At 39.1% G+C, this 72089-nt stretch overlaps 2 protein-coding genes across 3 annotated transcripts in view; one reads left to right on the top strand and one right to left on the bottom strand.

Annotated features, from left to right (window-relative positions):
* Window positions 1-494, bottom strand: part of atp6v0b (ATPase H+ transporting V0 subunit b) — a 10903-nt gene extending 10409 nt beyond the window's left edge. The window contains exons 1-2 of one of the 2 annotated variants that reach the window (XM_041804103.1): window positions 447-488; window positions 251-352 (exon numbers count right to left, since the gene is read on the bottom strand). In XM_041804103.1, the coding sequence (XP_041660037.1) occupies window positions 251-335 (85 nt within the window). In that variant the 5' untranslated portion in view covers window positions 336-352; window positions 447-488. Of the gene's footprint in view, window positions 1-250 lie in introns of both variants that reach the window. The other variant, XM_041804102.1, reaches the window with a different exon arrangement.
* A 32852-nt stretch (window positions 495-33346) lies between these two features.
* On the top strand, window positions 33347-55521 carry kiss1ra (KISS1 receptor a). The gene is made up of 5 exons (XM_041803672.1): window positions 33347-33599; window positions 40111-40235; window positions 51577-51712; window positions 52321-52559; window positions 55141-55521. Exons 1-5 carry the CDS (start codon window positions 33347-33349, stop codon window positions 55519-55521), a joined length of 1134 nt encoding a protein of 377 aa, XP_041659606.1.
* Window positions 55522-72089: the final 16568 nt, after the last annotated feature.

Raw genomic sequence — 72089 nt, 5'->3', positions numbered from 1 at the left:
TTGATTAAAAAATATATATCATTTGCTTCTAAATGCATCTCTATTTAACAGCTAGCAAAACAAACGAAAACATCCGCAGTCCCACGGTTTAGCCAGAGCCGCAATCATAGCTGTCAAACGCAAACAAACGAGTTTCAAAGAAGAAATAATGAGTAACTTTGAGATAACTGCTGTGTGAATAAAGGCGATAGACAATATCATTCATTGTCCTCACTACTGGAGTCAATATCTAGAAGAACTAGGATCTTACCAACGATTAATATGGTGCTCCAGAAGGCCAAAGTGACCCCAGTATACAGGATAGCGTGTCCGTTCATCATACACTCGAGCAGCATCTACCCGGCGGTCTAACCTGCTGGATAACAGAGATTTCTTTGGCTCAAATTAGATATTTGAAGCCAGAAATGCTATGATAACGAAATATTTCTGTTAAGAGAGGCACTGACGATCGATGGAGGAGAAGGAGCACCAAGGGGGGAAGCTGGAGGATGTCAGCTGATCAGGCTTGACTAGCATGTGACCGGGGAACTTCAGGGCTGCGTCCGGTTATTTTTACCTAGCCTTGTCAAAACGATTTTGCACAAGTGGGGATAACATTTTTCCGTATACTAAGTGTGATCAGACTGATGAGTTAGATCAAATTATTTAGGACTGTCCCTCAGGGACATATACAAGACAGAAAGGCGGAAATCTTCTCGCAGACAGGAGCATAGTAGTAGAGTGCGTCCTATTAGGCTGTGTTCCTTTACCTGCAGTGCGCAGAAAGGACAGTAGATGTCGCTCTTGCGGCAGTGTTTGAGTCACGACTACAAACCACTCCAGTGATTTAATCAAACTGATAAACCTTCAATTTTTAACTGGTAAGCACTGTTACTGATTTATACTTATTATCGCACTTGGTTGATTTTTCGTCCAATTTATATATTTTGTATCATCAAAAAATTATCATAAAAATGATTTTATAATTTTCCCCCTCTCTAATCAATTTCAAAGCCATTCAGAGAACTATCAAATTTATGTTCTATACATAATAGAGCTTAGAAAACCTAACATTTTTTTTTAAGCAACCCTTACTACAACCCTTGGTTGTGATATATAAAACACTGACGTCATATTAATGAGTTATCATGTGTTTTTACAATATACCAACTGGACTCCAGCATTTTATCAGGTTGAGATCCACCAGGGGGCGCCCTTCTCATACTTATTCTCCTGTGGATGTTTTTCCTTATTGAACCACATATGAATTTCTGAAAAGAATGTGGGAAATGTATAAAGAAAAAATAAAATCAAACTGATTGAATGGCTGATTTTAAGGGATTTTACAATTTTGACCTGAAATGTATTATTTATTAAGTTTTTGCAGGGTAAATTATATCAAGTCAGGCTTGAATTTCAGGAAAATTCAAAGATGGACAACATAAGAGAGAAAAGAACAAAACAAAGTAAAACAAACAAAGAAAATTGTTGTTATTGTTAAGACAGCAGCATAAAGTTTTAAATGCACAGTGCATTCGGAAGGCATTCAGACCCTTTCACTTTTTCAAATTTTGTTATGTTGCAGCCTGAGGCTACAATCATTTTAATTCATTTTATCTCTAATTAATCTACACCTAGTATCCCACAATGACAAAGTGAAAACAGAATTTCATCTCTCCCTGTCTCTCATATATATATAAATATATATATGTGTGTGTGTGTGTGTGTGGGCATGGCACATTTGCTTTTCTTCGTGGCCTTACAGTGCATGTAGTCTCTCCATCATGCTAATGCAAAAAAGCAGCATCACTTACTTAAGTACATGTAAAAAATGTATGCAGAAAACAGAACATTGATCTTATTTCATAACCTAGCCTGTCAACACTTACATCAATGTATGCAGTTAAAAAGACAAGTTATCATCCTAAATACAAGGTCTTATTCAAGGCCACAGTTCTTGATTTCAACATCCCCAGAGCTCACAGTCAGTAAACAGGTAAATACACGGCATTCTGTTAAATAGCCTGAAACCAATTTTTTTCACTTGTTGGTCATGCTGGATGCATCCTCATGCTCCATCATTCAGTATATATAAACTATAAAAACTGCCATGGAAACAACACTTGCAGTCTTTATTTTATAAACATTTATGCATGGGATGAGGTGCATCTGTTTGTGACTGCTCCAGGTTATACAACAATACCAACAGGCTGATATCATTCTGTTTAAAGATTTTCACATCTGGATTTAGAGCTACAGTGCTGTGAAAAAGTATTTTTCCCTCTTCCTGATTTCTTATTTTTGTGTTGTAAATTTGTCACACTTTCAGATCATCAAATAAATTTAAACATTAGACATATATGACTCAAGTAAAAACAAAATGATGTTTTTAAATGATGATTTAATTTAAGGGAAAAAAAACATCCATCAACTGCAAGCAAGCGATTGCAATAACTGGCAATGGGTCTTTTATGTCACTGTGAGGGAATTCAGACTAATCTTCTTTGTTTGAAATCAGCCCTATTGGAGGGTTTTCCAGTATGATTGGCAGGTTTAAGGTCATGCAACAGCATCTTAATCAGATTTAAGTCCTGACTTTGACTAGGCCACTCCAAAACCTTCATTTGATGTTTTATAAGCCATTTAGAGGTGGACTTGCTGGTGTGTTTCTGATCGTGGTCCTGCTGTATAACCTAAGTGCATTTGAGCTTAAGGTCACAAACTGATGGCCAGATATTTCCCTTCAGGATTTTCTCATAGAGAGCAGAACTCATGGTTCAATCATCTGGTCATCCAGGTCCTGAAGCAGGAAAGCAGCCCTAGACCATCACAATATCACCACCATGTTTGACTGTTGCCATGATGTTCTTTTTATCAAATGCTGTTAGTTTTACTCCAGATGTAACGGGGTACCACCTTCCAAAAAGTTCAACGTCTGTCTCAGAAGTCACAGAATATTTTCCTAAAAGTCTTGGTGATCATCAGGATGTTTTCTGACAAATGTAAGACAAGCCTTTGAGTTCTTTTTGGCCAGCAGTGGTTTTTTGCCTTGAAACTCTCCCATGGATGCCATTTCTGCCCAGTCTCTTTCTTATATTTGAACACTGACATAAACTGAGTCAAGTGAGGCCTGCATGTCTTAAGATGTTGTTCAGCTATGGGTTGCACCAGCTGTGCATAAGTTCAAACAAAGCCAGTTTGAACGTTACTCCTTAATTCTGTGGCGTTTACACTCTACTAACATTTAAGATGCTGCACCAGCTGAGATAGTTTTAAAGTGGGCTTTAGTTATAACTTAAATATTTCAACTACTTCCTACTAGGCGTAAAGTCCTCCCTAAATATGGCTGTCATGGCGATGGGTTTTGAAGGTGGAATAACTCTGAGGATGATGAGGAGCAGAGGATTTTATGTGGTGTCAGCAGTGTAGTCTCCATGATCAATAACACTGTTGATTTCCATGAACAGTGAAAATTTCTGCTGACCACTGTTAAATAATGTTGTGCTATTAGTGATTTTACTACTTGATATCAGTGTTATTTTATACTGGCTCTAGGTTTAGGCTGTAGTCTTTAATAGTCACCCAGGCAAAATGCCATGAGGGCAGCACTGAAACAAACCATGGATTAAAATTGCTTTCATTGATTGGTTAAATCAACTAAAAACATCATATCTGCCCACATATTTTGGTTAGTTTGGATGTAAAGCCCCACTAGTTAAGATCAACCTTAAATCTCCATGGAAACCAATCAACGACACAACTTAAGTTACAATTTAAGTAGTTTCAACGTAGAGTTTAGGGTCCTTTTTTATGCCCCTATTGACAAAGGAGGACACTGGACAGAATGAGAAACAGGGATGAGAAGGCCGGGGAGAGACATGTCATAAAGTGACCTGGGCTGACCGTGGACATGGGGTGCACCCTAAACCACTAGGCCACCTGTGCCCCTAGTTTAGGGTACTTAACTTAGGTATGGACACAGCTGGTGCAACAGGCTCCTGGATGAGTCGTTGATGCACTCTTGGAGTTATTTTGGTAGGCTGGCCTTTCTCATTTGTGGATAATGGCTCTCACAGTGGTTCACTGAGCTCCTTATGCCTTAGAAATGTATTGTATTCCTTTCCAGACAGATAAATATCAAGAATTTCTCCTTTTTGTATTGAATTTCTTTAGATGCCATGATGTGTTGAAATCACTTTTTGTTCATGGAGGGTCAGGTTTGGATTTTTTCCCTTAATAAATGAAACCATTATTTAAAAGCTGCATTATTTATTAACTCAGGTTATCTTTGTCTAATAATAGAATTTGTTTGAGATATTCAACATTTAAGTTTGACAAATATGCAGAAAAATAGGAAATCAGGACGGGAACAAACACTTGTTTACAGCAAGGTAGGAGGGTGTGAAATTAGGAGGATTTTGAGTGAATATTTTTCTTCTTTCCTCTTTTTTTCCTAGATAAAGATGCTGAAAAAGACAAACCAGTCCACCAGATCACAGTCCACTGAGTGATGCAATTCATCCTTGATTATGAGAAGGCACGTTGTGTTCTCACGTGCTTTCTCATCTGTCGTTTTCATCAAACACAAACACTCAAAGTACAAATGTCCCCTCTTATGATGCTGACAAAAGCAAGGGGTTAACAGATTGTGCTGTTCAGATCATATAATTCTCTATTTAAAATCATCAAGCTCTATTATTACAGCCCTGTTTAGTTTGTTTACAGGTACAATGACACCCTGTTAGTGCCTGGGGCATAATGCTTTTTTCTTCTGAGGTACATCTTCAATGATGAACACACTCAGAGTTTACTACAACATTACCAACTACAACTATACAAAGAAACAGAAATGTTTCTTGTTCCTAATTAAATGAGTTAAAACTTTCTAGTTCTTTCACAAATACCTCTTTCTGTTGATAAATTGTCCTCTGTCAAAGCCAGCTTTGCATACGTGATCATCTGATTGACTTTGGTGAGTCTATAATTGAGTGTGCCTATGCTACAAATGCTTCTCTGCAAAAGTGCTGCTTCCATCTGTCTCCAACCAAACAAATTATCTTTAGAAAAGTACACTGAGTCCCAATAATGAGCAACAATCAACAGGAAAGATGTTTTTGCATTACTTACAGGTTTAATCAATTGTGCCCACATAAGCTGCTGCTGAATTTCAAAGAATCCATCTGTTCAAATCAGGATGTTTTGTTCTCTAACTTCCTGCCTCCGCTGAGGTAAATGTATAACACACGACACTGCATTTAGTTTTATTTATTTCAGAATCCCTTATATAGCTTAGATAGCGATGCACTTATACTTCTAATCACTTCTCATTCAACAAAACAGTACAAAAGACTGCTAGAATATTTACAATCTTGCAAAATAATTGCTACATAACTTTAATCACCAAGTATAAGCTGTAAAAGTTATTTATTAATTAAATAAATGCAAATGACTAAAATAAGGAGGAATGAAAGGTCTTTCAAGTGCTGAGTGAATTAAAAACTTGGGAAGATAAAGGAGACTTAACCAGAGATTTTAAAAGTTAACATGCGTATTAAAGAAATAGGAAGAAAACATCCCTAACTATGCTAACTGATTAACAGAATTACAACAAAATAGCACCCCTAACCTACTGCTCATTAATCTAAAGTGGCCCAATCAAACAAGTGCCTTGGAAGTAAAACATGGCAACAAAAGTTCTTTGCAGATGAATCCAACATGAAACCCAGATTGTGGCTTTCTGATCTGCTAACTAAAGCGACTCAGGCTTCTTAAAGACCCTGTAAAGTGAAAATGGTCAAATTTCAGTCAAATAAAGCATCTCTAAGTTTAGAAAGTTAAGCTTCAAAATCCTGAAAAATGATCCATAGACCACTGTGGCTGATAGATTTGGCAAATTTACCTCACAATGAACAGAAAAACAGCATTTAACTGGCTGTTAACGTTCAGTAAAGGCAGTGACATCAGCTAACAACAGACTGTACTGAGATGAACTGCTCTGTGATTTTATAATGTAGTATTAGAGGGGCGGGGTAATTCCCACTGTGGGCTCATGACATCATGTGCCTGCATATTTGCCCCGCCCACATTAAACCCAGCCAGGAAAGAGGTGAAAAACTTTCTAAAAGTCTCAATCCAAAATTCATTCACATGTGGATCTCAGTGTTTTCACATGTTTACAGCAACCATATTCCAACATTTCTAGTGTGTTAAGACACAAATTTGGGATTTTACTTTACAGGGTCTTTAAGTTGATGTTGATGAGCACTCTCTTCTCTGATTGGCTGGTTTGGTGTAGAGGCACCAGTCAAAAATGCCTGCACAGGTGGACGACATAAGCATCAGCTTGATGAGAAAACTAGCACTAAATTGGTGTGTTTTACATTTCGTTTTTTTAAACATCCAGTTCAGATTTTTTTTAACTGTTTTTATTCATTTATCTTTTTATGCTTGGCTGTGTGAAAAAACCCTGCAACAGATCAAAAAGCAAATCAAAACAGTGAAAGAGAACTGTGAAAAGGGAAATGTCTAATATTACAAACTGCATATTACTCTTGACTTGTTTACTGAGCCATCTGGGAGTTTTTTTCTTGTCAGTGAAATCTGACATTCAGAGGTGCAGCTGTTTTACTTTCCATCACTGTGGAAGCAGAGAGATGCTGTGGTCAGTAGCATGCAGCTGCTGCCCTGGTACAATAGCTTAATTATGGTGTAATCACATCATGATCTACACATCAACACTAGCAGCCCTGATTTTTAAATATTTTAAACCACAGCCAGGTAGGCATTAGACAAATGTTAAGCTGTGCATGTAGGGTAAAATCTGCAAAGACAAGAGACATGGAGCTTTGTCCACAGGAGGGCCTTGACTTTCAGTCATTACACTTGTGGTGTTAAAGCGGACACAGAGAGGTTTAACTCTGATGTTTGATTTGTTGGAGAAAGAACAGAGGTCAAGACAGGACTTGATTGTCCCAGCACTAAATGCTTTGTTTAATATCATTTAGTTAAATATGCTATAGTTTGAAAAATGAATGCAACATATTGCAGTTTGAAGGTTTAAATTACAATCAATTCTGCTGGTCAGTACATTGGATATATATCTTATCATTACAGTGTATAGGAGAAATGTTGAGAATTCACTGCCAAACAAACACAACAAAAATAGCAGTCACATTTATTAACTATTAATGCAACACTTTTCATTCAAAATGCTTTGAGGGATGAAGGTCAAAGAGACGACAGTTGTTTATGGTGGCTCTTTTGGACTCAATATAGAAAATTACTTTTTAAATGATAAAAATTTTGGGATATTTATCTTTCCTACATTATAAATTACTGAAATGATTCTTCCCTGCTTCAACTCTCTGTATTCTTACATAAAACCCCTCAAAAAGTAGAGCTGAATAAAAAAAAATACCATTATAAAAATCATAAAACTCACAGTGTGTAATCTATAAACCTGATCCACAATGTAGAGGAAACTTATGCTTGAATTAAAGTCCTTTAGAGTCATATTTATAAATCTTTTCCAACGTGTTGCTGCTGTAATTAACCACTCTCTCCCTCTGGCTTTAATTTGTTTCTCAATTCATTATTTACCTGAGCTCTAGTGTTCAAAACAACAGAAGGAGAGAAGCTAATGCCATCCATCCATCTTAGCTGGGCTGCCTGATGGAGATTTTCTAATGCATCCATTAGTTTTATTAAAGAGTGAGACATCTTCTGCATCCCTGCGTCAGTCCACTCTGTTCATAAAGTGACAGGGAAACAGATGGGGGCAATGACTTAAATATGATGTCTCTGAGCACAATATCACACATCAGTATAGCATTAATAACCCATGTCCTTTAATAACTCATCTACTTTAGATGGTGCTATAATGGTAGGACACTCCCTTCTATGCTGTTTTTTTATTTCAGGAACTTAAGTCCTGGTCAAGGTTATAGAGCTCAACAGTGCCAAACAACTTTTCAGAGACTGTGGTTCCAGAGGTAAAATATCATGTAGCATCTTTAGATTTTAAATGATAATGTTGTAGTTTGTGTCTATAGTGTGTCTTATTACATGAATGGTCCTAAGCAGTGGTGGGTAGAGTACACAGTTACAGTACTCAACTAAAAGTACTGTTACTTAACAATAATAATTGCTCAAGTAGAAGTAAAAGTACTCATAAAAATAAGTACTTTAATAAGAGAGAATAAGTACCTTATTAAATGACTAATCAAGTAGTGAGCAACTTCATTTTGTGCAATTTATTTTAACGTATTGCATTACGACATATTATTCAGGGGTAGTGATGTAAACTGTACATTTTCATAAATAAAGTAGCATAACTTGCCAAAAGTAAAAGAAATAGAAAAACTTAATACATGAAGAAGCAGTCAAATTATGTTTGTAAATCACAATTATGAGATGAAAAAATCAATATAATGAGAAAAAACCAGACTCTTTCTCCCATAATAGTTTTCTTATTTCTACCTGATGATCTTAATTTCATATACATTCTATTTATTTTATCATGTATTAATGATTTTTGGATCATATTTATAAAATTAATCTTATGAATGGTCCTTATTTCTGACTTTTTGCCCTTTATTTACTTTTTACTTTTTTGCTCATGATAACATGATAACAGTATCACCACAACATAGCAGAGTTCCACAGGTGGTCACATGACATCATTTATCACTGACACAGCTGTGTCTTTGCAGTCTGCAAGTTTAAACAGAGATTTGAACTTACATGTTTAGCTAACTAGCAGTGCAGTCATTAGCTTGTTTAGCTTTCTTAGATTTGACGTGCTGTTTTTGAAGCTTGAGATTTCCACTGTTTTACCTCACGCTGCTGTGAGAGCTCAGCTGAGTGTAAAAAATACTTGATGAAAATAAAATATAGACAAGTAAAAGTAGCGACCAGAGCATGCCCAATGTAACAGAGTAGAAGTATAGTATTTTTATCACAAATGTAATGGAGTAGGAGTAAAAAGTACTCTGCTCAATAACTACTCTCAGAGGTAGGATTTTTTAACAAAAACTACTCAAGTACATTTAACAGAGTAAATGTAACGTGTTACTATCCACCACTGGTCTTAAGCTGAACAGTCATGTCATTTCATGGTTGTCAGAGACTCCACCAATCAGAAATGTTGCTGTGACACTGTAGGGTTGTGGGTATTGTTGTAATTTCTTGCTGAAATCACAGCTTAGGCGTAGGGCTGCTGCGAAAGCCCTAATAAGCTCAATAGCTTCTGCAGCTCAAACACAACCCTGCAATCTGCCGTAGTTGTTTCAGTTTGACATGCACATGTGGCGTAAGTGAGCTATGCTATGTGTGACATAATCGTTTCAAGAAAGATGCATTTGGTTGTCCACATGGAGACAAAACGGTAAGCGTTTTCAGATTTGTTCACTCTGGGCCCTGGTTTCAAAAAGTAGCGATTACGACCTCCCAAAACGCTGTTTCAATGTGGATGAAACGCCACTTTTGTGTACACTCCTGAATTCCGCTCCGTGTGAACGGGGCCTCAGACACGTCTCCTGAGGAACCCCAGCCCATTGTTCTTGAGATTCGGAGGTCCCCGAACTGAAACCCCTCTCCCCACACCTAGCCTTGGTGGAGGAAAACATGCACTGGGTATGTGCAACTTTGTGCCAAGAATGCAGATACAATCCTCAGTTTTGGTCATTCAGGGTCCTAATGGCTCACCGAAGCAGCCCCCGAACCCTACCACCCTGCAGTACCCCCCACATGACCCCCTAAAGGGTCACGATTGTTAGCATTCTCCAAGTCCACAGAACACATGTAGACTGGATGAGCAAAAATCCCATGCTTCCTCAATAAGCCCTGCAAGGGTAAAGAGCTGGTCCACTGTCCTGGGGTTTAGGACAGAATCCACATCGTTTTGAATGCTACAAGCTTGGCATATATGAATATTTCTTAAATTCTAGATTTATTTTGAGGCCTTTTTGCTTTTATTACAGAAATACAGTCGATAGAGTTGACAACTCTATCGACTATTGAGAAAGTGTGGAATGGCATAATGGTGCTGCTTTTTCCAGACCATCTGACACTGTCTAAGCAGACTAAAAACCTATCCACTAATTGCACACTTTGTTTAACATTAGTGCTGTCACACAACTGAGCAAATACATGTAATTATTTGCTGGCTTACTGATTAATTAGTCATGATAAGTTGCATATCAGTGATGTAAGAAACATTGCTTTTCAGGTAGACTTATTGCATTGTGCTATTTTGAGTTTGCTATTTGTAACTCCCACATTTTAATTTTACTATATCCTCGGCCTTGTTAAGTTTTAATGTGGGTACTTCTTTAGTTTATAAGTAAATGGTAAAAGGACAGGAGTGTATATGGTACTTTTCTAGTCATTTGATTACTCAAAGTGCTTTTTACTCTGCAGAACAAACTCACCCATTTACATCCATTAACATCCATTCTCTCCACATTCATCCACTTATGTTGAAAGATAAGTATGCATCCATATACAGTCACTCACCAACAGTAGGCCCGATTTGGGTTTCACTGTCTTGAAGGACACATCAAAATACAACTGAAGGCACCTAGGATCAAAACCCTGACCTTCAGGTTGAGAGATGACAAACTCTCTCATTTGTCATTTCTCTAACCCCCACAATCAAACATATAAGCACGTCTGCTCTTACGTTCTCTGCATATATAGTCCTTGTCCACCTATTACTCTTTTATCGTGTTTGTGTAATTATCTACATAACCTGTGTGTTTCATAAATCATAAAATGATTTTATTCCCTCTTGTGATTCAGTTTGAACAGTGTGAGTCTGGTGTGGAGGAGGATGATGATAATGGCAGACAGTAAAGAAATGATCCAAAACAGCGTGGTTCTGAACATCATCATAACTTTTCATGTGCTCAGTAAACAGCACCGCTTAGGCGTATATGTAATAGAAATGGTTGCACCTAATTAGTGCATTTTATCTGTAAACTGTGTGTGTGTGTGGACCCCCCTTTTGTCATGTGTAGAGGGAGGAGAGATGACAGATGGAAATGGTCTCACTTATACAGATGGACAATAAATGTAAAAGTCTTTCTGGCATTGGCTTGAAAATATTAAGAATATATCTGTGTAAAAATGTATGATGATCAGTGACATGTGCCATCAGAGTACAATGATCTGTGTTATTTTTTTCAAGAAAATAATGGCTTACAAAATATCACATCATTTTGACAGCCCAGGGCCCCAAAAAAAGGCACATTTGCAAGTTTTATCCACTTACAGGGCAACAATGAAGATGCAACAAAGGTTCTTGGACCGATTGTGTACACCTACAGGGCACCAAAGACAGCACTTTGTCAAATTTTGTCCACTTACAGGGCACCAAAAAGGGCACTTTGTAAAATTTTGTCAACCTACAGCAAACTTAAACTGACCATTTGTCATATCTGACCCACCTTGATGAAATCAAAAACGATACTTTGAAAAAAAAATGTTTGTCCACTTACAGGACACTAAAATGTACTCTTTTCCAAATTGATTCCATTAAGGCAATTTATATGGCACTTTATCAATTTTTGTCCCCCAAGATGACACCAAAAAAAAGGTGCTTTGACAAATGTTGTTCACTAACATGGCACAAAAGAGTGCTTTGTAGAATGTTGTGTTCTCACAGGGCACCAAAAAGGGCACTTTGTCATATTTTTTTTAATACCAGGGCAAAACAGATGTCACCTTGTTATATATTTTGTCCACCTTGATGGAACTGAAAATGTGCACTTTGTCAAAATTATTCAATTAAGGCAATTTATGGGGCAATACGACAAATTCTGTCCTCCTACAGAACACCCTACATGGCACTTTACCATGAAAGCGTCCTAAAAGGGCACCTTCACCATGTTTTTGCTCTCCAAACACTGGGGCACCAGGGGGATGCGATTGCCCACCTGCCCCCTTCTGAGTCCACCAATTCTGTGCACCTGCTTGACAATCAATATTCATTCCAAGTAGAGATTTTTCTCTTTTTTATTTATATCCCACAGCTTTCTGCTAAGCCCTTGCCTTGTTAACGCCTGTCTCCTTGTCTGTCTCATCTTAGCATTCATGTATGCGCACATGTCAGTCAGATTTCATGAAGTAAACCCGTTGTTACAGTAAAACCTTCCAGTAGGGATGTGACTGTGGTGATTTTTAAAAAGCAAGTGTACCAGAATGATTGAAGGAGCAATCTGAGACTTTTACTTCCACAAGCGAGAAATTGACTATGCACAAAGTAATGTGTTCATCAGGCAGTGAGGGTGTGAAGCAGCTCATCAGTCATGATTGATTTAAATGAGCTTGATTAGCAAGAGTCATGCTTTGAGCCTCCAGTGAGCGATGAGGGTCAGAAACATTGCTGGGAGGAGGATCGTTTACAGCAATGGTAGCTTCCTCTATTCTTAAAAAGAATCATTGATCAAAAGAATCACTGATCAAACAGTTGTGGGCGTGTAAACTGACTGATTTAACTCCAGCCTCTCCCATGCAGAAGGCTATGAAAAGAATCTGCACCATTTGTTTGTTATGAACATTTAATATACAAATAATTCATCCTCATTACATCTTTCAAGTAAAGTCAGATTTAATGGCTCCTATTAAATGTAAAGCAGAACCATTTAAGGAGAATGAATGCAGTTTAGGCGGCTATCATCATAGCTTTATGGACAATATGGACAAAAGTATTCAGATGCCTGACCAATACACCAACAGTGACAGTAATGACAATGCATTCAAATACATGTACTTTAATATGGAGTTAGCCCCCCTTTTGCAGCTTTAGTAGCTTCCACTTGTCTTGGAAGGATTCCAAAAAATTTTGGAATGTTTCTGGGAATTTGTGCCCATGCATGCTGTAGAGCATTTATGAGGCCAGGCCCTTATGTTGGACGAGCAGACCTGGCTTGCAATCTCTGTTCCAGTTAATCCCAAAGATACTCGACAGGGTTGAGGCCAGGGCTCTCGTTGGTCCAGTCAAGTTCTTCCACACTGAACTTTTCAAACCACTGGTCTTTAAAGTCCTTGCTTTGTGCTCTGAGGCAAAGTAAAATTGGAATAGAGAAGGGCCTTCCCCAAACTGTTGCCATAAAGTTGGAAGCACAGCATTGTAAAAAAAAGGTTGTGTAAGCTTAGTTTTTGTGTTTACATTAATGCCAGTGGTAGTTCTGAACTCTTCAGCTATGGAATCAGTGGAGCATTGGTGACTTTTACTCATTAAACATATTTCACGTTATGGCTGATTTGCAGTTGTTCCTAAACACTTCTACTTTCTAAAATTACTTACAGCTGACTGTAGAATATCCAGCAGGGAGGAAATTTCACAAACGGTCTTGCAAAGGTGGCATCCATCACAGTATCACACGTGAAGTTACTGAGCTCTTCAGAACGACCCATTTTGTACCCCAAATGTTTGCAATTTGAGACTGCATGGCTGGGAGCTTGATTTTTAGACCTGTAGCAACGGGGAGATTGAAACACCTATAATTAACAGTTGTGGCCAAATACTTTAGTCCATATAGCATAGATGGTTCTGACGTGCCCATACACACATCATCTGTGTATCTATTTTCAGAACCATTGTTGCTTTGTGCTTTTTTTGGCAGACCTTTATGTTGGTTTGGTGTCCTTTTTCTCTTTCTTAAAGTCAAACTTGATAAAGCCACAAGTACCCAACTTTCAGGAGTTTGAAGAACATTTTGTGAACCAAGTATGAACAAAAAATTCAAACAGACTCCCTCCATCCACTCTAAAATGTGAAATAAGATGGTTTCAGACAAGTTCACAATCCAGCAGCTACTTTATTTCAACCTTACTGCTGCTTTTATGTGATTATGCTTGAACTAAGAGACAAGTCCATGTCTTTGTGTCTGTACTTCTCTCAGTAACATTTGCATTTGAATTGGTGAATCATTTCTTCTGCAAGTGACTGGAGCAGAATAAAACTTAGCACAATGGATGACAGTCATGACATTTTACAGCTTAGAGCTGTGCTTTGTTATGATCAGACAGTCTTGTCAACCTTAACACCACTTTACAGATGGCAACAATCAGAGTCCGTCAGATTTCATGTCACTCTTCTGACCACAATTCTGAGCAGGGACATACGTTTATAATGAAAGCTTTTATTCTTTAAACATGGCTACTTGTACACCAGAAGATTTATTTTTGGGCTTTTTTGTGCCTTTATTAGAGAGAGGACAGTGGATAGAGTCAGAAACAGGGAAGAGAGCGGGGAGAGACATGCAGGAAATAGTGCCACGGGCCGGATTTGAACCCGGTTCGCCTGCATACATGCTGCACGCCTTAACCATATGACTACTGGCACGCCCCAAGGAAGCATTTTGAGGACAACTACCCACTTTGTGCAAGAAGGCCTACGACTCCCCTCTTGGATCATGACTAGCGGGCCACTGAATTGTGTGGAATTCAGCTTGGAAATTTGGAAAGTTGGGACAGATAGTATATGCTAAGCAGTTATTTTTAGAGAATTAAGGCTCATCTAAGCTTTACGTTTAAAGCAGAAACGGTTACAGATGGAGCTTTCTGTCCGTACTGTACATTAATTTCTGCCCTGTGTCGTCCATCCTCTTGAAACTTACTAATACGGATAAAATGTTTCAATATGAAGAAGAAGAATATGCTGAAAAATGGCAGAACTTTTTGATAAAATCTTGCTGTATCTTGTATGAATTGTTAAAAACTATAAAGATGTTAGCCTACCTGCACACAGAGACGACTACAACGAAACAGCTGGGCAGAGGGCAGATGAAGCAGCAACCAATGAATTGAGGAGGTCCTTGTGAGACAGCGACACTTAGTGGATTTATATTTTATCGCTCATCTCAACAATACTGACGTGTGTAAGCATGAGGGCAGTGGCGGTTGTAAAGTTTAAAACACACAGATCTATTTTCGTACGAATACAAAGCATAAATGAACCTTAGGGTGGCTACTGCTTGTTGTTATCTGCCTCGAAAGACAGCAGTTGTAGAAATGCAGAGTTTGATTTTATGCTGGCCGTTTTGCTAAGTTGATGTGTTCTTTAAGGACAAATGGGACTGAGGTGTGTTGTGCATAACTCATCATACATTTATGTTTGCAATTCAGTTATTTAATGAAAATAACAGCCAGACTTTTAGGGAAAAAAATCCAAAATGTTTTACCTGCAAATATAGTCTCTTCCATTCTGACAAAGACAGCATCTCACAATAGTGGTCTGTAAAAAGGGGGGAGTCTGAGATCTGCGGTCCGCAGATAAATAAACCCCTCTCAAATTCTTATTATAAACTGGTCACAATTTGTCAACATAAATGTGTGTTCTGATGCCTGACCAGTTTAGTTCCACAGTCCCTGGAGAATGCTACTAGAGAGAGACATCTGGATATAGACCTTTTTTTTACATCTGACACCACACAGTTTGCCCATCCTTCCTCCCACCTGGATGACAAAGGGGGCCTATAACTGACATTTATAAGAAATTTGATAAACCTGCACAATATAAAAGATTATGCATCTACATGAATAGGAGGGAAAGGATTAAGGCCAACGGGGCCACTAAACAAATGTTCTCTGCCCTTGCTTTTTGGAGTTTTCATAAGCCACAGAGGTGAGCCTGACCTGACACAGGCTGCTGCTACAGGGATGCACAAGAAGGCCGAGCTAGCAAAATGTGCAAGCAATATCAGAGCTTTTAAGGTGTCAGTGACATCAAAAATTTGGCAAGTGGAGCATTATTTGTGTAGGTCTGCCCCACTGAATGCAGGGGCAGCAGAGAGCTGATCAAAGTGAACTTCAAATATGTGTTTAATGTGACTTGTCATGTAAGGACTTTTTTGACTGGGCAAAAGGACAAAACAGCTTGAAACCATCAAGAGCAGCAAGAAATATCCAGAAAAAGGGAACTTGGTGAGTAATGCTTCTTTTTAAAATTTCAGTTAGCTCAGAGCTGTAATAGGTCATCCTATATGTTTTTAGGTTTAAGACAGCAGTTTTTAGAGGGGAATCCAGGGACTGTAAGAGGTTTTTGGGAGGGGCTTACCGGAGGATTCAGCATAATGATTTCAAAAAGAGATGTTCATCGATATGAAAATACACTTTTCAGTGAAACTACAGGTCAAATAGGTTTCATTCATGCACCATATAATACTGTGTCCCTTGCAAGGTTAATGGATTGTTGTTAAAACTAATGAGATAACTAAAAGAAGAGTGTAAAAATCATTTTAGTTATCTGAAACTAAAATAAAAACAAGGCTTTACAAAACAATTAAAACTAACTAAAACTGTACTGTGTGTTTCTAATGCATACTGATTGATATTGAGGTCTGGGCTTTGCTTCAGCCACTCCAGATCATTCACCTTGTTGACCATGTATGTGTTTCTTTCCCTGTATACTTGAGGTCTTCATCTTACTGGAAAATACATTTTCTCCTAGTTCTCTTGCAGAATGAATAAGATTTTCCTCCAGGATTTAGCTATATTTTGCCAAATTCTTTTCACCCTCTACCTTTATAAGCCTTTCAGGGCCGACTGCTGAAAAGCATCCCCACAGCTTGATGCTGCCACCATCATTCTCCACAGTGGGGATGGTGTGTTTGCGGTGACGTGCAGTCGCTGGTGTTCACAAAACATAGTGTCTTCTCTGATGGTTTCATCAGGCTGACATGCCTTTTGCTGAACTCTAGTTGAGTCTTGGTGGCCTCTCTAGTGACACTGTTAAACATTCTCTAATGCTTCCTGATATTTTAGAGTTTCTCAGTGTCTTCGAAGACATTAGTGCTACTTGGGAAGAGTTTGCTGGTCCGCAACATTCATGTACACAGATAAAGATAGAAAAAAATCACATTTTGATCAATAAGCGACTGCCATTTATTTAAAAATGAATGGGTTATCAACTGTACTTTGTGACATCACTAACACTTTCTGAGTAATATTAATGTCTGGTGGACCCCAGAACATTTTCATGTGTCAAATTGGGCTGTAGCAGACTGATGTTTGTGAAAGGCTCGGATAAATCTATCATTTTCAATTAATATTTGCCTAAGTTAATTGAAAAACAACCACAAAGCCTGCTATCCCCAAAATCTAATTTCAGATGCTTGGGAGCTATAATCTGCCATTTTTCTGCTTTCAGCTTCGAAACAAACAACATTTCTTTATCCCGACTAAGTATGGAGTAAAAATAGACCATGGCCCTATTATGGCTTAAAACAGGATGTCTAATTCTAATCATGCTCTGCTTTAACATACTCTATTTCTGCCCTGTCTGGGATGATTCACTGGGGCTGATTGGAGTTCAGTTCTTTCCTCTGGTCCCCACCTTATCTGCTCATCTTTCTCTATCACTGAAGGGACATTTTTAATCTGATCATATTTCTTATGCAAAGATTAGCTGATAATGTCGCTGATTATTTAGATCATTATGTCATTCATGCATATGACCCCTGGCTGAGCCCTTTTTTGTGTTCCTAATCATTGTAGCAAACAATGTCAAATGGGGACGAAGTGACAAATCCACGTTTCATCTTTATTGCTATTCTTTTCACAGGAGAAATTCTGAGCAGGGCTGTTGAACAGAGCTTTCCCCAGGTGACCTCTGCGAGTTTGATGAGTTGTATCTTGTTGTTCCCCTCTCCTCTATCACTGCATTTTGTCTGCAGTCATATAAACATCCCAGGAATCAGTAGTTGACTCGTTAGAGTGTCTCATCCATTAACCTTCGATTGGTGGTTTGATCCTCAGCTACTCCTGACCAGGTTTGGAGTGTCCTTGAGTAAACCCTCAGATTACTCCTGATGGGGGAGCCAGCAACACAGGGTGTTTTGGAGAGTGTGCTGATGAAAGGCACATTTATGAGGTGGTAAACGTAAGGTTGAAAATTGTTACATAAGAGCAGTCCATTTACAGGGGAGATTTTCACACAGCTGCTTTTTAAAAACTTCTGTGGCCATGTGTAGCTGCATGCCTCAGTCTTTGTGTGCACATTTAAGGTCAGTGCTCCCTATAATAAGATCCCAGGGCTTAAATTACAGTGGATGTAACTGCTTAACTGCTAAAATAAATCTTTTTTTAAGTTGCTGTTTGGACCCTAGATGAAACTTGAACTAAGAGAGGAGACAACAAAAACATGTTCATAAAGCACATAGTTACAATGCATACATTCTTATTTTTATTTCCTTTAAAGGGATATTTCAGTATTTTTGAATTTGGGTTGTATAAGTAACTTGGTGATTGTAGTGGTGTTAGCCTCCAGTCATTTCTTTGAGTTTTGCCCTTGTAGACAGGATGTGCTTGGAGAAGCTAGGCTATACAGTATGGCAGATGGGTACAGCTGTGCCAGGTAATGCAACAAGTTTAAGGTGTTTCTCCAATTTATCTTCAGAAAGTTGAAGAGGGTCCTTAAAACACCCATGTTCAGTAAGGCAGGGAACTCTGGAAGGAGAGTGATGCAGTCTGCAGACATCTGTGAACCACTATCCTTGATCAAAAATGTTGATAAGTTCCGTTTATCAATCAATCAATCAGTTTCTGTTTGTATAGCACCATTTCATAATCAAAGTTATCTCAAGACACATAACAAAGAGGGCAGGTCTAGACCATACTCTTAGTTATGGCCTATTATTATAAAGACCAGTGCGAATCACCATAGCACATAATAGTTAATCACAGCACCAGCAGTATTTCACTCCATTACAGGACAGGAATGTTGACAGCTCTCTGTCGAATCTGTGCTGGGGTTGGAAAGGGCTAGAAGGAGGGTTAGGGGTGGAGAGAAGCAGGAAGAGAAGAGGGACAGGAGAAACAACAAAACAACTAATAGAAGACAAATATATATCTCCTATTTTAACGGTAACTCTGGATCTCTTCTGCTCACCAGTCTCCAATAAAATTTCTCCCCTTTCTTTACACTGAGTGTCCATCTGTAGAAGTTCCTCGGTGTATTTTGACTCATAAAAATATCACCTCATATCCACAGGAAACAACATCGTCACTTGAGTCAAAATCACTCATTTTAGTTTTGTTTTAGATTAGTTACCTGTTGTTCTTTCTGACAAAGCCCGCAGACCCAGATAACTGCTCAAATATGCTGACTCTTCAAAGATTTTAATGTAGAGTACAATTGAATTCTTTTGTTGCTCAACTCTTAACTCGCTAAATTACTCAGAGCAAGTACCCATCTGCTGTGCTGTATAGCATAGCTTCACCTAGCATGCCATTCTTAAAGGAGCAATGCTCACAGAAACCACTGGAGGCTAATGTCATTACAATTGCCAAGTACTCTATACAACCCAACTTCTAAAATACTGAATATCCCTTTAACTGATATAGCATGGACATTTTTAAAAGCCCTGAGAAAATACTGAAAGGTACAATGAAGAAGTAGGTGAAAAGAAAGTATGGATGTGTGAGCACAGTCACACATCTGGCTGGTCATGTTCTCCACATGAACAGGTTTTGTCCACTCATAGGACACCATAAGTGAACTTTTGTCTAACTGCCGCAAGAGGTCTACCGGAGCTAAAGATAAAATTTTCTTTCCTGTCATCTCAAAACATTCAGCTCACTGCTCATGCTTCGTCTGAGAGGAGCAGAAATAATCAAAAGGAAAACAAACTATTATGGTGTAGCCAAAACAGATTCAGAATCATTATCCTGTATCCCCGTGACTTAGTATCTGAATATACCCATAAGCATTTGTTTTTGCTTTGTTCTTCAAGGCTGGAGTCAAAGGCTGAATACATGATGACAGATTTCTCTTTGTGAGAAAGAAGAATGCAAAGATCCCTGAAGCAACACACCTAAACACAATGTTTCCATTGCTATTTCTCTTCCTAGCTGCCATTGTGCAAAGCAAACCTTTGCATTAAAATCTCTGCAAAATCTCAAAATAGTTGAGGTTTTCCCCAAGAACACACAGTGCTTCCACAGTCTGTTTTAACAATGTTAAATTCTATGTAATTTCTCTGTTTGCTGGTTACAACAAACTCGCTTCAAGCAGCCTGTTTTGTCAGGAAAACAAAAGCAATCATTTTGGAGTGGTAGTTATCTATCATGAAGATGATCAAGACCTGACAGTCATTGGTGAGGTGAAGCCTCTCCACAAGTTTAGGTGGGCGTTTATTGTTCAACAGCTGTCTGTCAATGATGTGGAACAAAGAGGAGAGATGTACTTTCTAGCTGCCCCACTCAATTCAGTGTGATTTTGCAGCTATTTATCAGAGAAGCATGAACAGTGTTCACTTAAACCAAAGCATTTTAGGTACACATTTATTGTGAATTGAAAAGCTGTTGGTTGTTTGATGTATAACTTGTTTTTTCTGATTGCAGAAGAAGAAGCAGCTCTCAAGGCTGACTGTGTATTTAGATCAGCAGGAATAATGGCCCATGGAAAAACAGTGATTAAGACATTACTGAATATATGATGGAAAAATACAGATTCATAATCACATTTAAATAAAACAGATTTCCTCAGACATCGTGGTTGAAAAATATAGGGCTGTGAGGCTTTTTCCTGTATTTGATGTGAGTTTGAAGCCGTGGTTTTACATGCTGAAGAACATGCTTAAGAAGAAATAACCAGAGGGTGTGATTTTTTCCTCTTCTTTTAGTATTCATAGCCACTTTTCTGTAACACAAGAAAAAAAAAAATCAATAACATCTATGACAGACATTCAGATCAGCCAAATCTCCCTTACATGAGTTTGAACTTCCTTAATTGTCTTTGGAAACATGTGGAGACATGACTCAATTACTGCATCAGACATTTTTAAGGCTGATGAAGTTCATTCACATACTTCATGTAAACATGTGTGGAATGTGAAATGGCCATATTTAAGTCACAATAGAACATAAACATGTCAGATGTTGAAACTGAAACCTTTGACTATTTAATGAAATCATCAGCTCATTTGAACTTGATGGAAGAAACGCATCTCAAAAAGTAGCGACAGGACCATGTCTACTATTGTGTATCATCCCCTCTTCTATTAACAAATGTCTTTAAATGTCTGGGACGTGAGGAGACCTGCTGTTGGAGTTTTGGGAGAGGAATGTCGACCCATTATTTTCTGATGTAGGATTTTAGATTTAGACAACTTTATTTATCCTAAAGGGCAATTCAATTTTTGCAGTCTAACCAGACCATACATCCATCCATGCATCCATCCATCTTCTTCCCCTTATCAGAGGTCGGGTTGCTGGGGTAGCAGCAGGGAAGCCCAGACTTTCCTCTCCCTGGCCACTTTGTCCAGCTCCTCTTGGGGATCCCAAGGTGTTCCCAGGCCAGCCGTGAGACATAATCTCTCCAGCGTGTCCTGGGTCTTTCCCCGGGCCTCCTCCCAGTGGGACCTGCCCGGAACACCTCACCAGGGAGGCATCCAGGAGGCATCCGGACCAGATGCCAGAGCCACCTCATCTGGCTCCTCCTCTCGACGCAGAGGAGAAGCGGCTCTACTCCGAGCCCCTTCCGGTTGGCCAAGCTTCTCACCCTATCTCTAAGGGAGAACCCAGATACCCTGTGGAGGACACTCATTTCAGCTGCCTGTATCCGCGATCTCATTATTTGGTCGCTACCCACAGCTCATGACCATAGGTAAGGGTAGGAACATATCGACCGGTAAATCGAGAGCTTCGCCTTTTGACTCAGCTCTTTCTTCCCCCTGAAAGACCGATGCAGAGACCAATGCCTACGCTGCACCGCCTGTCAATCTCCCGCTCCATTCTTCCCTCACTCATGAACAAGATCCCGAGATACTTGAACTCCTTCACTTGGGGCAGGATCTCATTCCCATTCCCATACATACATTCACAAACAGCAAACAGATAATGTCAGAGACAATGATAAATAAATGAAGTCAGTACATTGACAGAGATGCTCATTGACACATCAACCCTCATGTGACCTTTTTAGTAACAACACACCCAGGGTCAGGCAGATTATGATGCACATTCAAGACCAACAGCAAATAAAAGAGAACATAAATAAGATACCCAAAGGTGCAGGTTACATTCATAGAATGTAACCTGTAACGAGCCACCAACATAAGAACACAGTTTTCACCCTCATGTGGTTCAGCGCCAATACAATACAAAGCTATCAGTCCTTGAGACTACTATCAAGGTTTAACAGCCTGATGGCAGAAGGAATAAAAGACTTAGAATAACGGTTTGTTCTCCTGCAGGGTGCGATAAAGTGGCGGCCTGAGTCTGAGCACTCAGAGCACACGGTGTGGTCATGTAGGGAAATGATTCCTTCGGCTATTTTGACCACCTGTGTCTCCCACAAAGAACGCAGATCTCTCTGCTGGACTCTGATTTGGAGCAGATTTTAACAATACTGTACAGACTGTTTTTGTCTTTGACAGAGGGACCACTAAACCAACAAACAAAAGAAAACGTCGAAAGACTTTCAATAAAGGACAGAAAATACACAGCCATTTTGTCACAGACATTGAAGGGCCTAAACTTCCTCAGTAAGAGGATTCTTTGTTGACCTCGCTTAGCGATACGCTACTTTAGATGGGAATCAAACACGGTTCCTAGATACTTGTATGAGTCAACAATCTCAACATCTTTACAGCGAAGAGAGCTGGCTTTAGGTTTAACACAGTTTTTACTCAAATCAGCAATTAGATCCTTTGTTTTTTGAAACATTAAGGTCAAGGAAATTTTCATCACACCAGTCATAAAGCAGGAAGGGCACTACCATGATCTGACTCTGAACCTTAAAGAAGAGACGAAAGTGCTGTATCATCAGAGAATTTGACCAGGTAGCTACCCTCTTTACAAGACCTGCAGCTATGTAGAGAATCAAAAGAAGAAGAGACAGAACACAGTCCTGAGGAAAGCCTGTGTTAGACGCCAGGACATCATATATGACTCCATTAACAAAGACCTGCTGTTTCCTATCAGTTAAAAGTTTACAATCAACAACTGATCAGGCAGCTTTAAAAAAGTAGAAAGGTGGTCAGTTAGAATGTGCAGTTGCATCTTGTTAAAAGCTGAAGAAAAGTCAGCAAAGAAAAGTCTAGCGTGTGAGTTTGGCTTTTCCAAATTTTTAAAAAATTTTGTCTAGAATGTAGAGTTTTGCATCCTTCACTCCTTTACCAGCTTGGTACGCAAACTGTAGAGGGTCAAGTTTTCCAAACACCAGGGACACAAGCTCATCTTTAAAAATTCTCTCAAAGGTTTTCATCACCAATGACGTGAAAGCAACAGGCCTAAACTCACCCAATTCTTTTGGATTTTTGGATTTAGGAACAGGGATTATAGTTGAAGGATGCTGGCAATGATCAGCACACATCTGAAAGAGTGTAGAGAAAACTCCACTGAGCTGGTCAGCACAGTAACGAAGAGTGCAACCACAGATAGAATCAGGACCAGCTACATTAGTTTTCTTTAATACTGCCGTCACCTTATCCTGACATTTTACAAAATCACATCGGTGAATCCTTCACCATGGTAACATTGTGGGTGAAGTCAGACCTTTCAAACAGAGAGAAAAAGAGATTAAAAGTGTTTGACAAATCAGCATCAGTGACTCCATTAATGCTGATGTGCTGCTTGGTCTCACCAGCATACTTATTAATAGAAGCCATTGACTTCATACCTTGTCAGACTGCTCTAATGTCGTCTGTGCTGAATTGCATTTCTATTTTTTTTTTTAAATATAATTAATTTTGGCTCTTACTATTTCCCTCTTCACCTCTCTGGAGACAGCCTTTCTCTCAAGAGGACCTCCTGTGTAAAAAGTCCTTTTATTTTTGTTGATAACTATTTTAAGTTCTTTAGTTACCCAAGGTTTGTTGTTTGGATAAATTACCACTTTTTTTGTTGGTAAAAGGGACAGCACAATCACACACCCCAAAAACCGAACACACAATTCAGTCTGGCATTTCAACAGGCATCCAAGAAAGCTGTGGTTAGCCATATATACTAGTCTTGTTTTATGTTGCCAGAACTAAACTGTTAATCTGTTTAAAATCTGGCTTTATATCTGCAGTCTTCATAAACAGATTCTTTATCAAGAGCTATGAATGTACCTTCCAGGACACCATGTATACTTAAAGTCATCATTAGGCTCCTAAGTGTCCTTACGAAACAGGTAAAAAAGAAAATATTGAACAGCATTGCATTATCCGTGATTTGTACTCATGACGTGAGTGTCCAGTTAGAATCTGCTCCAGACTGAATCTATTGATTTGCGTTTCCCTGAGGAGGCTGTGAGCTCAGAGGTGGGACAGCTTAGATACTGGTTGGCATTCTGAGGAGTGAGGATCTGAACTTTAGGATCCGCCAACAGAAGACACAAACGATGAAATGGATAGCGAATAAATACAGAGAGGCAGTGGGGAAGAGGGGATGGGACAGAAAGAGAATAAGAGAACAGACAGAGGGGATGAAAGGCAGACTAAAGGCAATGCTTCACAGCTGGAGCGAAGCTTTTGGGGGGTTTCTGCTGGAAATGTGAGCTCTTTGAGAGCAGAGAAATAGCAGCTTTCAGATAAAGATTCATGAGATGGGTCTGAATTTTGATGTTCACAATCATCCCTTTCACAAAAGTCAGAATCCAGGCATTCAAAAGTCAAACAATGCCAGCTGTTACCTGTAGTTGTCCCATGTTGTAGCATCATTTAAAACCTTGGCCTAGCAGAGTGTAGAAAAACATCAATACAAATGTATAATTCATAAACTATTGATAGTTTTTTAATTAGAGCAGAACTTATCAATATTCTTTCATTAAAAAATGATCAGGGAACAATCTGGAATAAGATCACTCAGTAAAAAAGCCATGTAGAAAGGGAACTCGGAGGTCAATAGTCTAGTTTTCTATGATATGCAAATCTGCAAACCACTATGGATACATATTTTATACAATTTAACATGTAAATGTACGGTCATGCCAAGCTCTAATAGAAGTCTAAGGCATTGGTTCCCAACCTGGGCTCCAAAGATCTGGGGGGGGGGGGGGGTTATTAAGTAGTTTATACAAAGGTCTTTTGATAAGCATGTGTGGGTCTTTTTAGGGTATTATTTGTGAAACAATTAAAATCTATGTTGATTTTTGATGGCAGTGTGTCATTTTCACTTTTCTCTTGGGTCCTGGGGGGGAGGCTCTGCTTTCCTTAGGTACATTTAGGGGGGCCCCAAGGAAAAATGGTTGGGAAACACTGGTCTAGGGTATATTATATTGGATGACCTGTTGTTTTCAGTTCTCAAACATTTGTGTCAAACTCCTGCACACTGTGAAATTGCACAAAAAATATTGGTAATTCTACAGTATAGTAATGTTGCTTAAGTGCTTGTGCAATTTGGGAAGTGCGCAGGACTTGGCTGCCATTTTTTAATTGATCCATTGCATTCTGACACACCTGACTAATTAAATAGACCCAAAAGGGTAACGGTATTTGTATCCTTTTAAAATTGTGTTATTCAAAAAGAATCATATAAAAAATTAAAACAATCTTTTATTGGAAATATCTACCATTAATAAAAAGTCACAGAAAACTCAAATGTGAGCAGCAGAACTTAGTTTGTGTTTTGCATTCTGGGTCTGACCCCCTGCTTCTCTGCAGATTTGGATCTTTTTTTTTTTTTAGTTTTTGGCTTTGGCTTTTATGCCATTATCAGACACAGATCTCTTTGGAAAACAGCCACAGGCTGGGTATGAACTTGGACCACCTGCTTTGAGAGCAACAGCCTCTTGGCTATCAGCAAGCCACTGCAGATTGATTTAAAAATGCAGCAAATCAGAGTGATCAGATCACATATTAATCCCCCAGTTGGGGTGGATTTTGGGGTGGTGGTGAGGCTGAAAGTTTAAACACAGCTGTGGTATGAAACCACTTTGGCAATGACAGAGAGGAGGGATAGACCAGAAATCTTGCAGCTTAAACACAATGCCCCTGAGAGGACATGTTGTCTGGATATTGTTGTGAATAATACATGTCTCTTTAAAGGGGTTATGCAGACAGTATCCTATGAGGCTAATATACAATATATGGACAAAAATATTTGGCTGTATCTATTGAATATTGACTTCAGGTATTTCAATCACATGTTTTTAAATGTGAGTGGTGTGGATAAATATGCAGCTCTGGCTGCTGTCTGTGGTGCTGATCAGAGGCTGCTTTGGGTAACATTTATAGTGTATTTCTGCATGCAGACATAAATTCTCTGTTCAGGAATTGTCTGGGGTGGTTGTGTGTGCCTGTGTGTTTTTTCTTGCAAATGCGTGTGAGTCCATTAAAATAAATTGGAATTGGGCCCTGCACCAACTTATTATACCACTGGCCATGTGCTACAATATCATCATCATTGCATTGTCAACCTGGTGTCATGTGTCACTGCTGTATAAACCCCTACTGAGGCAAAAATCTGTAAGCTATCTGTCCAGATTGCTTGACATTGCTTCAGACAGCGACTGATTATGTGCCTGCTCCAGGCTAGGAGAGTGATTACTTTGAGGGGGAAAGGTATGGACACCTGCAGAAATGGAGGCCATGCCTTTCTAAAGAGAATTTGCCATCCAGTATGTTTATGGAGGGATATTAAGAAGTATATCATAAAATGTTGGTAGTTGTATTTTCAACTCTTAAGCGGTGTTTAGGATTTGCACCAAAAGCTGACATAACCCAGCAATCCCATCTAGCTCCTTAGAAAACAGAGGCTGTGTCAGTCCATCACGTCTTGTGCAGGTTGCTGCCTGAGGGGCCATTTATAATTCACTGCGTGGACGTCAGTGGTCCCAGAAATGAAATGACTCCTTTCTTCCCCCACTCAACCCTGCATCTGTTGCTGCCATGAATTCTTCTCCTTTCTTCTGGTTAGGTCTAACAGTCTTGAGAGGCTGGCATGCTCAATGTGTTTCAGGCAGCATTAATCACATCTGCTATTGTATTGTGTGCACAACATACAGTGCATATAGAAAGTCTTCAGACCCCCTTCACCTTCAGTATGTTAGAGCCTGATGCTACAGTCAACAAAAAAGAAAAGAAAAAAACTAAACGGTAAAAATAAATTTCCGTACAGATCTGGGGGGGGCCAAAAAAAGTTTTGCTGCTGCATCTGCTCAGCTGAGAGTTCCCAAGAGCACAGTGGCCTCCTTAAAATTCTCAAATGGCCTGACCACACTGAGCGATCAGGGTTCCTTAGTAAGAGAGGTGGCCAAGAACCTGATGGTCTCTCTGACTGAGCTCCAGAGATCCTGGGTGAAGTTGGGACAAAGTTCAAGAAGGCCATCCATCACTGCAACCCCCCAATAACCTTGCATTTCTGTCATCAGGCAGATCCATCTCAAAAGCTCTAATCCTCAACGTTTGTGCTGAACCAAACACACTCCGGACACCGGTATAGCACCAGTTTTATCAGAACTAGACCATGTTTCTTCATATAATTAAGAGCAAAGAACAGCATTTAAACCTTTTATGCTGGGAAAAATGTTGTTGCGCTTCTGCAGACCTGCTTCGGCATGAGTTTGTGGTCATTACGGGGAAGAGGGAGTTGTAATACAGGTCTGTATACCATGGCAGCTGACAGAATGATTAGCTAAGATGCAGCTTAAGTATAGTGGCAATTTTTCAATCTTATGCCAACTTGCCTCAGTACAAGTTTGTGATTGCAACCGAGGGGGTTGAGTTTGCCATAAGCCAGAAGCCTTAGGCTCTAATGTAGCTGTTGGGCTTTTCCTTAGGTTGTAGTGTGTTATTGAGGTCAGCCCTACACAATGTCTGTGTCTGAGTAACTGAGTGAGTGGCTGTGTCCGAAGTCACTCCCTATTCACTATATAGTGCACTACATAGTGAATACGCCATTTTGTAGTGGTGTCCGAATAAGTGAGCATTGTTAGTCACTATATAGTGCACTCATTCTTTCCCACAATGCATTGTGAAAAGTAGTGAACAACCGATGCTCACCAATGCTTTTTTGTCTGTTGGTTTCACCAAATCTGTAAGAAAATGTTAAGGATTCAAAACAGAGTAACTTTTCCCCCATGATGATTATAAGACATGAGACCATCATCTTTATGCAAAAATAAGTGATAATACTCACTAAAATGTAACCTATATTAGCCTATTTTGTCATTAAATACACAAAACTTTTTTATGTATTGGTATATTTATTTTTCTGTGAAAATACTTCACTTTCAGTATCAGTTTTCAGTGAAATTCTACTGTAAATTTCGATCCTCAGCTGTTGTCAAGGAAATTTATGAGCCGTTGTTGCTAAACTTTTTAATTGTGAGATGGCGATGACGTCAACTCCCGCAGCCGGAGTAGTGTCTGAAATAATCTTTGTGTTTTGCAGTTGAGTCCACTATTTAGTCCACTATATTTTGGATAAGGAGTAGGGAGCGAGTGAGAGGTTTCAGACATAGCCAGTGACCATACTTCCAAAGCCCTACCATAACAGAGTTGCGTTTGCTTGTACTGAATGCTGGCAGTGATGGCTGCCTCCACTGTGTTAACTAGAGCCATACAGTACATACAGAGTTGCACTATGGGCGGGGTTTACTAATGCTGAAAGCCCTCTAATGCTTGCCTCCACTGCTGTAAATACTCAGATATAGCTTTAGCCTCTGTTTAACCAGAACTGGGCCACATTTCTGTATGACAAAGAATAAAAACAACCCTATAAGCTTTTCATGCTTGGAAAGATGTTTCACCCTCTGCTGACCTGCTTTGGCATGACTACGTGATAGTTGAGGGGGAAAGGGTAACTTAATGTGTAAATGCTTGTGTACCATGACTGCTTGGAGCAATTAGCTCTGAATTGGTTTTAGTAACACTTTGTCAAAACCATAGATTAGAAAGAATTGGACAAACCCTGTGTGACGTCAGCTGTCTGCTTACAATAGGCGGACTCAAACTGCTTTTGAAGCCAATCCACGGCGGGTTCCACATTGAACTTACGGTCTCAACCGAAATTTGAATCTACCTAATGACTCACCCATGAAGCTCAACTTCCTGTCTGCTAGCTAGCTAGTATTTTGGTTGACAGAAACGTAGCTTCTGCCTGTTGAGCTATCTGTCAATCAAATGAGACACGCCAATCAGTCCGCAGTGAGGTTTTTCCTAAATATAATCTAATCCATTGTGGTACAAAAAAATCCACCCCCCATACAGTGAGAGCATATGAAGACATTAGCTAATGAGACAGGTTTGGTTTTTGATCCAGGCAGTTTATTTCGAGTGTAAAAACTGGCTTCTTAACAGGTGTTCAGATAGAACCGTGTTCCTGCAGCCAGCCTCAGGTGGACACTTGCTGTATTGCATTTTTTTGCTCTTCCACAATGGCTTCATTTTTCAGGATCAGAGGCCACTTGGTAAAAACTGGACATTTCTTGATTAAGACAAGTGAAGACAGCAACACTAAAAGCTTTCTGTAACAGAAAGGGTGTTTTTGCTCTTCTGCTAACCTGCTTCAGCTTGAGTGTGTGATAGTTAAAGGGAGAAAAGGTTACTTTTTGTGCTTGTATACAACAGCTGCAAGCCTAATGTTAGCTCGGCCTTAGCCAGACCAACACATTTCTTTATCACAGTTAGCTCTGAGAGTAACACGGAAAGCTTTCTGTGACAGAAAACAAGGTTGTCGCTCTTGTGCTGCCCCGCTTTGGCATGACTATGTGAAAAAAATGTTCTTGTTCTACTTCCGGTCTGTTTCAGCATGGCTTTCCAATCATGAGCTTGTCCAGTGTTGTCCAGCGTTTGCTATTAGCTTGGATGTCACCATATTTCCGCTGCAGTTTACTCCAAACTGGAGCTCTGTTCCTGATAAAGCCAGAGCAGAGCCACACCGACGGCTTGTCTTGTGCAGAGAATATATTTTTGTGCATTTCTTGTAGTGTTGTCTTCCCTTCCCGCAATAGCACCAAATACAGAGGGCGTATAGCCTCATCGCAGCTCTCTAACTGCAGCTCAGTCGTTGTGTGTGTGTGTTGTGCTTCAATCAGATTCGGTAGATGAAAAGCAGGTAGGGAGGGGGATGACCGACTCAGGGCTTCATTTGAAACAGAATGAGAAAGACAGAGAAAGGACAACATGTAGCTTTTTACATTTCAGACTCGTGATTTGAGAGTTCTGCACAATCTTTGGTTTAAAATTTTTCCATCATGATCTCCTGTCCCCCTGTCACTCTTTTTCCTATCATCCCTTTCTCTTTCTCTTTGACTGTCCGTGCGTCTTAAATGCAGCAGCGTCAGCGGCTCTCCTCTCATCCTTGTCTTCTTTCATGCTGCATAACAATGACACACACAAATGCGACGCTCACGTACACACCTACACTGAAGCGCACGCTAATATGTTGGTAGTGTAAACTTCAGGCTTCTATTTGTTGAGGGCAAAAGTTTCAGTATACTGGAGGATAAATAGCAGAACTTTCTCCTCTTAAGCTCCTCTCTGACCATGGAGGACCAGCGTGTCAGTGCTGTGCGTGTGTGCTCCAGCTGCGTGTGTCGCCCGCGTAAACCAGGGATATGCGCTATTTGAAAAAAAAAAAATTGGTAAAAATTCCCATAATACTATATGATTATGGGGAACAAATAAATGTTAAAATCTCCTCATTTGCGTTGTTAAGAGAATGCTACTTAAAACATTTAGCATGTCTTTATTTGCAGGGAATATACAAAATTTGCTGTTTATAGATAATTAACGAATTTAAAAGACGAAAGGAACACTAAAGTAGAAATTCAGCTTAATTTTACAAATATAAAGACCCTTACACAGCTGTCTGAGGAGAATTAGAAATGTTCATGAAACCTGCTGCAGTTTTTATATTATTTTAGAATGAACCGTTCATTAACAGTTAGTGTTTTATGTTAGTATAAACTTACTACCATTAAAGACTTATATCTGCCAAAAAAAACCAAAACAAAACAAAACATTTAATCTCAAGTGTCTCAGTGTCTGTCTCTATCAGTGAAGTCTGACACATTTCTATAGTTTTTCATATGTACACAGAGAAGAGATTTATTAAGAGGAGAGACAGAGAGAGAGAGGACATGATGTAGCTATGTACATTTAAGTTGCCACAATATATTTGGCTCACAAAAAATAACAAAAATGAAAAAATCGCTCTGCCAGTCAGGCATTTCAACAGGCATCCCAGATAGTTGTGGTCAGCCATATACTAGGTTTTAATGTAGTCTTGTGTTTAATTTGATCCCACTCCACTTTACCCCAACTTTTAGGGTTTGGGTGCCTAATCCTAACCCTCTTTGGGTTTCCATAGTTTGGGGTGTGTTAAATATAAATTGATCCCCCCAGTGCATTATCATTCTTATTATTAGATTTTGCTGTTGTGAAAAATAGTCACTTATTGTAACCTCTGGCAGCGAGCAGAAAAGTACGTAACTCACTGCATCATTCTGGTTCCGGCTTGGGTAAAGTATGCCACTTCCCACCCCCCCAGTGCTCGAAGTCGCCCTGTTGTAGAGGTCTGCAGCGGAACGCCCCACTATAGAGGTCTGCGGCAAGACCCTCTTGTGACAGTGGGGCGGGAAGTGGCATGCTATACCCAAGCTGGAACAAGAATGACATATATTTATCCTCACTGCCGGAGGTTATGGTAAGTGGTTATATTTCACAACAGGAAAATTTTATGAATATAAAAAAAAATCCTTGAGGGAGATAAATTTAAAATAAGGAAAACCCAAGCAGGGTTAGGGTTAGGCACCCGTAAAGGTTAGGATTAGGGTAATAGGGAGGGGGATAAACTTAAAAATACACCACAAACCAAAGAAAAATGCAACAAGGGTTAGTACATCACTTCCTGCCCATTGGTCCAGATCTCCACATTGCAGAGGTCTGCAATGAATGAGCCCAAAACGCCCCACCATAGAGGTCTGCAGTAAGATACCTCTTGATCTGGGCTTTATGGCAGAGTGGCTAGACTGAAGCCCAAGGAAGCCTCTCCTCGGTGCACAAAACATTAAAGCCTGCTTGGTTTTTATTTGGAATTTTCTTGCAAACTCCAAGTGGGTAGATCAATTCTACTGCCAATAGGCAGCGTGACTCAATGGAAAACAGATATCTGACTGTGTTTTTCAGTCTGTCTGGCATGATTGTTTCTCAGCTCAAGCAAAGAAAACTATTACACAGTGCAGTCTCAATCATCTTTGTTTTGAAAAGTAATATTTGTGTGATTTTGATATCAAATACTGCCATCATACCAATAGCATGTGCTAATTTTTCCATCTTTCTATGCAGAGGTATGTCATTTACGCTGCAGGAGTTTAGTTGTTACTCCCTTTGGAGCAGAATAAGATGAGAGGAAGAAGGACTGAAAGGTTTTTCTTTGCCAAATTATTACAAAAAGATGGATTAGAGGATAATGTTGCTAGGAGACCCTGACATAAGCTATTTATCCCAGAATCATGCTGTAGCCCACGTGCATTCAGCCTGTGTGTGCGTCCTCCTCTCCTCACTGCGTCTGTGTGTCTTTGCTCCTGCTCGTACTATAAAGCCGACAGTATCTCCCTCACTCTCTGCCCGGGTAAAGTCAGGGCTGCTTTTTCTGCTCAAGTATCATTTGCAGTCTGCGTTGCTTGCAGAATGAACAGATGATGCTTCAGGTATATCTTCTTTTTCTTCAATGTTTTGGCAGACATACTTTAGTTAAGGTTGGAGGGCAGATATTGACTCCCACACAAGCCTTCTGAATGAAGTGACTCAGGGGTTAAAGGCACAAAGAGAAAAATACTTCAATCTCGACAAAGACAGCTGGGAACAAACTCAAGGAAAAGAAACTTACAGTCTGTTTACCTTTTGGGTATTTGATGACCATGCAGGAAGAAGGCATTTGAGTTCCCTCTGCTCATTTTGGACGCTGCTGCTTACAGGCTTGCTTATCTTGCAAGTCAGACACACAGCACGCTTTAAGCTCTGAGGGGTGATGCGGTGGCAGCAGAGAAGCAATTTTCATCCAAACCAATCTGCAGAAAAGCAGCACCTTTTCTTCTCAATCACTTTTCATGCCTTGGTTCACCCCTCATGTGAAGGAATCTAATTTTTCGGGTATTATGTTCCTGCGTTCAGCTTCAATGAAATCTCTGCAACTGGAAGGATCTCTTTGACATTTTGTCTGTCCTTCTTCTCATTCTGTCTCTTCCATTTCTTTACTTTTTACTCTGAAAACTTTACCCTGCTTTCATTCTTCATGTCTGCTTTTTTTCCACTTATCTCTCACCTTTTATAGCTTCTGTTTTTCTCTCCTTTATCTCCACATTTTAACCATCTGTAATAGAGTCCTATCTTGAACTTAGCACACCCATTATTTCACAAAACCTTTCATTATTGCTCTTAATCAGCATCATCTACCTAAAGAAATCTACTCCAGCACCTTTTTTAAGATGTACTCCTCCGGGGAGCTCTGGAACTCTACCGAGCAGGTCTGGATCAATGGCTCAGATGCAAACTTCTCTCAGGGAAGACATGGGGACGAAGAAGAAGAGGAAGGAGAACAGCATCCTTTTCTCACGGATGCCTGGCTTGTCCCTCTTTTTTTCGCCCTCATCATGCTTGTTGGACTGGTGGGGAACTCTCTGGTGATTTATGTCATCTCTAAACACAGGCAGATGAGAACAGCAACCAACTTTTACATAGGTGAGTAATTAGATTGTGATTTCTGGTGGTTTGTAGAGGGAAACTTTATGATGTATCAGATTCAAAAAGTAGATTGAAACACCTCATATTTGAAAATTGCAATGCATTATCATAGACTGCCTATAACAAGTATTCACCCTGTTAGATGTTTTACCCTTTAATTGCTTTATAAATCAATCATGGTCAAAATAATTTGGCTTTTTTGGTAGAAAAAAAGTATCATCAATTAAAATACAAAATATGTAAGGCATGATAAGTGACTGCACAACTTCCTTCAAGTCAGTATCTAGTAGATGTACCTTTTGCTGCAATCACAGCACTGAGTCTGTGTGGATAGGTCTCAATCAAGCTTGCAAATCTGAAATTTTAATCAATTTTTCTTTGCAAAATTGCTCAAACTCTGTCAGGTTGCACAGGGATCAGGCGTGAACAGCCTTATTCCAGCCACAAAATCTCTATTAGATTGAGGTCTGGGCATTGACTCAGCCATTCCAGGACATTTAACTTATTGTGTTTAAACTAGTTGAAGCTTTTGCTGTATGCTTCAGGTCATTGTCCTGCTGGAAAATAAATCTCTCAAATTTTATTTCTCCTGCACACTGAATAAGATTGCCCCCCTGGATTTTCCTATATTTTGCCACATTCATTCTACCCTCTACCTTTAGAAGGGTCGGCTTCTGAGAAGCATCCCCACATCATGATGCTGCCACCACCCTGCTTCACAGTGTGGATGGTGTGTTTGTGATGATGTGCCGTCTTGTCAGATGCACTGAGTTTGTGAGGATTTCCTGATGATGGATTTAACTGAACTCAGGGTGATGTTCAGTGCTTTGTAATTATTGTTGTGTCCATCCCCTAACTCACACTTTGAAATAACCTTTAAGCTGCTGTGAGTGTTCTTTGTCTTCATGGTGTAATGGTTGCCAGGAATACTGACTAACCAGTGACTGGACCTTTCAGACACAGGTGTTTTTACAGTACAATCACTTGAGACTGTTTCACCACTCCCAGGTGATCCCTATTTCACTAACAGTGAGATTACCAGCGCCATTTGCCTGGACCTCTGTTGAATTAGTTCAGTCACTTTAAAGAGGGTGAATATTTATGCAATCACTTTTTATACATTACACATTTTATTTAATTAGGATTACTTTGTAGAATTTTCTTCTCTCACTTTTACATGAAAGAGGTTTTGTTTATTTTTTTTGCATTTTTTTCTTACAAAAAAGCCAAATTATATTTTCCATGATTGGTTTATGAAATCAGTAAAAGAGTAGAACATCCAAAGGGGTGAGTACTATTTATAGGCACTGTAAACTCCATGTGCTTTAAATTCAGATTGTATTATATCACATAGCTGTTTGATATGAGTGTCTTTCATCTATACAGACAGGCTTCACTGCATGCTAACAGTGAGTTCAAAGAAATCTGAGGTTCATGAGGACGCCCAGTGTGACTGTTTGTTCTCCACATGTCCAATTAGTAGATAGCCGTATGTAAGTATGTCAGTGTCGATTACAGGCTTTGCTCCTTTCCTAACAGCAGGAGACATATATTAATATCAAATAGAAAAGTTGAGAGGCAGTTTTAACCTAGTGGAAAAAAACATTTTTTTCACAAATGTGTTGATCTCTACCATGCTAGATTTTAAGTTGCAATTGTTTGTAACAGTAAAGTGGTCAACAACACAACAAATATAGATACAGTATATATGGACTCTTGTTAAGAGTTGACGCTGAATTAAAAAGTTGCAAGCACTCACTCTTTTGTCCGATGAGACATTGTTTGTATCAGTGTTAATTTTGGGAGCTATTTTGACATTTCAACCTCAAAACTACTTTCTTTCTCACTCGTCTGTCAACAGTAATGGTCTCTATTTGACAGCTAAACAAGGCACTTAATTTGGGATGTCTGTGTCAGTCTGACTGGGAACACAAACTTTTTTGGTTTCACAATTATGCTTGTTTCTCAAAAATGGTTAATCTTGCTGCCCTAAGAAAGTCCAGATGATGATAGACAGAAAAGATGGAGAAGAGGTGATGCTGACAAAGACTGTGGTCAAAAACAAATGCACCAAACACAGTATGAAACAGGCAAACCACTTTCAGAGTGTATGAGTGAATTGGTGATCTATGTGGTGTTATCTAGACCAGGGATTCTCAAACTTTTCAGCCTGCAACCCCCAAAATAAAGGTGTGAGAGACCGGGAACCCCAACAGTACCTGAAGGTGGTTGAGTCATGGTTGAATGCAGTAATACACAGTCAAGAATGTGCAATTTGCAGAATAACATTTTAAAGGGGACATATTTTACGCTTTTAAGACAAGTTTATTATGGTCTGAGTTCCCCAAAAGATGCCTGTGAAGTCTGTTGCTGAAAAAAACACTCCAGTATAGGATTTTTGCAGGTCTAAAAAATCCCTCTGTTTCAGCCCTGCTCAGAACAAACTGTTTTTGTGTCTGTGGCTTTAAATGTTACTGAGCTGTCCAACTCTGCCCCTGACCACACCCCTCTCAGGAAATGGATGTGGCTCTCCTGATCAGGGGAGGAGGGTGGAACTTTCTCCCAAGTAAGGAGGGCCAACCAAACCTGGGGGCAGGGCTAGCTCTCGGCTTGTTTCAGCACACATTTTCTAAAGGTGGAGAAAGAGAGGGGGTGGGGAAATGGATTTTTCTGGTTCTTGAGAGGATTGTGGGCAGGCCAGGGGCACATATTTTTGTTAGAAAAGCCTGAAAAAGTGATTTTTGCATAATAAGTCCCCTTTAAGGATTTTTAAAACATTTCTTTGATTTCAGCATATTTCTCACCAAATTAGCAGGTTTTAACTAATTTCATGCATGTATTTTTATTTAAAAAGGGAAAAATATACAATTTGAAATATTTTTGAAATACTCTTTATTTTTAAAGGCATCAGGCGACCCCACGGGGGTCCCAACCCCCAGGTTGAGAACCACTGATCTAGACTAATGTACACAAAATGAATAAGTTCTATGCAAATAGTAGCCTAGCCATATTACAACAAGAACTTAAGTGTAAAAAATGCCATGTAGCCCCTGCAGCACCTGCTTCCCCTCATCCAGTTTAGTGCTGACAGCAAGAGAGAGGAGGAGTCACCACCACCACCTAGCACAAACCATGAGAGTGTGCAGGTAGAAGTGTTTACATCCATACAGTCCATACACCTGTACTATTTAAAAATGCCCAGAAAAAACACAATGATTACACTGTATAATAAAGCTGCTCTGGTCTAAAAATAATTTTAAAAAATGCGCAAGGAGGGAGGGAAGACTTGTAAAACTAACCCACTAAAGCCTTGGCGAAGCAACAGTTGCAGAGGGAGGAGCTCAAAAACCAAAAAAACACAGGGAGTTTGGCTTGATTAAGTTTTTCAGAAAGTCATTAATCAAAACATTTTAGATTTTCACATTATATCTTTAAGTGTCTTCTATCATCATATACTTTTGAAATAATTTTCTGCTCCTCCTAAGCAGTTTTTATACCGAATAATTTGAAAAGCGCATAAAATCAGGAAACGTGCTAGTATTGTAGAAACAATCTTGGGGGTTGCATGGATATCAAGGGTATCAAGACAAAAGGAAAAATCAAAGGAGTGCATCAATCATGCAGCTTCCTCACATCTCTGGTTATCCGTCCACGCTGGCTCTATGCTCGGGTGATTGATTTTTGTTGTTGGAGTCAGTTTCAGCATGTGTGAAAGATCTGTGTGGCAACATTAAAGAATTGTGAAGGGTGATTGATTAACTGAGGTTTGGTTTGAGTAAGATAAGAAATGAAAAATAAGATAACCAATAAAGAATGCCTGTGTCAGAAATAGATATGTAAATAAGGCTGTGCAGAGGCAATCTTTGTCCGTGTTTGCAATCTGTGTGTGACAAGAATTCAATCTTGGATAATATCCCAGGGACACATCATAGAAACAGTTTAATATTCAGCAACATTAGATCAGCGACTTCACCATCTGCCCACCCTTTCAATGTTACAGTCAGCCTCTGTAATATGATTAGATCATCTGGTAAAACAAACAGGAAGATGTCTGGGGTGTATTTGTCACTATGACAGACTAAACAGAAATAAAAAAAAACAGATCAGTCTGCTGGAGTTACCTCTGCTTGTTACAGTTTTCAGATACTGTCTCAGCAATGACTGTAGATGAAGCATTTTGCACGTTTTTCACATAGAGTGTGGGTGTCAGGTCGGCCCAATGTTGGGACGCTCTATTGGCAGGTTGAGGGTTGGATTTTTCTATTACAGCACATCATCAACTTTAACCTTGCAGACTCTCTAGAGCTTGACATCAGACACACTACATTTACCTCTCTTGTCCAGGAGCTTTTCAGGATCAACAAATACAAAGAGAAAAAGTCCTCTGGCAGAGACAGAAACAACTTCAGACAACACAGTTCTCAGAAAGTGAGCACTGTGGCATCATGGGAGTTGCACTGGATTGCATGAGATTAGGCAGGTGCTGCTCTGTGTGTCTGGCAACTCCTGGTGTGTAATTGAAATTTAAAAAATACACTGTCAAAGATGTTAAACAACAAAACACCTCCGTAAACCAAATGTTGCACAATATCTGAGGCAGACATGAATTCAGACCATTTCCTCAGCACTTAGTTGAAGCTCCTCTGGCAGCAATTACAGCCTCTAGTCTTTCTGAATATGACCCAACAAGCTTTGCACACCTTCAACTCACCACTCTCTTCAGCTGCTTCAGGACGGTATTCTTCTTCAGCTGCTCAGATAAAAGATGAAAAGTGCTCCAAAACTTTGTAACAAGTCCTGTTTGTTAGAAATATTAATCCAGTGTAGACATCTGTGGTGGAAACTGCAAAATGAGGCGTTTAGGAAACCTCAGTAAATTGGACGACTGTATTCCATATGTTAAGATACGTTCAAATGTCACACAAAAATGGGAAATTTAAGTCGAGAGACCACTGGACATCACCCTAGACTACCTCGGGGTAACAGCACACCTGATCATTCACTTTACAGCAGAAGGTATTTTGTACCTGATGTGTTTGTCTGCTGTGCTCGTTTGCAGTTTATAAATATTATTGCTCAGAGAATTAGCATTACATTCTGATTTACACACCATCACAATTAAGCTGAGATGTTAGAGCTTAAAAACTATAGTTTAATACCTCTTTATTTAAACACCATACTTGTACTTCTTTTATCTTAAACTAAAATGCAAGTAAATGATAGTATTTTGAACGTATGATTTATAAAAAATTATATTTTTTCATAAAGCACTTTAATGTGGTGTACATTGAATTAAAAGAATAAAAATAAAACACTTGACAACTAAAAACCTTTAAAAATCTAAAATAACATAAAAATATACTTAAACTATAAGAATCACTATGCTGTGGGGCAGTTATGGAGTTTTCTGGTCTTTGTGTCTGCCTTCTCTGAATTAGACTTACACTCTGTCAGCAATATATCAGCAAAAAAACAAACAAACAAACAAAAAACAAACAAAAAAACAAAAACAAACAAACAAACAAAAAAACCCATACCTATTATTCATGTTTTTTCACAGTGAAATAAGACGAGGTATTGGAAACAAGTCTGCTAGTCTATAAGGCTTTATATTTGGTTTTTACCTTGAATAGGCGAAACAATGAGAGAAGAATGAAGATTCACGTATGTGACTTTAGCTTCCATTCATTGGACTTGAATGAGGAAGCAGATGCATTGTTGGAATGGTGAGGCATTAACAAAGGATTACAGGAAAGTCTACCTACTCATAGGGATGTAATTGTGCTGCCTTTGTTCCTTCTTTTCTATAACTGAATGTGGAAAATAAACAAATGAAAATAAAACCGAATCTAATGGGAATATCTTAACAGCTTTAGCAGTGGTAAATGAAATGTAATTAGTCACATATGAAACACAGAACATGTCACATAAACAGGGATTAGTCCTCATGACCAAAACCAGAATCGTTTCTAAACCTGCCTAAACTCAAACCAAAGTTGTGTCAGATTTGATGTCTTTACAGTTTTGTAGCAGTAGGCTTCAGGGCTTTGAGAGCTGATATGTGGCAGCTGTTTCTTCTCAGATTTTCCTCTTTTCTTCTGTTTCTTGCTCTTATTTCTCTGTTATTGTGTTTCTGCTAAAAGCTGCAGTGAAATGAGCTCCTCTCTTCAACATGAAGGATCTTCTTAGCTTTTCATGCTCTCTGTTTTTTGTTCAGCTGCTCCGGTCTCAGTGTGAATAAGGCAGAGAAACATTTCTTTGTATCACCGTAGGAGGCAGGGACCAACAGTATTTCTGAAAGCATCAAATATTTGTATGTAAATGCATTGATTCCCTTGCCTACTTCATTTTTATTCAAATATGCTGCTTACTCTTTTCACAGGGAGATTGAATCTATTTCATTTGTGATACTAGATGTTCTTCCTGAAACTCTGAACTCATGCACAGCCTTTATATGCTGCTGCAGCCTGTACCTGACACAATGTCTGTCTGTTGCTTTTCTCTATAGCAAACCTTGCCGCCACTGACATCATTTTCTTGGTGTGCTGTGTCCCCTTCACCGCCACCCTCTATCCTCTCCCCGGATGGATCTTTGGCAACTTCATGTGCAAATTTGTTGCCTTTCTGCAGCAGGTAAAGCATGACTCATTTTCCTCTTAATTTTATCACAATCATAATGACACATTTTGCTGCTTTGTAATTTGTTTTTACACACAAAGAAGTGCAATTAGTGTGCTAAAGGTACTCAAGGCAACAATATTGCACTCAAAAAGTGTGATGATTCATGGGGACGACAGTTAGGCCTCTGAAATCATAAAAACCGTTAGCCTAATCTGCACTGATTTATTAGTCATCTTTGTTTCATAACCAATGTTATAATCAGCTTAAAGATGTAGCCACGACCTCAGAATCACAGTGAAGCAATGTCTTAAGTAAGCTTTAGTTTAAATTCTTTTTTGCCCCAACAGAGATAATATTTAGTCCTTTAAACCTGCGTAAATCCTGCTTCAATCTCACCATCTCTCAGAGGAAGTGGCAGGCTCTCCAGCAGCTAAAAATGCCACTTTTTTTACACTTAGGGCACAGTTCATGAGAGTATTGTGCAGCTTTTTTGTCTTCTAAACATAGACAGGGAAGTTTAAGTGAAATCACCTTATCAACAAAATACGAAAGGGTTAAAGTCACATCTAACTACAGTGCAGGGCAAACAATGTCTGTGTATCAAAATCAGCAATAAAAAAAATGGGTTAGAAAATGGCTGCTTTCTCCAAAATTAAGCGTAATCATTGCATGAAGCTCTTTATTAACAAATACTGGTGATAACAGCAAAGTGTAATTTGAATAATAGAAAAATCTGCTCAGAGTTGGTGGAAACTGCAATGCAGTTTTTTAAATAAAGGATGGGATGCACAAGCTTTCCTGTGGTCAGGAAAAACCTCCTGTCCCTGTATGGCATTAAAAAAATATTCAACCCCTGTGGACATTGTAGCCTTTCATTGATAAATCAATCATGGTCAATATCATTTGACTTCTCTGTCAAAAAAATTACAAAAAAGTCCAACTGTAAACAGATTTCTACAAAGTAATGACAATCAAAAGATATACAATGTAAAAGAAGTGACTGCATTCATATTCACCCCCTTCTAGTCAGTATTTAGTGGAGTCACCTTTGGCTGCAATCACAGCACTGAGTCTGCATGGATAGGTCTCAATCAGGCTGGCTCATTTGGACACTGCAATTTACTCCATTCTTTGCAAAACTGCTCAAGCTCTGTCAGGTTGCATGGGGATCAGGCGTAAACAGCCTTCTGCAAGTCCAAGCCTTCCAGAGCCGGCTGCCGAGAAGCATCCCCACGGCATGATGCTGCCACCAACGTGTTTCACAGTGTGGATGGCGTGATTGTGGTGATGTGCAGTATTTGTTGTCCGATAAATAGTGTTTTGGTCAATATTGAGTGTTTTACCCATTTATAAAATCAGTTAAAGGGAAAAACATTCAAGGGGCTTAATACTTTTATAGGTTCTGTACCCAAGTGTTAAATCAGTCTAGGATGTTGGCCGTTTAACTCTTTGTTCACATATTTGTTTAAGCATGGCCTCATGATAAACCTGAATCTGTGCTCCATCAGCATTAGAGTGCAGTGTCATGCAGAGTGAAGGAGAAAATAGCTTCTCCCACATTTTAACACAAAAAGGGCAAACTTTTTATTTGTTTCGCCTTCACTAACATATGCAATTAACGTTGAAAAGCAGTAGTTAGTGGGTTTCAATGATGTGCAAATTTTGGCTTTGTTAGCAGGAGCAAACTATATTTAGTAAATCATGCCCTTACTATGTCAGCTGTTTGGTGCAACCTGCAGTCAGTGGGTCTATAATTGGACCATTTCTCACTTCACACAGCCTTATTTTTTTAAAAGGGCATTAGACCAAAGTAGGCTTCCTGAACAACCTAAAAAGAACCCTTTATTTGGATGCCCATTTAGCCACTTGTTAGACCATGCTCATATACCAGGGTTACAGTCCTTGATGCGCTGGATGTAGGTTCAAATCCTGATCCTGATGGGATGGTGCATCTCCCTCTCTCTCTCTCTACTTTTCCAGTATTTCTCAGATGTGGAGGTACAAGTTCAAGGTCACCATGACATCACATTTTGTAAACACAATTATGAAAGCATGTATCAAAGGATATTTGCCAAATTTGGCACAAAGCTACACCTTGACACGCGGATGAACTGGTCGAAGGCCACTGTAGCCTTTCATAATAAGGTTGCAGTGACCTTGTGCTGTGTTGTAGGCTCTTAGTAGTTAAACGAGGGGTGTCAAACTCATATTTGGGGCCAGATTTGCACCACTTTGACGTCCTGAGTGCTGGACTATGTTTTTATAGCAACCAAACACTGATTTACAGGCTGCTGGATTATTTTAGAAGCATTAGATGCATGTACTGATAAGTGAGCACTGCTTAAAGTGTAAGTGAACCCCCAGCTCAGAGCTAACTCCGCCCACCTCAGTAACTCAAAAAATGCACAGAAAGTGAACAGTTTGGTTCTGAGAGAAGGGAGGGGAAAAGGACGGCACTTTCCATTGGCTCCAGCAGCAGCGCTACAATAGCCGGAGCTCTCAGTGCAGGTGCAGGCAGGAGAGGATGGGAGTGGTCTCTGAATGGGAAAGTCAGTTAGAGGCGGTAATGCTCTACCTTTATATAGAGCTTGTGACGTAGAAACCTACCGATCGTCGGTTTCTACGTCACATAAGCCCCACCTTTTCAGAAAAAAATTTTCAAGGCAGATGTCTGTTCGAGCTAATTAAAAGCTGTTAAATCCAGATTTTTATCAGTTTGGTGCAAATTTCAGCTATAACACCAACACTGATGTGTTTTATTATAGTTCAGTAAATTACCTCAGAGTACAGACAAAAAATTTTTTTTAAAGTGTTCACTACCTCTTTAATAAGCTACTTTAGGTAGAGGTGTTTGTTAAGCATTGCTATTTATGGCTATAAACCGCCTGATTGGCCTGTAGAGTTCAAAACTACCTACAAACATTTATTAGCCCTGACAGTTATTTTGCATGTCCCTGTACTTTCAGAAGCCCCCTGACATCCGGGCATGTGTCATAAACTGGGCCATCTCTGTGTGTCTTAAAGAATTGCTGTGGTTTCAACAACTCCACTTCAGTTAATAAGCATCCTTTCAATTGATGGTTTGACTCAAAGAGAGGCAAAATATGGGGTGAATTAAATAATGTTGTTTGAAGAATCAGTACCTTTCTTTGTGAAGCTTGTGTGGGGGAGGAGACAATCTGTCATGAATTTAGAGAAGAAGACGGTTTCCTTTGTATGCAAAGTGAATGGATGTAGCCGCTCATTTGTGAATAAACAGTCAAATATCAGTCAAAGAGATAGACCAAGAAGAGAGGGATGTAAGCAGGAAGGCTTGAAGAATTTTAAATACAAATCACAGGGGATAGTCATCCACACGTAGAGGGTAGTATCTAGAGGCAGTGCTGGACTCAGGATGGTTTATGAGCAAGGGTAAAAATAAAAAGCACACCTGCTGAATGCAGTGGGGCACTAGTGGAAAAAATGTCTAGTTGGTGAAGTAGTTAAAAAAAACCTGGTTAGGGTTCAGCTGTGTTCCTTATGTGACTGAATCTACTACAACTTTTTAATGAAACACACAAGTAATAATGCACCATTCTGCCAATTATTTAACAAGGATTCACAAGAGAGGGTACCCTTAAGGGCACTTTATCTTATTTTTGTAGGGCTCCCTAGAGGACGCTTTATCATGCTTTTCCACTGGAAGGGTACCCTAGAGCAACGTTCTCCCCTGGTGTTGCCTCAGGACCCACAACCAACTCCTTCATGAACAACAGCTACCCAAATTTCTGATATTTTATTTTCCAGTTGGATTAGTTCAATGAAACACAGTGCTGTTTGGAGTTCAGGGAGCAAAGAACATGTCAAAACAAAGAGACTTGGGGTGCAGATGGCCTAGTGGTTTAAGGTGTGCCTCATGTACATGGTCGACCCGGGTTTGAATCCAGCCTGTAGCACCTTCCTGAATGTCTCCCCCCACCTCTCTGATCCCTGTTTCTGATTCCGTCCACTATCCTCCTCTGTCAGTAATAATTTTTTATCTTTATTTTCAAATTAACTTTAACATAATGAACAATGTAAGACAGAGAAGTAGCATCACAAGTAGTTGATAAACATTTTTTTTGCCTGTTTTTGACAGGCTGCATCAGTTTGCATGAAGCACATTGAGCAATGTGGGATGTCCGATACAGGAATGACACTGCAAAAGTGAATCTGTCAAAATCTAAACAATTGAGTTTTTGTCAAGTTCTAATAAAACTGCCGCTTTAGCAGCATCTGCGCTGAAGTTTTCCGCCATAATTGCACGGGCCTCTTGTTACTGCTTGTTTACATCATGTCTCTGCTGCGCCCGAAAGTACTGCCCTTCAACGCTGATTGGTCCTGTCACTTTTAACCGGGCCCAAAGTGTTCTAATAGGAGCTTTGCAAGATGGATTCACCAGTGAGAAACACTAAAACAGGCGTATCCATCTGCTTTGCAAGGTTAAGATAGATACAGTCGGCCAAATAGGTTTTAACCTAGTCTTGTTTTTGCGTAGTTTGTTTGACCCGCTGAGTAGTTTTATTTTTTTATTTAACTTTTATTAAATAAAAGAAGTACAGCTCACAAAAGCTCAGCCCATTGATGTTAGTTCATCACTGTAAAACATCTTGTCATCAGCTATAAAACTAAAATAAATGAAGGTGTTCAGATAGTACAGAACTTTCTGAATTGAACCAAACAAAAGCTACTGTAAGCTTCTGCCCACAAAATATGTAATCACCACATTACAAACATCAAAATATTCCCTCTAGAAGGTTTTCTATTACAATTATCAGAATAACAAATTTAAACCTAACCATCATTATAACTAAAAATAAATGGTTCATTATGTTTTCATTCTTAACCATGTAAAATCAACTCTACACTCCAATTGTAAGGACACTTCATCTGAAAAACAAGAGGAATACAGATTATTTTTGCATATTACTGCTGCCAGATCAAAGCCTTTCTTTCTAAGCAGACTTCATGCATTAGACATAAGATATTTTCTTCTTAAAGCGCTGGGCATCTTACAAATAGGAGACCACGGCATCCTCATCTTCTGTGAACTCAACACTGAACTCATCTTGACCCATCAGCCTCTCTTTTCATATCCTTTGAAACACTGATGTGGTGCTCCAAACCTCTGGACGGTAATGGACGCTAGATTCCCAGCAGCACATAAGAGAAGAGAAGAGAGGCAGCTACAAAGACAAAAGAGGGCCGAAATTAGATCCAATTTGGAAAGAGCACACTGAGAACTTCTGACCTCTGGTTTCTCCCCCTGCTGCTCGTGTTTCTAAGTAAAACTGATTATTTACACACAGATAACACTAAGACCCTCAGAGGGCACTTGATTTAAAATTATAAAGATGAGAAAAACTGCTGGAAGCTGCAGCTGTCTTGTTGTAGAAATGCACTGAAAACAGCCAACTTAATGTCTCTACAGAAAAAATATGCATTGTTTTTCAGTAACTATACAGCCTCTTAATAAGAAAAACTAGAGCCCTGTACAGGACGCTTTTCCTAATCCTGATTCTGCTGGATTTCTGACCCTTACTGCCCACTCCTGCTCCCCAATTCTGATGATCCATGTTTAATATTCAGAATATAAGACACTGCGTTTAATTAACGTAATGACAACATTAATGTGGTCACTCAAGCACCACCTAGACAAAGTTTCCTCCCTGAAAATTCTTATATAAGAAAACAACAGCAACAGTCAGAGCCTCATCATATTATGGAGCCAGGCATGTAAAAAAACAGCAGCTGGAAGCCACAGACTGATTTAACTCCTGATTATGGCTTAGTAATAGGAATGTTTCAATAATTTACACATCATGTTTATTATGTATTTCTAAGTTGTACAAAGGTGGAATTATTTCCTGATCTCTGGAAAGTTTGTGCCTAATAGAAATTGCAGAGCACTTCCATCAGTTCTTACAGACAGTACACTGATCTTTAGTCTATTTATGCCATGCTATTACCATCTTTGTCATTAGATGCTTAATGCAATAAGGCCAGTTTTTATAGAAAGAGGTGTTTTTTTTTCCTGGAATAACTGCATAATGGCTCAGCCTACAACATAATAGGGGAAGCATTATAGGTGTTCCTTCTGATTCATTCACAAAGTTTTAGTGCACACAGTTTATTGTGGAGCTTTAACAAAGCATCACACCATTTGGCTGAACAGAGACAGACCCATATTCAAACACCAACAAGTGGCACAGCTCCTGTCTTATCCTGTTACAAAATAGGAGGACTGAGAAGTGTTTTAAACAGAGCTTACTTTAATCAGGGATCCTGGAACACGTATAACATCACATCCAGGCGTGCCAAGTACGTTATCTTGTTGATGTATTTCAATGAATTCCAGTTGTTTTCCAGCTCTGTCACTTGCTCTCTCAGTTATAAACAAAAAACAGTCATGAGCCTGGTGTACACTAGTTTCTGTCTGTTAGCATGAGTTTGAGAGCGAAGGTTGGGATGGGGATGAGGAGGGCAAACTGAGATGAAAGGCACAAACGATTTTGGATTTTATTGAAAATCTGAACATGTTTCTGATTTTGTTATGGCCCCAGTTTCTAACAAGTACACCCAAGAAGTCTTCTGAGAGGTATCAAGGGCAAATGAAGCAATGATGTGGCATACAAATTGAGATAGATACACAGACACGCCATCAATTATAGGAGTAAGATATCGCTTCTGTTTGAACATGATTGCTCTTCTTTAAAACAAAATGCATTGTGAGATGAGTAAAATAATTTTATCAGAGAGGGAACATAAAGTATGTCTGATTATATGAATGTGACTGATTAACCTTGCAAATCAGATGGATACGCCCGTTTCCCTGTTTCTCACTGGCGAATCCATCTTGCAAAGCTCCCATCTGAACCGTTTGGGCCCGGTTAGAAAGTGACAGGACCAATCAGCATCGAGGGGCAGTACTTTCAGGCACAGCGGAGTGGTGAAGTAAACAAGCAGCAGCAAGAGCTGGTGCAGTTATGGAGGAAGAGATTAGCTTAGATGCTGCTAAAGCGCCAGTTTTATCAGAACTTGACCACATTTCTTCGTTAAAAGAAGAACAAAGAACAGCAGTGAGTTGTTTCCTTTCCAAAAACGACAAAAGTCGAGTACTTACATGTCTGTAGTCACCATGTTTTGCCTTATTCCTCAGTAGCTGTGCATGTGCAGCCTGCTAGCAGCTACGTCACGTGCTTTGTTGCTCTGATTGGCCCGTAGAGATATGACAGAATGTTCACCCAATCATACTCCGAGGATTTTTTAAAGCCTCTGCCTTTTCTCAAACGTTGAAGCTTTCCCAGATGGATGTGTGAAACAAATCCATCTGGCTTGTCAGGTAAGTGACTGATTATTTCCATGGAAAATTCATTCCAAATTTAGGCATAATTAGAATTCCTCTGATGTATAAAATGTGATCAAGCACAATTTAAACATATTAAAAATTAAATCCAATTTTTTTTCATATTCAAATTGAAAATAATTATCACAGATGCAGCCTCCAAATTGTTTCTTCCTATCTTGTCTTTTCCTGAATGTTCCTCCACTGGCCTTTTATTTTACAAGCTACTTTGAGAACATGACAGCTCATTAGCAAAATCTTTGATAAGTAGGAGAAATTATTAAACTGCTTTCTGGAGGGAGTAAAAGAGGCTTGAGCTCTTACTTTGCTTCCTCATGTGGTTGATTAATAGGACCGATCCTTTGGTACACCTTCAGGAGTGTGGGGGTCATGCTGTTCCATTAAACCACACAAACACTTTTAAGATATCACAAGTTTTTGTACAGCCTTCTCTGTCAAAATGTTCATTTGTTTTGTGGGGCAATGCACCATTTTGGCTTTGAATGTTTCAAAGCTTATTCAAAACCTCGATAGGATTAAGAAGAGCAGAAAATCATCAAAGTATCCACAACCCGATACATCTTCCACCCATACCTTTATTATATGTACTTTTTAAAAGATTTGAAGCGACCATCTCTCCAAGATACAAATCCTCCTGCAGCAAATTTCAAACTGCAGAAGCAGCATGCCACAATCTCTTTTTCCCAATTTCACAACTCTTTCAGAGACAGATAGTAAAAGTCTTGAGAATGAGTCACAGAGTGAAGACTGAAGTTGCCAGCACATCTGACATGAATAAAATTACACAAGTATGAGGGAGATTGAGTATAGCCTTATAAACAAGCATATGCCAAGTGTCTAGTGAGTTTGGACCTAGAAGCAGCACACAGAGTCTGAGGAGTTTGAATTCTAACAAGTTTTATTCCAACTTGGCAGATGGCTGGAGAGCTTGGCTGTTGATGGAGCTGAGAGTCGGAGGCAGGTAGAGGCAGATGAAGTGATTGATGATCCCCAAGCACAGAGAAGGCAGGATTAGAATCAAAGCAGAAACACTGAGCAAAAGTACTTTAAAAAGTCACTAGAAAAGAGGCATTAGTTCTCAGTGGTAGAAACAAAAATCTGGCAATGAGCAGCTGTGCAGGTGGTGTAAATAGCAGCAATCAGAAGGAAGCAAGGTAGTTGGTGCTTCTGACTACTTTGCACATCTTTGCATCCTCTCTCTTCGATGGACCTGGAAATTTTCCTCCCTCTTCCATGATGAAGGATCTTACAATTCCATTACTCTTCCAGCCCAGCATTGTGGTACAAGGCAAGAAGTGACACAGTTTATGACATCTTGAAAAACTTTCAAACCATAAATCTTAACCTCTTACTTTTTTTCCTCTCTCGAACCCAGCCATTGTGCCATTCCAATGACACTGTCCATGCCTCTGAGACCCTTACACAAACTTTTTTAGCAAGCGTGAAATTGGCTTTTTTAGGATCTTTAAAGATTAGATCCACCTTGCAAATTTAATTTTAAGTGCCTTTTTAATCCATTTTTAATCCATTTTTGATCATTTGTGCCACTAGCTGCGAATGCTAACCACCATATTGTTTCATATTGTCATTGTGATGGGCTGACAACCAATAACAGGCTGCTCTTGTCACGCTATGCTTTGTCAAACTGCACTGCTCCTCAGAGTGGAGAAGGCTTGAACAACTCATAGCCTGTGATGTGGCCCTCTGTGTCACTGCAGACAGAAACTGCTTTAAGTAATGACACAGTCATTTTTTTGTAAATATGTCAATAATATGAAGACATTCTGTCATAGAATGATTTTTTGAGAAACTGAGTTTCAATATCTGTTTAGTTTTGTCTTTATAATCTGTTTTTTTTTTTTAATTTCATGTGACGTTACTGCTGCATACGTATTCTTAAAGCTCAGGTTGTCCTGGAAAAAAGATGTTTAGAGCTTGACTGTGCACCACAGGGTTGATGTCTTGCAAGCTTTTTAAGACAAAAAAGTCCAGTTGAGACAAAATGGTTAAAAAACAGATTAAAGGGAAAATGATATCGTCTTCAAATCACAATATGCATAATTTTTAACAGAAGTATAGAAGATAATAAATGTGTCCTAACTAAATGTATCATTGAGTAATGACTTTATAAAAAGAGCCAAGTCAAATTCCTTCTTGGTTTGTTGTTCTCAGCTTTGGTTCACATTGACTGGACATTGATTCCCTCAGTTTATGAGTTTAATTCAGAGACTTGAACAGGTTTTTCATATTATATTATTAGTCCTGCCACTGTGGGAAAAAAGGGAAGGGAAGAAAGATAGACCCACCCATTATACAAAGAGGCACAAAGACAGAGTTTCATTAAAGGAGTGAAAGAGATTAAAAGACTCTCAAAAAACAACCACTCTGTCTAAAACTCTTAAAGAGAGAGAAAACTGAATTATTTTTTGAATACATATCTGAGTGAGACCAGTCCTACAAAAATGTCTGGATTCGGTCATAACACTGAGGTAGGTGTGCTTAGGGACAGCTTTGTTTTGGTTTGAGTGATTGATGCTAATTTAATGAACATCTGCTCTGATAGACGCATATCATACATTCACAGAAGCATTTTAACACTGTGATTGCCTTTTGTTTTAAATTGTGGAAAATTTGATCTGTGAGAAACAAGACAACAGATGTCTAAAACTAGAACACATGATGCTGCTTTTTAAGATCATTTCTTGGACTCCTAAATTAACATTCAAAAGAATTCTGAGCATAAATTATATATGTGATTTTTTTTTTATGTTAGAGGAAAAAAAGAGTGAAAGCACTAAAAAGACTCATATCAAAGATTCATTTTATTTTCTGTTTATTTGGTCCAGACTGGTAAATTACTGCTGAGAATATTTCTCCTCTGCGTAAATGTAGCAAGTCAAATATTCTGGAGCTTTGGATAAACAACAAAGGGAAAAAATGCTCTACAAAAAATAATAAAGACAGTTTTTCATCTGTGAAGGAGTCAATTTTACCAAAACACTGGTTTAAATAAATGAGTAGCTCTTATGTGCTTTCATACATAATTAAAACTCCTCAAAACTTCCGGAAATATTTCAGTTGTAATGAATATACACAAAAACTGTTTTGTTCACCCCAACTTTACCCAGATATTTTTTCTGCCAGCCCCTGGTAAATTTTCTATCTGAAGTTGATGAGCCAATGTGAGAACACAGCATGTAATAGTCAGGTAAATTCACCCAGAATGAGTGGGAGGAGGTGACAATGATGCTCATACCTGCTTGATTATTTTCTACCATCCGGTATGTTCTTATCTGCTCTGTCGTTGATATTATAAGCAGATTGAACTACATGTAACATTGATACAAAAGCAAGGAACTGTCATAATAGTGTCTGACTCAGTCTGCCACTTCTAGGTGTTTATATATGTATATATAACATCGCTCCTCCTGAGCCCCCCTCTACACTCCAACTGTTGGAAATGTGTGAACAACAAACTCAGGAAAGTCTCAGGGGCATCTTGCCTGAAATTTTGTGTAAATGTCTAGGAGTGCATGTTTGAAAATGTCTGTAAAGGCCTCAAAAATATATTTACTTAAAAAAAGTAAAAAAAAAAAAAAAATTGTGAGCTTGTTTGAGAGCATGTTTCTGAAAATTTAAAGTGCGGACATCATATAACTTAGCAGAAAAAGTAATAGATTTTTTCTTTGTTGTCACAATGCTTCTTGGCATAAATTTTATACAGTTGGAAAGCCTTTTTATTTCCCTTTGAAAAGGTGCCACATTTATAATGAGAATGCATTTGTGGGATGAGCAGCAGAGCTGAGTATGTGTACACTGTACAGCACTTTGATCAGCATTTTGTTGTTTTTAAATGTGCTTTATAAATAAATTTGGATTTGGATGTGAGTTGTGCCCAAATAAATTACCTAATCTTTTCTGCTAGTGATAAACAGCTTATACCTTTATCTGTTTTACTTTCTTTTCTAGGTGACAGTCCAAGCCACCTGTATCACTCTGACAGCAATGAGTGGAGACCGCTGTTATGTCACAGTGTACCCTCTGAAATCTCTTCGCCACCGTACCCCAAAGGTTGCCATGATCGTCAGTGTTTGCATTTGGATTGGTACGACCAGTTCTTTGGGCTTTGCAATTTTATATCTTTTATGATTGAGTCAACAAAAAGTAAATACATAAAAACAAACTGTTGTAGAAAATTCAACATTTTGGCTTTATTTTAGTGGGAATTACTGTAATCTTAAGAAAGTAACGAGAAACGAGAGTTTCCTAATCTTCTAACCCCAACCCTTACTCCTGTAATATTCTGGAAATCTGTGGTACTAAGTTGGTATTTCACCAAGTTATTTCTTAGAAATAAAATGATAATGTTCTATATAAGTTGCTTCATTATCCCTAAGTAATATCTATTTTTTGCCAACTAAGTTAAAGTGAGTCCGTCTTGGATAATTTTCAATACATTTTTAGATTCAGGTTATGGTTTACAACTAAATACTAGAGAACTGCCACAATAATACAAAAATACTTCCTTATAATTTCCATATTCCTGAGTTATTACTTGGTTAAATGCCATCATATTACAAGATTATTACAACCTTATTCTTGAGAAATTACAAGATAATTACTACTTTTACGCTAAAATTATTAGGTAATCAGAACCCACTAAAATAAAGTGCTTCCCAAGTGGAATTATAACAAAGGCCTCTTTCTTCCCAGGCTCCTTCATCCTGTCCACACCTATTTTGATGTACCAGCGTATAGAGGAGGGTTACTGGTATGGTCCGAGGCAGTACTGCATGGAGAGATTTCCCTCAAAAACACATGAGAGAGCTTTCATCCTCTACCAGTTTATTGCTGCCTACCTGCTGCCGGTCCTCACAATCTCCTTCTGCTACACTCTGATGGTGAAGAGAGTCGGCCAGCCCACAGTTGAACCTGTAGACAATAACTATCAGGTATGAGCAAGACTCATTTAGCTATGAATTGAATTCAAATTATTCAACTTTTTTCAATGCTTGTCTTTAAGCTCTTAAAGCTGTCGACTAATTAAAGTGAAAAGTTGTCTTTACATGGTTGAACCACCTGTCCTTTCACAAGGCTAATTATCTTTCTTTTGATGTTTGCTGTCTTTGAAAAGGTCTTTTGAAGTGACTGTCATTGAAGCAGCAGGAAACTCTCATTTTCTGATGACACAAAGGAATGTTATAATAACAAACTCTCACAATGACCTTTATGTTTAGTTTGATCACTATTCACTGTTTTACATGGCTTCTATGTGAAAGCTGAACAGAACTGATAAGCAACCATAAAGGCAAAGATATTAAAGAAAAAATGATGCATTGAAAGAGAAAATCTAATGTGATCACAGACAAATAACAGCCAGTATTAAACCTCTATTCCTGCTATATTACAACATATCTAGTTTGTTTAGACAAAAACTTTGTATTTCACTTTACAGGGTCTTTAAACACTGATTTAAGTTTTAGTTAGCTTTGTTAGCTTTGTTTTGTGTTGTTAGCTAAGCTCAACATGTGTTAATGCAAATCATACATATAAGAGTCTATTTAGACCATGCATTAACAGGGATTCTGACCCTTTTTTAGCATGAAGATATCAGTTGGTAATCTGTAATGCTTTGAATCCATGCATCTCAGTGTGTAGTGAAGACAATTTGATATCCCATTACCCAGAGTGCATATGGAGGTGGTCTGGATTAACTTCATCTGGAATGATTTGGTTGTGTTAGTGTTAGGCATTCTGACACACATTAAAGTCCAGCCTGTCAAGTCATTGTATTATAAGGCCAATGCATTTTTAATTTGAAATGAGAAATCCAAAATTAGGAAACAAGTTTTTTTCCAAGACAGCTCTGTCTCTTTTAGTTTTCTTTTAATACATTTGACAGCATAAAACAAGGTGTCTGCAACTCTGTTTTCAGAGCACCACAATGCAGAGATCTCAAATCTTTGCAAATTCGTGCAACAAACTTTGTGTCAAAAAAGTGCGGTATTAAAAAACCAATGACAAGTCTGGAATTGTTAAACAAATATTGGAAAATTGTATTATGTTTATATAGATTTGTCAGGGAAATAATGCTGAAAATAAGTTTTAAGAGGTATTTCTGACTCCTACATTCCAAGGAGGCAGAACAACCAATGACCTAACAGCAGCTGATTTAAGTCAAATTACAATATCAGTTCATTAATAAATCAGGAACAGTCAGGGCTGCCACTGGACAAGTGTGAGGTCCCAAACACTGCAGTACCAAGCCATTGTAAGAAAGCCACTGGACTGGTTTATAAGCTATTGTGTACTTAAGAGGAAGTTGATATCAGGTCATCACTGAAGATTTATTGTTTTTGTGTGGTACAGATTTAACATTATAGTGTAGTTACTTAGTGGGTAAATGAGTAAATTTTTTTTAATAATGCATTATTAAAAAATGCTCTAAAATACTTATTTTTCGGTTAAATGGAGTGAACAATGGACACAATCTTACTTTACTCAAACAAAAGAACAGCTGCCATTACAGAATATTTTTCTCCACATTTGCAGGCTTTTTGCCAACAAGTAATTTGTCTGATTAGTTTACAAAGTGTGAAAGGTCACCTTCAGTAGTATGATCTAAAATACTTGTCAGTTAGATTAAATATAGACCCTGCATGTACATAAAGACACTACGAATTTTTAGCAATATTGTAATCGTTGTTAATATTGGAATTTTTTTTAGATAATTCTATGTATCTATCTATTTATGTATGTATATATGTATGTATTTATCTATCCATCTGTCTGTCTGTATGTCTATCTATCTTTCTATCTATCTCCTTTCTTTTGATGTTTGAGGGAATTTTCCTTCATTTTCATGGAATTTTGGGGAATTTATTTGTAATTTTGGGGAAATTTGGTAGAAAAAATCTGGAGAATTTGCTTGAAATTCCAATGGAATTACAATGTTTTGGCCTTATGATTAAGGTTCAATGAAACAATCTGGAAGTAACAGAAGAGATTGGGAAGAACTTTTTATGGGATAAGTTTAAAACACATTTAAGAATTTCCAAAGAAATTTAAAGGAATTTCTTGGAAATTTTAGGAAACTTGTGTGGAGCTTGGAAAGGAAAATTTCCAAGGAATTCAGAACTTTTGAGGAAATTTGTTCATGCTTGGCCTTAACAGGTCCTTGTGGTCCATCCTTTAACAATGACTGACACCATCTCTTCCTGACTAAAGACTCCCCAAAATTGGCTGACACAGCACACACACAGCCAGAACAAATGCTTTAAAACCAATCCGGTTGGTCATTCTTGTTCAAAGACCATCCTGAGCTTTTAAACTCATCAGGCTCTACTAATCCAAATAAGTGTGAGAAACCAAAAATGCCTCTCAAACAAAAGCTCAGGTCTCAGGGGGTTAAACGTTAGCTAGCTGTTAGACTGCACCAGAGGTCCAATGTGTCCTAGATGGTATTCTCTCTCTCTCTCTCTCCATCATTACACATCTTAATATAATTCTTCTTATGTTATCTTCTCTGTGCAGGTCAACCTTCTGTCTGAGAGAACCATCAGTATCAGAAGCAAAGTGTCCAAGATGGTGGTCGTTATCGTCCTCCTTTTTGCTATCTGCTGGGGTCCCATACAGATCTTTGTCCTCTTTCAGTCATTCTACCCAAACTACCGGCCAAACTACGCCACATACAAGATCAAGACTTGGGCTAATTGTATGTCGTACGCCAACTCTTCAGTCAACCCCATAGTTTATGGTTTTATGGGAGCAACCTTTCAAAAGTCCTTCAGGAAAACATTCCCCTTTCTGTTCAAGCACAAAGTCAGAGACAGCAGCATGGCTTCAAGGACGGCGAATGCGGAGATCAAATTTGTAGCTGCAGAGGAAGGAAATAATAATAATGCGCTCAACTGAAACTGGCAATTAGAAATATGAGTCATTATATGATTGTTCACCAAGGGAAACTGCTGCAAGATGAAAATAAAAACACTGAATGTTCTTCAGCCATGGGCTCATTGTGTGGAAGGACTGGCTGATCTTGAACAAAAGGAGGACAGACTGTGTTCAGCAGACATGTTCTATTCATGTCAATGAATACAACTAATTACCAAACTGGTGTGGAGAAACACTGATTCATAATACAGATGGACTCTGACAGTGTTTTGCACAATATGTCATGTGTTTTGATGCCAAAGCCAGGCAGTCCTGGCACATACTGTCATTTATCGAGCTGCCAAACACCGCTGCCAAAAAAGAGTGGACAGTTCTTCACATGCGATGACAAAAAAGGGACTTTTACCTGAAAGCTGCTGGCAAGTTCCTCATTCCTGAAAGCTCATGGCTGACAAAATCTGCTTTGGTGTAAACTGTCCTTTTTTTTTAGACTGCAGATAATACTAAGTATACAGAGGCATAGTGTATTTTAAACATGACTTCGATCTGAATGTATATGTTGGAATAGACAATTCATACCCTAGAATAGATGCCAATGGAGATTTTTTTCATGCTTATTCCGGTTAGAGCAGAGAAAGAGAACTGAACTGTACAGTAAACGCTCTGAGCACAGGATTAGACATTCAGGTGTGTCTTTTTGACAACTACATGTCGATATAATGTCATTACTCTCATATCTAATATTGAAGAGACAGGTCCTGGTTTGTTGGGAATCCCTCCCTTTATTTATTCCAATGGATTACATAATCTTTATATCAGTTGTTCAAAGAAAGCCTGGCTGGTATCATCCTGATCAGAGAGCAGAATGTCGTTTTCACGCCTGATAGTCTGGGGGCCTCGGTTCTGATTGGAACTCAAATTGCAACATTGTTGCACTTTCCTGTGGTTTGGTTCGCATTTATGTTGACCTTGGTCAAATGAACTAAACCATAAGTTTGTGGTGATGTTGTTCCAAACAAAGAGCAGCGAAGAAGAAAAGGAGTCGTAGAAGAAAAAAAAAACGAAATCCATCACCTCCTGCCAGTCTTTTTTTCCACATAAACAATGAAACAACACCAGATTTATGCTGTCTCAGGATTTCTGCTTTTGTTTTGGGGCATTATGAGCAGCCAGCGAGGCAGGGAGCTGCCTAGCATGTTCTTAACATGAGACGGATGAACTGGTACCAAAGTAAAAGGCAAGCCAACATGTGAGCAAGAGACTACGATGTGTTGCTATGGCTACACAGTCACCGAGCAAGGTACTGACATGTATTTGAGTAAATTAAATCACATTAATAAATCCGTAGTTATTTTGCTTTGTGCCACCTTATGCCTTTGGTTCACAAGTTCGACCGCCTTGCTTTCACACCTCAAACGAATTGCACCAGGGCTAATTTCAAAGTAAACCTGGAACCCCTTTTTTCAAGCAGACCAGAGTCTGCTTGTTTGGTGTGAGCTTTAACACCACTCCAAACGAACCAGACTATCTGGGAAAACGGACCAGAGTTTGTTTAAAGTGGACCTAACAGCTCTGGTGTGAATGTGCCCTATAGAATGACTACACCTGCATTATTAATGCTTTGAAGTGAATGTCACAACAATTTTCAACAGGGTTTTGTCCAACGGCAATATTTAACCAACATTTCATCAATATCAAACATTTAATATCTACTTTAACGCAGCTGTAAGGATCTTTCAGTTTGTGTGGATTCTGGCGCCCCCTTTTAGACAAAGTATTTTCTAGCAAGGGTAACATATCCCATTTCTTTTTTATCTTTACAACTTAAAGATAAATAATTGAACCCCTACTATGGTTTTGCTCAAACTGACAATGTGTACCCTCCCTCGCTGGAGCCCACATGCACTGTGTAGCCCACCCCATAGCAACTAGTTCACTATTGCATGGGAATACAGAGAACAATTGGTGTCAAAGGGATGTTATGGTATTTCTGAAGTTGTCTCATATTAGGTACCTAGCAGTAAAGGTGGCATTAGCTAATATGATTTAAGTAAGCATTGCTCCTTAAGGCTGCAGTTAGTGATTTATTATTAGTGTCGTATGCCCAAAAAAACAATACAACCCTTCAGGGTCTTGTTATTGAAGCCATCTAACAGAATAACACACTTGTGCAACGCCTCCTTGCGCTGGACTCTTACTTGAGGAAAACCAGCAAGGGACGATGTTCCAGCCAATAAGGGGGCTAGTACTCGCAGCCAATCATGGCGTAGGACGGAGGGAGAATTCCTACTGGCTGCTGTAGTGGGTGCATTTGCGCCGCAGCTCAGTGAGAAGTTGATACAATGTTGGAGTTACCAGCAGTGTTCGTTCCTATGTAGAATTTGTCCATGCTGAGATGAAGTGTTTTCTAACCAGTAATTTGGCTATTGATTTCAGTGGAAAAGTGGAGCAAAATCACACCAAGAGAACTTTGCCACCATCAGCATTTGATTCAGCAGACATGCACATTCGCAAGGAGGTATGTGAGACCAAGCCCAAACATGGAGAAGAACAGGAAGGGAGGGGGAGTAGAGTTGATTTTATATTGTTCTCATTGATTGTTACATACTCAAGCTTTGAAGAAGTTGTACCGACCAGATAGCCAGGCTATACAGTGTAATAGATGGTTGCAGGTTCTCCTCGGAATTTTGTGAGTTTTGGTAAAAACAAAGAATGGGCTACAAAACAATGTTGGCTCAAACGTACACTCTATCAAAAAATGTGTACGCATTTTATATTATACCTGGTAGCCAAAGCCTATATTACAAAATAGAGACAAAAACACAGAGACTTTCTAAGTACATAATAAAATGCTTCCAAATGCATACGTTTAAGCCATCATTGCCCCAGAATAAGTTTGCTACCACATACAGAACAAACTGTAATGTATGTTTGAATGGTTTTGGGTTTTTTTCTCCACTTATTAGCCTTTAAGCTAAAGATGATGACAGCTAACGTAAAGATGGGCGCATTACGTCATGGCTCTGCTGATTTCTTGTGCCCATTTTATAAACTAACTTGTGTAGTTATTTCCTTTAGGAGATCTAAACTTGTAAATAGTGTTCATTTAACATTCTGAGTCTTAATCTAGGCTTGGAATCACATGGTTACTTTGTATCTGGCTTAGCACATTGAAATATGGATGTTTTATGTCTGCTATTGTTGGATGTTTCAGATTTAACTGATGTAATGTTTCATCATCAGTTTTACTGTTTACCTCTCATTTTTTTCATCCATGACGTGGAGGCCAGGAGTAAATCCATCACTGCTGTCCCAGGTTATATTTGAGAAGTTAAACATAAATGTCCACCTGAATAAAGAACAGGATGTTTTCTCATGTCCACACGTTTACCCAGCTGTGAAAAAAGTGAGCTCAGGATGACACTCCATTACAGCTGTGACACTCCCAGGTGTGATGAGAGGTGTTGGATGAAACAGAGGTCACAGTCGGTGAAACATGAACACTGTTTACCTTTGTTTTGTGCACAAGCCATAGAAACATTCACACCTTCATAATAACACCTTCTTTAGTACACGTGCACCAACAAACACACACACAAGGCACTTGGATTTCCACAGGTGTTGTTTCCTCCAATCAGCTGTCATATCTCTAAGAAACACCTTTCTATGACCCTGTCTGGCAGATGAAATTGTGAAGTTTCAGTGAACCTGTACGGCCTTTATGCTTCAAAAGTAGAGAGCAGGTTGAGAGGAGCAGCTTTCAGGCGGTGAGTATACAGCCTGTCATTGTTGGTAATGTACAGACCCACAGCTGGCTCGTTCTACACATGCAGTCATTTTCTGTCCATCCCACACAGTGACATTCAAAATCAGGACCACAATTATGGCCTATAAAAAATCAGCTACTGCAACACTCATTTGAATTGTAGATGCTTGGGACTTGCCGTCATCAGGGCTCCATCAAAACAGCATTAAAGTGTCTTGAAAGGAAAACCTGAGTGCTTCTGGCTAGTATAATCTGCTTTTTAGCTGACAAAAGGGTGCACAGAGGTTGTCATTTACTGGAATAACATTAGGTACATTTTGCCAATAAAAGTGGCCATGATTATGTAACTTATTAAAATGCTCAGCATTATATTAAAGTTATAAGTGGTGCCGTTTTTAGCAAATTGTAGCCAGTATAGTTTTTACTTTTCTGAATAATAGTCTTGCCTTATGTCTTAAAGTGATATATTTTGATTCAGATGTCTGTAAAACATGTTCAATTTAATGCCTAATGCAATGACTTGTTCCCATTTATTGTGTGATGTATGTGCTGCGTTTTTTTCCAGAGAACATTCTGTCCATCCATTTAAAACCAAGGCCATCAATTAAGTGCTTTTTGCTTTAAGTATTCTCTGTGTTTATGTTTCCAACGTTGTTGGTCTATTGATCTGTTCTTGTTGTTCAGCAATTCAATGCAGCTTCAACTTGAAAGAATAAAAGCCATTACTTTTTAAAGAATTTCATATATATGTGTCTGTTTTGGGAAAATGGTGACCATTTGACCAGTGGAGGGGATTTTAAAAAGTACACACTTGTCCCAACCTTGCAAAGCAGATGGATTTGTCCATTTCCATTTTTCTCACTGGCCATTCCATCTTGCAAAGCTCCCACCTGTACCATTTGGGCCCTGTTAGAAAGTGACAGGACCAATCAATGTCGAGGGGCACTACGTTAAGGTGCGGTGGAGTCGTGACGTAAGCAAGCAGTGACAAGAGGGCGGAAGAGATTAGCCTTGATGCTGCTAAAGTGCCAGTTCTATCAGAACTTGGTGACATTACTTTGTTAAAAGAAGAACAAAGAACAGCAGTGAGTTCTTTTCTTTGCAGAAACAATGTTTTTGCACTTCTCCCGACCAGATCCAGCAAGAGTCTAATCGTCACGTGTTTTGTTGCTCTGATTGGCCCGTTAAGATGTGACAGAATCATCCAATCGCCCTCCGAGTTTTGTTTCAAAGGCTCTGCCGTTTCCCAAACTCCGTCTATGGAAGGTTTCCCAGATGGATGTGTGAAACACATCCATCTGGCGTGTCAGGTTACCCTTGTCCCTTATATTGATGTTATTTTTCAGTAATCACTAGACGACACTTTACTGATCCTAGATCAGATCTGCCTCAGCCAGTAGCCCATCATGCACTGGTTATGCCCAGAAAGTGGTACTTGTCATCCAGTCACAGCCTATCTGACTGGATCAGATATACCGACAGCTCAAAATCCTACTGCAAAGAGTTACAGTCTATGGACAAAATGGGCAAACTTAATGTTTCAGCATACCAAGACATTTTGGACAATGCTATGCTTCCAACTTTGCTGCAACAGTTTGGGGAAGGCCCTTTTCTATTCCAACATGATTTTGCTTGAAAGAACTTGACTGGTCCACACAGAGCCCTGACCCCAACCCCACTGAGCACCTTTGGGATGAACTTGAATGGAGATTGCAAACCAGGTCTTCTCATTCAACTTCAGAATGAATGGACTGTTATAGCTGCAAAAGGGGGACCAACTCCATATCAAAATTCATGTATTTGAGTACTATGTTATCACAGTCCCTGTAAGTGTAATGGTCTGACAGCTGGATACATAAAAAAGACTTCATAGCTACAACAAGGAATGGGAGACAAAGACAACATGTTTGGAGCCAGCCAGTGACTCAACAAAACTGGGAGGTGAGCATGACCTAACACAGCAGGCTCCTACAGGACTGCACAAGGAGGCCACTAAAAAAAACACTAAAAATAACAGAAAATGTCTCAATTGCAACATACCATGTAGTAAACCTGATGCCGGTGCCAAACTTCAAATTTGTGTGAACTGTGGATTGTCATGTCAGGACTTCACTCTGGCTGTGCAAAAAGAAAAAGACAGCTTGAACAACAGTGAAAGGACAAGCTGTAGTGGTGCAGTTTAAGTCTCATTTAAGAGCAAATAAAATTTTGGACTGAATGCTGAGATCAATGGTCTGTATGTGACTGACTGACTAAATGACTGACTGACTGAGTTAGTCTACTTTCACAGCCATATAGAGTTGCATCAGTGGAGGAGTAGTGACATTTGATGGATTTGCGCCAATCCACAACATTGCACAGTCAGCGTGCAGTGATTACCTAAATGTAGCTCTAGCCTAACATCAGTTTTACTAGAACTGGATCATGTTTCTGTATGAAATAAAGAATAAAAACAACACTTAAAGCTTTTCGTGGTGTTAAAGATGTTTTTGCATTTCTGCTGACCTACTTTGCCATGAGTTCATGAGAGTTAGGACAGGAAAGTGTTAGCTGTTGTGTGAGTGGTTGTATACCATGCCTGCTAGTGGGGTGATTAGCTCGGACATAGCCACAGTGGCAGTTTTGTCAGAACAACTTTCCTTTATTGAAACAAGGGCAGAGAGCAACACTGAAAGCTTTTCATGACAGAAAAGATGTTTTCACTCTTCTCACAGTCTACTTCATTTTGGGTTTGCTTTCGTTATAGTGGGGTTTGCAGGTGTATCCAATGGCTGCTGCTGCTGTAGCTATTAGTGGATGTAGCTGAAAGCAGTAGTATAATCGGAACTGGACCACATTAAAGCAAGAGCATAGAGCCTCACTGAACGCTTGTATTGACAGAGAAAATGTTTATACACGTCTCCGGACAGGACTTGGTATCAATTTTATTCACTGAGAAGCTCCACCATTAACAATCTACAGCAGCGGTAGCCTGTCAGCACATGCGCAGAACATCATTTCGTCTTGTTTCTCTGGTTTGCCCGTCATGAAGGTGACAGACAGAGCGTTCCTCCAATCACCTGCTGAAAACTTTTTGAAAATTCCTGCCCTTCCCAAACGCTTTCTATGGGAGCTTTCCCAGATGAATGTGAAGTATGTGCATGCAATTGATATACGAAACAGTCTATCTGGCGCATCAGGTTAATGCTCTGTCTAAAGTGCTGTGGATACCTTGTTCGGGGGAGTAGGCGGAGCTACTCCTCTCCCCTGTCCAACGTTACAACAAGCATCCCATGTGTTGCGGTCAGCCATAAACTTAGTCTTGTTACTTGAAGGTTTCAGCTTGTGCTTTTTCTAAGGGGCCAAATAACATGAGTTTTAACATTTTTCCCATCAAACCATCCCCTTCTCTTGCGTTTCCACTTCAGCACCAAATTAGTAGTTTTGAATTGTCATTCTCTATGTCGTCCAAAAGAGACTTGATTGCTTTCATTAATCTCCAAAAACTGGATTGCTGTCTTTAAATCTGATTCATGTCACCAGACACACGCCCTCCCACAGACCTGGCTGGGCCCCTGAAAAATCCAGTAAATGGGCCCTCACATATTGTAATTTTTTGATGATATAAACGCATGTGTGTTGAATCAGTAGCATTGGTGCTAGCATTCTAGCTAACAGTTACTTCATTCTGGAGCTGAAATTTGTGTCAAGAGTTTTTGTGCCACTTTTAAACCCCTTTTCATAATTGTTTCTGCCCATTTTTCCCACTTTTCCCTACTTGTAACCTATTTCTTTAGATTTTAACCCATTTTGTCATTTTCTAACCCATTTTCACTACACCGTATACCAAATTATTCTGAAAATTGGATTGTAGTGTCATAAACATTCAGTTTTTTTGTTTCAAATTAAACTCATGAATGGTGTTGTGTCTCAAGGCTCTTTGGATCACTGAAGTCAATCTCACACATCTGTGATAATTAGTTTGCCAGGTGAGCCCAAGAAAGGAAAACAAGTTAAGAAGGACGTTCCAAATTATTAAGCAGTCCACAGGTTTCAAGCAAGGAAAGGAAAGAAAAAGGATCTCTCTGCTGCCGAAAAGCATCAAATAGTGCAATACCTTGGACAAGAAAACATGAAAACATTAGATATTTCATGAAACTTAAGTGTGATCACGTACTGTGAAGAAATTTGGGGCTGATTCCATTGGGTTTGTGCAGATAAAGGCATAATGAGGGAGGTTTCTGCCAGACAAATTCATTGGATTAAGAGAGCAGCTGCCATTATGCCATTACAATGCAGCAAACAGGTATTTGATACTGCTGGTGCCTCTGGGGTCCCACAAACCTCGAGGTGTAGGATCCTCCAGAGGATTGCAGTCATGCATAAACCTACTATGTGGCCCACGTAACCAATGCTCACAAGCAGAATTTTTCAAAACTGTCTTGCTCCCTGATGAATGTCGTGTAACCCTGGGAGGTCCAGATGGAGGGGCAGTGGATGGTTGGTGAATGGCCACCATGTCCCAACAGGGCTGCAACGTCAGCAAGGAGGTGGCGGAGTCATGTTTTGGGCCGGAATCATGGGGGGAGAGCTGGTAGGCCCCTTTAGGGTCCCTGAAGGTGTGAAAATGACCTCGGCAAAGTATATAGAGTTTCTGACTGACCACTTTCTTCCATGGTACAAAAAGAAGAACTGTGCCTTCTGTAGCAAAATTATCATGCATGACAATGCACCATCTCGTGCTGCAAAGAATACCTCTGTGTCATTGGCTGCTATGGCTGTAAGGAGAGACCCTCCCCCCGGCTGGATCCCAGAAAGCTCTTCTCTATATCCCCCCTCATGGGCAGCCTTGACCAGATAAGAGGTACGTTTCCTGGAAACAAGGATATACAGTGCTTTACAAATTTATTAGACCACTGTCTCAGGGACCATCCAGCATCATGAAGTGCTTTAATGCGGACTCTTTCATTTTCAGTGAGCTCTCCATGTTTTACCATTTTTAACAGGAATGAGGAATTTCAAACTGAATTCACCTTTTTATATGCAAAATTTCAGCCAGCTCACTGGGCTTCTCTGAGAAGTCAGATTTTTTTTTTTCAGTTTTTTTTTTTTTCATTTCTTTTGTAAATCAGTGCATTTGAAAACTCATGGATAACAATAATAATTATTTTAGCATTAAAAATATCATTTGGGTTAAAGAGCTTCTACATATTGGTGTATTAACCATTGCAGAAACATAAAAAATGATTTTGGTAATTACCAATGCTGTTAATTTAGGGCAGCTGTGGCATAAAACTTACTTTGGATGGTGGTCTGATAAATTTGTTAAGCACTGTAAATAGCAGAAATCCAATCAAAAGAAATGTGAATCATGCTCACCTAAAAAGAGCAGACAAATTACAATGGTCTTATTTCAACAGTCAACAAAAAGCTCATAACAGAACAGTTTTCAATAGTCTTTTATGACAATGAGGTAAAACTGCACCACCACATTGTGTTATAAGAGTGATGTGTAAATGTGGTGATATAATCAAACGGAAGGTGAATGACACTGAGCACACAACCTTAAACAGATGACGGTGAATTGCTGTTCATATTTTTGTCCCTTTAGAGTCATTCAACCATCATCAACCATTGCATCAAGAGCACAGCTCTGCAGAATATAAATTGGAGGTTTATCTTTAAATGTCAGGGTTAAAGGCCTTTATGTGCAAAGTGTATGCATGGTACATTAAAAAAAATGACTAAAGAACATTTCTCATTGTTGAACAAAAATATTTTTAAAATAATCATGACATACCGTTCCTTATAAAAGAGATCTGCCCACGCCATGTGGCAGAGGTGATAACAGAAAGCTGTCACAGTGTGGGAGGTTTGATTGAATGAAGGGTCTGACTCGGTAACAGGAAAGCACAGGCTTCTTATGTACATTCTCTGTGGTCTCTGTGTTGTGAATTGTGTCAACACTAGCCAACATACAGTTGTCCTACAAATGGTTTCTTTTTTCCGATACTGCAGCCTTCTGATTACCTGTATTTCAAGTAAAGGCATTATATTTAAAGATATTTTTTAAATAGACAAAATACGTTTTAAAAAAATCTAAGCTGAGTTTTGGACACAGTACCTACAGTCAACACGGTGGAGGTCCAAGGATGTTTTGGGGTTATTTTGCTGCCTCTGGCACTGGGTGCCTTGACTGTGCGCAAAGAATCATGAAATCTGGAGACTATCAAAAATTTTTGGGCCGCAATGTAGGGCCTAGTGTCAGAAAGCTGGGTCTGCATCAGGGGTCATGGATGCTTCAGCAGGACAATGACCCCAAACATACTTCAAAAAGCACCAAGAAATGTTTGGAGACAAAGTGCTGGAGAGTTCTGAAGTGGCCAGCAATGAGTCCGGATCTAAATCCCATTGAACACCTATAGAGAGATCTTAAAACTGCTGTTGCAACCTTCAAATCTGAGAGACCTGGAGCAGTTTGCAAAAGAAGAGTGGTCCAAAAATCCAGGTGAAGATTGAAGATTGAGTTGTTTTTTCTTGGTGATTTTTTTCTTTATCTTTTTAAATATGATATGATTCCATTGACCACTTTAATTCCTAATAAATAATCTGGCTTTTATATCCCACACTAAAATTATAAATAACGGGGTGCAGGTGGCCTAGCGGTTTAAGGCACACCCCATATATGCGGACGGGCTGGGTTCGAATCCAGCCTGAGGTACTTTACCCCATGTGTCTCCCCTGCTTTTGTCCTTGTTTCCAACTCTATCCTCATTTCTCCTCTATCAAATAAAGACACAAAAATGCCCCAAATAAATCTTTAAAAAATAATAATAAATAACTAATACATGTTCCCAGTTGACTCCCTAAGTACCACATTTGAAGGAGAAGTTAACCCCTGAAAGCTCAACTTCAAGGTCTTTGCAACTGTCGTCAAAAGAAAATGAATTTTGATAAACATTTCAAGATTACTAATGTTCTCAAATTAACTCACTGTTTCTATTAACCTCTATGAGCATGTAATGAGCAGCTTAGCTACAGGCCAAGCTCCCCTTCAAGATTTTATCTTTAATAAAAATGATGAAGCAACAGGAAAAAATCTAAGGTATCAAATTCCATAAAAGTAAAAACAAATTTAGATTGGACACAGAGGACAGTGGTCTGATTAATACTGTACCAATATATCCACATAAAGGACGCAAATGTAAGACACACAGGCAAAAGTCAAAATCTGTTTAATCAGTCCAAAAATGCTGTTCACACGACGCCAGTCTAAACCAGGCAGAGGTACAGGATCAACAGGCAAATAAACAGTAATTAATAGGCTAAACTGGGCCAAAACATGAAGAAACACATTGGGAAAAAGAAGGCTTGAAAGTAATGCCCACAGGGGTTTCATAAGACGATGGCCCAATCCCAATGTCCACACTCACACACTCACTGACTTTGAGGCGCGCTCCCGCTAAGCGCATGAGGGCTCAGGGCTGTCCCGCTGTCAAATCTTAAAGTGCAGGAGGGATCTCTCGCTGACTTTTTGGGCCCTTTATGCACCCTTTCCATGAGTGGGCATCTCTGCAGACTTAGCATGTGGGAATTACCCATAGTTCATTGCATTGTGACGTATGACAGGGATTCTCAGGGGATGCCCGCTGGTAAACGCTACAAAAGTGAAGTGAAAAGAGCAAAATTGCAAACAAAAAACATGGAAAGTGCAAAAGGGGTGGATATTGCATAAAGGAAGTATTTTTCTTGCAAGTATATTATATAAAACAGCCTTCACCCTCTGAGAAAATAGGTCTGTGGGTGAGGCATGCTTGTTTTTATCTTTGTTTTAAGCTCTGCAAGATGCCGACTGTCAACAAAAAAAAGGGCTTTCCCATTCTTGTTTTTACCACTTCAAGCCCTTGCAGCTTCATGCACTCAATCACTTTCCAGGTGCAGTCAGTTAAGTCAATAAGGGCTCAGGGTTTAGGGGGGAGTTTAAGATTCAGCTGATCTCGCAGAGAAGGAAGGGAGTGAGGGTACACAAGGGGTGCTTCTCAAAACAAAGTTTTGTCCATCCTTGCCTCCTCTCTCCTCAAATGACCTGGAAATTGTTCTCCCTCCACCATGATGAATCCATGAGGAGCTCAGATTGAGGAAACACCAGTCTATCCTCCACGGAAGTCTTTTTACCAAAGGTGCAATGTGATTGGTTTGGAGGCACGGTATCTGCCAGAAAAGCTGCACCTCTGCACAGTTCATGACTTTTTATATTCTTACAGCACTTATTTTCTTGAAATAAAACCCTTGAACAAAGATATATTAAATAATAAATATGTTTATGATTTAACTTTATACAGGATGATATAATCTTACAGAATTTTGGCCTTACTAAGGCAGAAGCTTGTTTATTGTTCCCATTTAACTGAAAAAAATCAATAAATTCAGAGCTCAGTGGTGAATTATTGATCAAGTTACAGATTATGTGAAACAGAGCCTCAGTTATAAGCTAATAAAAATGGACCTGTAGGCTACATAGATGAGGATATTAACAATGATTAAATGGTTGAGTTTATAAACCAAAGTAATTCCACTGATAATAAGATATGTAATATAAAGAATGCTTTTCTTTATACATTTTACTGCTAATTTCTTCTATCATTTTTATGGTGAGTCATCAAAAAGGTTTTTGAAATCATTTTAAATACGGGTCTGCTAATGTTCGGGCTATGAGGGTGAATCAGCTGATCATCAGAACCAGATGTCACTCAGGCTGACACTGTGAAGTGAAGGATCTCTCATTCACTAAGTTGTGCCTCCTCTCTCCTCCTGTCTCTTCCTCAAATCTCTCTTTCAATTCCTTGCTGGGTGGAGCTAAGATGCGAGGAAACAACACGAAAGGAGGAAGGAAGGATACCAAAATATGAAATGAGAAAGACCTAAGGAGTGGGAAACACAACCCCCAGACAATGATTAACAAGAGACAAAGGTGAGCATAATAAAATAAAAGAGGAAATGACAAGACTGGGAAACTTGAGGGAAAAACAAGACCTATCTAATTAACCAGGGGATGTGACAAATGCCCTGTTAATTCTTTTGACTGACATGGAATAATGGCAATTTGGGGCATTTGGATACCAAGTGCCCATTCTGACTCCTTCATGAACTAATTTGATTTTAGAGGTCAAAGGTCAAGGCCATTAAGTCACATGTTCACTTCTTGCCTATGAACACCACAGAGCTAAACAGTGCCAGACCACTTTTTCGGTGGGTTCCAGAAGTGATAATAGCCATTTAAATTCTCTGTAGACATTTCACAAAATCCTAATTACAACAATTTCAGTGCATGAACCCAGCTAGCCAGCTTTCTGAGTACTCGTGACTATAAAATATATCACTCTGCACAAAAAACGTCAATTGAAAATTGAGAAAAAGACAAAGGTACAAGACTGTACATATTTCTTTACAAGAAGGAAGGAACTGCATATCCCACAATCCATTGTGATTCATTTTATTAGCTGTTGATGATCCCTTTTCAAGCTTTCAGACCATATATGTGTCCTTTCTTCTCTTATCTTCACTATAGTGTTTCTATTTTAAATGATAGTGTTGTAATATATCATATTTATTTCTTCATGCTGTGCTGGCATGTATTATCCTCATCATCACTTGACAGCTTTTGCCTGTGGCTCAAAAGACATTTCTATGGTAACCGGAGACTCCACCAATCAGAGACTTTTGTTGGAATTTTAGTCTCTATGACTGATTGCAAATAAACTGTGTTACTCTTAAAACAAGGTAATATCTTACAAACTTTTGTCTTTCAGAGTACCATATATTATCATTTCACACTTCTGACAATATAGCTGATAATGAAATCCACTATGGAGAAAATGGATGGGAATTTTACTTCCAGAACCACACTGTTGAGCCTTATATCTGGAGCCCCATATTTTAGGGGTCAAGGGGTCAAAGGTCAAGTTAGAAAAAAAACCACAGTCTTTCTTCCTACCTCATCCTGTACTTCTGAGAAGCAGGCACCTCACTGACCCTCTGATTCTGACACTGTTGTGTATGACAAGAAAAGACAGGGGAGAAAGTTAAACATCTGTTGAACCATAAATCGTAGCCCCTTACTTTTTCCATTGAAGCCAGCCATTGTGCTGTTCTAATGTCGCTATCCATGCCTTAGTAGCCCTTATGGAAGCTTTTCTAGTGAGCCTGATTTGTTTCAAGGGTCTTTAAAGATAAAATCCACACCAGTAGCTCCAATTTGAAATGTCTTTTATCCGTTTTTGATTGTTTCTGCCACTAGCTAAGCATTAGCCACCACAATGTTTTCCCAGAATGGATACCACATGGGCTGTGACAGCCAATGGCAGGCTGTTCCGTCATCATGTCATGCTTTGTATACACACAGAAACTGAAGGAGATGGCCTGAATAGCTCATAATGCAGAGAGAGAGAGAGAGAGAGAGAGAGACAGAGAGTCTGTGATGTGGCCCTTTAGGAAGTGCTTTTAATAATGGCTCATAATAAGCCAATATAATAAACCGTATGACTTTTTAGTAAAACCTTTAATAATTTTGAAGATTTGTTGTTTATTTTGTCACTTTTTTGTCCCAAAGAGATGGGAGAACAATTTTGTGTTAAAGAAAGTCTTAGTCATCATTGTTTACTGTGTGCCATAGATAGAAATCTTTAAGTTTTAATTTCCATGTAGTTTTGTCTTCTGTCTATACACATATTCTTAAAGCCCAGGTAGTCCTGAAAAGGATGTTTAGAGCTTAAAGCTTTTTTAGACAATAAGCCCAGGTAAGAAAAAATGGTTAAGAAATAGCTTAGTGCTCAACCACCAGTTTAAGTTTAGTTCTCCCTGTTCTATGTAGAAATAGTAGTTTTGTGTTTGTTATTATATAACTGACTTAAAATGAATACGGTAGACTCCTGCCAAGTACTTCTTCAGGCAATGCTCTAAACCAGACAGTAACTATAATAACATCTCATAATGTGTCACTGAATAAGCTTGTTTATTGTCCTCTGAGTGCCATCTGACAGGCTTGATTTAATTTTGTTTAGTATACAACACTGTTGTTGAAAAGAATGAAAGGAAATGTAATCAAATGGTGGATTCCCAGCAGAGGTTTACTGAGGTTTTCCTCTGCTGTTTTTGTCTCATCTGCTTCTTTTATCCTTCTTTCATTAAAAGCGTCTCATTACACTTTACATGCTGGTTGAATGTTGAAGCTTTTTATTCAGTGGTTACGCCATCCCTGTATTTTTTGTTTGTTAGTGCTCATTGAAGACTCAGGCTGGTCTCTCTTGGTTCCCTTTGTGCTGAGAGGAACATCAAGCACATTGAGTCAGATGTGACCAAGCATCATGTACAACATCAATGGAGAGCAACACAAAGACTGCACCAGTTTTTAGAGTGATGGTGTAATCGCTCCACTGACACATGTAATGATCCAAGAGGAGTTGATGGGGTTCAAAAGCAGCAGTTAAGTTTAGTTTTGCAACCTCTCACCTTGCTGGGATTGAAGTTACTCATGTCCGCCACCTCCTGGTGTAAAGTGTAACAGTGCAGACCTCTGCCATTAGCCCTATCTCCCAATAGTACAGAATCCTTTAAAAAATTCCTGGATCCAGACGGTGATCCGGATCACTTCCAAAATCTAATCAGTTCTTTCTTATCCCATTTCTGACATTTTCTGACAATTTCATCAAAATTCGTCCATAACTTTCTGAGTTATGTTGCTAACAATCTAACAAACGAACAAACCCACCCGATCACCTCCTTGGCGGAGGTAATAAATATAAGTGTAGAAAAACGGCACATATATGGCTTTAAAGCTTGAAAAACTACTCTTAGAATACATTTAAGCACAATCAGATGTTTTCTAGTCATGAGTATTCAGGTAGCTGGTTAGCTTGGTTCATGCAATTAAAGCTGTGCAATAAGGAATAAGGAAATGCTGCATTTTTTTTTTTTTTTTTGCAAGCCTTTAAACCATAAGATGCTGAAAAGGCCCAGCTCAGGGAATGAGAAATACTTATGAGCTATTGTTACTTGTAGCCTTATCAAACCTGTGTTTCTGTTGTAAAATATACACAGGAGAAGGATCATAACACTGGCATATGCTAATACACAGCCCCAGCTTATCACTCAACATCCGCCCTGCTGTCCCTCCTTTAACTGCAAACACTTGTTGTCTGGACGTCTCAGGCTCTGACAGACAAATATCACCTTCTCTGTTCCTCTTGGCTTCGTTCCAGAGGAGATTTCTCCCCTGATGTCAAAGCAGAGCCTTCACTGAAAAGGGAAAGAGGAAGAAAACTGGTAATGTTCGTTTTATCACAGCTCTATGATACATGAATACACCTGTCAAATAGCTGTGTTGTGTTTTATCTGATACACTCTCAAGATTTCATCAAACCTTTTATCCGCCTCTCAATATAACATGAACGGTTCAACATGATTAATATTTCACCTGGCTGAATGTGAATCCCACAGGAAATTAATCTTCAGACTGGCGAACGTCACAACAATAGTGATGAAAAATGTTGTGGGGAAACGCCGGGAGAGAAGTGTGGGCTGCTATTTACCATCCTGTTTAAAAACTCGCCACTTGACAGTAAGCTGGAGGTGTAATAAAGTATAAAAATGAATTTTAATGTCACATTGACACAGCCATCATTCTCCTGTCAGTGCCTGCTGGTTAATGGAGCTGTTTTCTGCTACATGGGTTTGAGGGCTGATTTTATGACCTGGTCAATAGATGTAATAAATCACTCACAGAGAGAGGCAGACAATCAATGGAAGATCAAACTCTCTGCTTGTCTGTCTTTGACTGTCTCAACAT

The sequence above is a fragment of the Cheilinus undulatus genome, linkage group 13 (genome assembly GCF_018320785.1).
Source record: "Cheilinus undulatus linkage group 13, ASM1832078v1, whole genome shotgun sequence".
NCBI lineage: Eukaryota > Metazoa > Chordata > Actinopteri > Labriformes > Labridae > Cheilinus > Cheilinus undulatus.
Note: the sequence above shows the minus strand (reverse complement) of the source record. Positions and strands in the feature narration are given on the sequence as shown.

What these genes read in the sequence shown, in the direction of transcription:
- kiss1ra (XM_041803672.1), top strand. Translation starts at nt 33,347, where the DNA reads ATGTACTCCTCCGGGGAGCTCTGGAACTCTACCGAGCAGGTCTGGATC. An exon ending in CAGTGTTTGCATTTGGATTG is followed by an intron (nt 51,713 to 52,320) that starts GTACGACCAGTT and finishes CTTTCTTCCCAG; the next exon opens with GCTCCTTCATCCTGTCCACA. An exon ending in CTGTAGACAATAACTATCAG is followed by an intron (nt 52,560 to 55,140) that starts GTATGAGCAAGA and finishes TTCTCTGTGCAG; the next exon opens with GTCAACCTTCTGTCTGAGAG.